This window comes from Leptosomus discolor, chromosome 17 (assembly GCF_034619465.1).
Source record: "Leptosomus discolor isolate bLepDis1 chromosome 17, bLepDis1.hap2, whole genome shotgun sequence".
Taxonomy (NCBI): domain Eukaryota; kingdom Metazoa; phylum Chordata; class Aves; order Leptosomiformes; family Leptosomidae; genus Leptosomus; species Leptosomus discolor.
In genome coordinates, this window is record NC_141407.1 from 11,662,786 (window position 1) to 11,734,874 (window position 72,089).

Here is a 72,089-nt window from a genome sequence, read left to right on the forward strand (position 1 = left end):
TCCTTAGCGATAAGCCATTTGCAGGATGGAGAGAAGGTAGCAGAATAACGGGACGAGCAAAATTCAACACAGTGATCACAATTTAGCGGCTGAGTCCTACAAGCACAGAGGAAATCCTAATAAATTTCCTCTGCTCTGGGAAAAGGAAAACAAAATAGAGACCATCAGGGAAAGTGTATTTTGGGGGGAAAAGAGCTGAACTGAAAATAAAACCTGAATTCTTCCTGGAAATAAAATTAAGATAACCTACAATGAAATTAGCCTTCTTGGACATTCAAAAGTAAAGAATCATGCTCAACAATGCTGTAGATAAAGTCTCTTTTCACTGCTCAGACATGGCACCAAACTACAATTCAGAGAGTAATGGTGGCAGTTAAAGCAAATTCTTTGAGGTGATGGATCAAGCCCTTAAATGGAGACCAGAGAGGCTATCAGCAATTTCCAAGTTCGTAACTGAGCTGTTAGGGCTGAGCCCGCAGCCAGCTGCGTGGAGAAGGCAGGGCCTGGTCTTGGCCAGGAGCAGCCAGCTCACCCACCAGCGCAGAGCTGCTGGCACGGCTGTGAACTTTGTTCACGTGATGCTCCCAGAGAGGTTGGATCTGTAAATACTACACATAATCCAGCCTCAAATCCACGCCTATGTACACGGACTGGGGAGCCCCCGTCACCAAAATACCTGAACCATATCACAAAATACCTCTTTCTTTCTTTCCCACCCACACAGCAGGAAAAGAGCTTAAAGGTTATTAGTGACAGTGTTTGTTTGAGTGGTTGGGCTGGATTTTAATTGCTTAACAAATTGAGGGAGTTTTGCGGGGGATGCTGTGGGAAAGATGAGTTGAAAAGTGAAGTTTGCATTTAATTCATAAGCAGCAAGGTTAATGATCGTTCTTATTTTATCTGACAAAGAATTTCTTAGTATTGATCCAGCTCCCTCTAACAGGGATTTTTTTTTTTCATCCTTTGAAAGAAAAATGAGCAAAATAAATAGCAACATTGCTAGAATGGAAATTCAGTTAGATTAATCTCACAGTTTCTTTCCTTTTCTGGACACATACTGGGGAAGCCTAAAACTGTGTCTAGTTGGCAGTATTTTGCCCTCTCACAGGGAACTTTCTGCACCAAGGCAGGCATGCTAGGCATCTTTCTGACAAAGGGAAGAGCCGCAGGGAGAATAAAGAGAAAACACCATGTTTACATTTACATTTTCTTTTACCTCTTGGCTTGTAAACCTGCATTAAATACAATTTCTGCATCGATATTGCATGATACCTTTCAAATGTCTTCAGAAAAAAAATCTTGCTTTGTATAATTAGTCATTTGCCTTACAAAAGGGAGAAATAATCTGCCTCAGACTTCCTCTCCTGCTTTTGAGCTTCTTTCTTGTGTCTAGAGGCCTTATGAATTCTACTAACCCCCTCGGTAACAGGAGCCCTCCTTCCTCTCCTTTTCTTTTTTCTTTATCCTAATTATATTTCCCTTCTGTCAAGCTGAGCTTTCTGTTTGCTGAATGTGGAACACGGTTTTGTAGCGAGCTGGTTGAGCACCCATCAGCCTCCTCCCAGGATTAAACCCCCAGCACCGGTGCTGCTCTACTTGGCTTTTTGCTGAACTCATCCTAACGAGGACGCGCGGGGTGAACTGGTGCGGGAGCGGTGGGGGGAGAGTGGGGCAGAAGGGCTGAAATCAAAGGCAGAATACTGATGACGATTCAAACCTGTGTTTATGGAGCTCAGTGGTCAGACTTTTTACTGTCTTTTGACATTCTTTCAGGCTAAATATTGTATTTCCTGAGCTGGCTGTCGTCTCCATCTGGCTGTTGGCTCCTGTACAGACTAACTTGTCTTTCAGACAGCTGGCCCCGTGGCTCTCAGCTAGTTACACAGTTTGTTGGCTGAATCCAAAATGAATTCACCTGGCTAATGAGCTTAATGGTTCTTAAGAAGATTCCATAAATATTTTATAAAATAAATTTCACTTCATTTATTTAGGCATGAAATGTAAAGAGATCCTATAGGAACATAATAACATAACCTTAAGCCGTACATATGTATGTAGAATGACTAAACTGGGCAAAAGTTTTTGCTATCTAATTCAGACAGATGAAAAATCAAGCCTAGATTTTCCTTGCTGTATTTTAACCTAAAAGCCAACCTTGCTTGGCTTTTTAAAGTAGGCTTTTTTGTATGCTTGCCTGTTTTTAATGTACGTCTCTTCATTCTATTCCATCTTCAAATATCAAATATTTTTTAAAACTTTCTGAAGCAACAGAACAGAGAAACCAGTGAAAAACGATTGTCTACTTATATTTGTTGGGGTTCTTTCATTTCCCTGACAATCTGCTATGAAAAAACAGTGGTTTAATGGCCATCGCAGGAAACAGAATCTTAGAATTCTGTGTGAATTTTAGAGGTGACTAAGAAAATGAAGTCAGCAGGGTGTCTGCATGTGTGTAAAGGTAAAACCGTCCAGATATGCTGACAGCATTGGCGTTTGAGGTCTTTATTCAGCATTTCTTACACAGCCAAACCTTCTATTTGGCCAATACCGCAAACCTGAGCACACCTCAGGCCCAAGCACAAAGTGCAACTCGGGGCTTGAAATGCCCGTGGCCAGATCCTGTGACTCTGCAGTTACTCTTTGATGGATGCCTGGAAATATTCCACAGTTACACTGCTAGGCTGGATTTACATCACTCTAAAATGAGAACAAAATTTGACCCTGCAGGTTCTTTTTACTCCTTCATAGATCCTAGGTAGGAGCCAACTGTTTGCAACACCAATAGGCCAGTAAATTTCATCATTAAACTTGGCTGGGCCATCCACAAATAGTTTAATATTTCTTGTGTTTATTTTTATTCAAAATATTTCCAGTAGATCCCTTTCTAATTTACACTTTTTACCCTCTTGTAAAAACAGGGCTTTGGTGGACTGTGACCATAATGACTTTTGATCATATGATTTTTGGTGGACTATGACCATAAAATCAACTTACATACATTAACTGCTTTTATAGGAGGTACTTGCAGCTACTTGTTATAAAGTAAAATTTAATTTACTATTGCATTTCAGTTCATGTCTAGGAAAAAAAAATCCTGTTCTTTTCATGTTTTCAACTAATTTAGCTGATACATTTGTTTAATTTTATGAAATAAATAATTTTGTGAAGCACTGCACTTACCTGTGCAATGGCCTTAGATTTTTCAATTGCATTTTAATGAGGCAAGAAGTGTGATTTTTGCCTAAATGGAATAAAATCAGATGATATGGTCAGAAAACCAGAAAAATAGCCTTGCAGGAAAATCTTTCCCTTTTAGCAGGAGGGAAAGGGAAGGAACATGGTTTGTTACTTGCTCTGAGCTTCAGCGCCTGTTTCACTGAGCAAGGTGGTTACAGTGGACTCAGGATGGAGTTTGCAAAGGCTTCAGCAATCTGCTGACAGTCAATTTAGCTTAAAGAGTTGAATAAATTTTGTGGATATGGTTTGCTAATTTGGTGTCAAGGAAACCAGAGAAAAATTAGATCCTGAAGTGGTGTAATTTAGTGCATCTCCTTTGACATCAATTGAGGTACACAGATTACCTCCACTCAGGAGAATTTGTTCCAGATAAATTTCTCACCGAGTGATTTTCATAGCAAGGGCCAGTGAAAAACTAAAAATAGCATTGCTGAGGCAATAATTTGTATTAAAAGAAGTGTCTAAGATAGTGAATTAAGAGACTGTCCATTGGGTGTATTGCTTGCTTGGTATTTAAAGGGAGTGGATTAACTGGAAGTTGTGTGATGATGTTCAGGGAGGAAGCCACAGGCAGTGGTTTCGCATTAGGATTTTAATGTCATCTATTGACGTGCCAATGGAAAAAAAAAAAAAAAACCACAATTTGTTGTATATCATAGGTTTCATTTATCAACTTTTACCAACTTCCAGTGCATCCGTTTGCTGCTCAGACGAGCTTCCAAACTCCTTGCAGCATGGGTCACGTCAGACAGTCCTGCTACATTCACATACTATTGGGAAATGGATAAAAATCACAGTATGGTACCTTCAACTAGCTCTCACTTTAGAATAAATATCATAAGAGCAAATCTCCAAAGCTGGGCACAGCCCTCCAAACCTCTAGAAACACATTAGCAACTGGGACAGAAACGTGCCATGGCATTTTTTTTACTTCTTTTCCCAGTATATGGCTTCCAATAACTGCTCTCTGCTTCTCCAAAAGTTTTTTAAACTTTCTGCTGTGGTCAAGCTGCTTGCAGGGACTGGCGTCGAGGCATAGTAGTGCAGCCACCACAGGAAGACTCCATATGGAGAGGCCTAATGAGCAAAACTGAGTGAATAAATTATTTCTTTTAAGTGAATTAACCAAAGATTTAAAGGAACAAAGCTATTTGGGGATCAACCCCTAAAAGTGTACTTTCCACTTCAAAGAATTAAATGGGCTTAGGCCAAATAAATCCCTTCTTTGAGAAAAGTAGAGAGGTTTGTTTTGTCTACAGATTTTTTATGATAAAATGCTTCTAATTTCTGAAGAACAAACTTCCAAAGAAAAATCTTGACGTTAGTTTTGTTGTGGTACTTTCAACATTTCTACTTTCCTTCCATTTCCTTTCCTTTCCTAGGGAGCAGCTAGAGGGAGAGGAGAAAATCTGACTCAAATTCTTCTAGAAATTTCCTCTAAAAATTTGACCTTTCCAGAAATTATTTTTGACTGCAAATGTGTGAAAGAATCTCAAAGTGTCTAAATTTTACTTCAGTCTTTCAGAGGCAGAACACAGTATCTCAAACCTTATTTCTGCTTTTCCCCAAAAGTGCACATCTTTTAAAACCAACATGTAATTTCCTCAACTTAATATTTTTGTTAATAGATGATTTGGATAGCAAATATTATAATCTCAATGTACATTTTCTTCTACAAATTGTGAGGCTAACTTAGGGAGAGCATGTAATTTATGTAACTTAAATCTGCAAAATATTTAACATCAAGTGTCTATTCAGTTCTAATATTTGCAGTTCACAATTGGTAGTGGGTTAGAAAATGAGTAAATGACACTTTCAATCAGAGAAAGGAAATAATACTATGTAACCTACCCAAATACTCAGGCAGCTTGAGTATTAAGTCTTTTACTGTACCTGTGTCGCTTGGTTGCCTGCTTGAGGATTCAGGACGATATTTCACTTTCTCTTGTGTTTGTACCATTACCTAAAATGGTCTGGAAGCAAAGTTTGACAGACGATTTTAGAAGAAAGGATGCTTGGGTTTGTTTTGTTTAGTTTTTTTTTTTTTAATTTAGTTGGTGTAATAATTTTCAGCTATGAGTTGGCAACATCCTTAGAGATAACCATAAAGTATGAGCAGCCTAGCTGTTGTAGCAGGTGGGAATGGATTAACCTGGTTAAATATTGTGATGATTTCTAATCAAAGCAAAGCAATGTAATACTTTCTTCCCAGGTTTACTCACCTCCAGCAAGCCTAACTAGTGCATCTCCTACATTTCCCTAAAATGGAATGCTGACAGAAATCATTTTACTCCTTGGTCAGGTATTTAAAAGGTAGTCTAGATGATTTCACATTTGAGCTTTCTGCTTTGTGTGCCTATAAATGTTTAAAACTGCTCTTTTCACAAAAATTACATGGCAAGAAAAACAGTGGGGCTTACAATATTTTGCTTTTTTATTTTTTGTTTGTTTTGTTTTTTGCAAGAGATAGCCGTACGTGAGCAGTCATTCCCCAGATGTTGACACTAGACTCCTCCAAATATGCCTGTTGAAGTATCATATATGGATAAGGACAAAAAGTCCCCAAACTCTTAAGTTTGAATGAAATATTAAGATCATGTTAGATACATCCTGATTTTTTCAGCATTCTCAACCCTCTATAAAGCTTGACCCCACATTTGCAGTGTTCCTCTGTGCTGTGCATACATCAGTACTGCAGTACAGAAGCAGTAAATTAATTTTTCCATCTTCCATCTTTTCTTAATCTGAAAATTGGGCCAGCAGCACAAAGGGTAAAACAGAATCCCTATGTGTCCTGCAAGGCTGGTCCGTTAACCCAAAAGGTAAATTCTCATGATTGCTCATGAATAGCACTTTTCAATTTTATTTGCAAGTGTACGTGATACTTTACAATCCATGCCCACAGAAAGTATCCTGGAAACCATACATTTACCATCAAGGGCCAAACAAGACTATACCATTGAAAATGTTCAGCCAGTGCATGGGAAACACACAGCACTGCGAGAGCTGGGTTAGATGTCCTCCTTCAGTTCCTCTCTAAACTTTCTAAGGAAAGCAAATTCATCCCAGAGGACCCCAACATTGTATAACTAACCATATGTAATCTAGACCTCCTTATAGATGAACGCAGCCACCACTAGGATGAAAAAAGATCAAGTCTTTCTTTAAAAGCAAGTTTCCATTAAGTTTGAATAATTTCCTGGACGTGCCACTGAACAATTTTTAACCAGACCTTTCTGATTCTGTCCAAGCAAAGCTGTCATGAAAAACAGATGTCTATTATCTATCTTAGTCATAGGGAGTGCTTTAAAAAGATGAAGGGAAGAAAACAATACATATATTTCACAGCTAATGAATCAAGTCCATCAAACTCATCAATTTCTCTCCCTTGGCTGGTAGGTGTCTTTCCCAAGTGACAATCTGTTGTCATTTTTTTAACCCGCTTTCTTAAGGAAATGAGGCTCCTGAGCTCACATTCTGTGTTTCTTTTGGTCCTTCACTAATAGCTTCTAGACATGTTAATCTCACTGACAAATTGTGAAATCTCCATCTTCTTCATCATCGGAGATATTCAAAACCACACTGGACATGGTCTTGGGCATCCTGCTCTGGACTAAATGACCTCCAGAGGTGCCTTCCAGCCTCCACCATTCTGTGATTCTGCTAAAAACTCCTCTTTTTTTTTTTTTTTTTTCTCTCTCCAATGAAGCTATCAAAATATGTAAAAGAAATACTAGGCAAAACAAGTGTCCAAAGAGTAAGTACTTCTGAAGAGCTTATAGTATTCAGTAATCACTTTAAGGTCAAAGTACTTGCCAAGGATGTCCTTCTCTGAGACTTCCATTCCAAAAGTAATTTCTTAACATGCAGTGTCCTGCTTCTCACCATTATGCCAATGCCAATCTATGGGATTTTCAGCTTGAAACATTGGTTCTCTGTCTGCAGGTAACAAAGTTTTCACTGCATTGCACTGGGCTTTCTCTGTGGCTTCTCAAAATTTTTCTACAGGATATCTTCATCAAAATGGATGCTAATAAGCAGTTACCCGAGTCTCGGAGAATTCAGTTTAAAAAGCTTTAACACAGAAGCTGCTTTTTTTGCATGTATTCCAGCCCTTTGAGGAGACTGTCAGAACAGCTTTCCGGCTTATAGAAATGGAGAGACAAATTGACAGAAAGGATTCACACACCTAAAACACTGGTTTTGCATACCTTTTGTGCATTTGGTCCCCAGAACTGGACCCAAAATCCAAAGGTAGTCAGCATGCTCATAGAAATTAGGCTCTAGGGGTCCTAGCTCCTCATCCCACAGCTTTGTCTTGAAGAGAGGTAGATGGGAGCTCTGGCCTCTGTACCAATGGTGGTTGTTTATTATAACTAACAGGTTTTCAATACAAAAATATACAAACATTTCTTGAAATAGTGAACGGAACTGAGGTTTTTTCCTTCCAACTGACTGTCCCAATCTTGAGACAGTCATGTTCTATGCGCAGCTCAATAACACTTGACAGTTTTCACACAGCTGCAAGGGAAGAGGTGGGAGCGATTGGAATGAATCACAACTGTTTTCTAAATTTCATTCCCTGAAATGTCTATTTTGCACAGCACACCCACATGGATATGGTACAATCAGTGCCTCTAAATGAGAAGTTGTGAGAGCCAGAGGAGCGCCCGTCAGCTCGGCGCACTGCAGGCTGGCTCCGCATGGCTGTTTCATTAAATGCAGACAGAGCTGTGCTTCAGCTTGGAGAGTAGAGTCATCACAGCCGGGTTGTCCTTTGGCAGGGCAAGTTCAGTAAATCCACAATCAAAAGGATTTTGTTTGGTTTTAATTTTCCTAATCAGCTTAATTCCTGACAACAAAGTGAGACATCAGATTGTTTTAAATGGCAAGATTCCAAACACCAAACTTCAATTTCAGCATTAATGACAGCAACTTGGGATATTGTCTGGGAATTATTTACTGGCTGAGAAAAGTTCCTGGTTTGAAATTGAGTCAAGCAAATTTCTATTTATAATTACATCATTTCAGGCCTATCGAGCTTGTTCAGGAACATTTCTAGGAGCTACAAGAAGAGTTTTGGTATAAATATGTTCATCAGTACTTGATCTTTATGGACAATAACCTTTGGGGTTATTTTCTTCTTTTAATTCAATGCTTATGAGCAAATGATGTCACCACAGCATACGTCACCAGCTATTTACCCCTGTGTAAGCAAAAGAGTGTCAGTTCTTTATGTTTCAAAACACACTGCAGCATTTTTAAATTGCATCCAGAGACTTAAAATCTGCATCTGAAACCTCTTGTTTCAAATGCCTTATTTGTAAAATAAGCTTAAAGCAATATTCACCTACTTTGTAGTTTTCTGTTGCTTACTCACTGTCGACCATCCTTGACTAAAATATTCTCAATGGGCAAAATTCATTCTGGGGTAAACAGGCAGCAAGCGTAAGGCTTAAGCACATTTAGCAACCCCTGCAATCATTTCAGTGTATACCCAAGAAAGCGCAGTCTGCTTCTTAGACGTTTCACGTCAGCTGCAGTAATATGCTGTGACATTAAATACTCAAGTTAATGCTAAATAAAATCTTATCTGCACAAAGTATTCATAACCGCATGAGTCTGAGTTAGAGTTTTCATTAAAAAGCTCTCCCTTTCTTTGTTACTCTGGGAATAAAGTAGACAGTTCAATTTTGGGTACATTCTACTTGAGTGGTGACCAGCAACAGTGAAAAATGAATATTTGCATTTAGTTTGGTGAGAAAACTTAATAGTTGAACATTTTGGCAGTCTGAAAACATCTTTCAAATCAGGGAATGAAATCTTGGTTCTATGAATATCCACAGCAGAACTTCTGTGAGTGATGCAGGGAAAGATTTCACCAAGAGCTTTTTGAGTCCCTGTTTGAATCAGAGCACCTCAGCACTGCATCAAAGCAGCCCCTCGGTTTGAATTTTTTAATATATTCTTCTGTAAGGCAAGCAGCTTGAAATTTGTTTGTGGTTCTTCTGAGTCATCATTAGCAGCAACTTCTTAAGCACAGGAGTGGGTATTTTCTAAGAATACTTTCAGGCTTTAGCTGTTGTACAGTGAGTGCCCAACAGGTTCCCTTTTAGGGACCCCATGTTTTTATTCACTTTGTCTAACACAATTTTTTTCTCCTATAATTGGTGTTTGTATTTGAAAGGCATTAATTCAAACTAGAACACCAGCATTCGTAAGTGACTTCAAAGCTTTTATGTGTAGAACACTTTCCAAGGGACTACAATTTTTATTTTTGCTTTACTGTTCATTCATGTACCCTGCCTCTCATCTGCTCTTCTGCTGATTCAAATAGGAAAGAAATAGGAAAACAGGAAAGCAAATTTCAGCCACTGTCCTAGGATAAAATTGTTCAGTTTTGAAAGTGAATTTTTTTCCACTGAGTCTACTGTTGGATAGTATCAGCTTTTTACATCTATTTTTGGTTTGAGGAAACTGGGAAATTTCTGCCTCTAGGGTAAGATATTTGTATTTCAAACTGAGTTCTTGGAAAACCCTTGTGAGTGCTGGTACAGATGTAACACTGGCCCTCTGGGAGCTCAAGTCAACTCAGTGACCCGTGTCTACATGAACTCCATTTCTTACAGTGTTTCTCGGGGCAAGTTTGAATACACTGAGACACCAGGCAGGCGGATAAAGTCAGGGATTTCTATCAGGAGCTCCAGCCCCGGAGTGTGGGGCTTCCCTCAGTCATATTTTTGCTGAAGACAACTAACGTCTAATATGAGATCCAGAAATTATTTTTCCAGTTCTTGCCAAAGTACTGCACATACTATCAGTATTGTGCATTTTAAGGAAATAAACTCCCAAAAAACACCTCTATTTCCTTCTGGAGCAAGCAGCTCTATGCAGCTGAGCTGTCATGAAAGAAAAACCAGTACAGCATTTGACCCACAGCCTTACTTCACACGACTGAATATTGAGACGGATGTTACTGAGCAGAACTACTTATGTAACGCCATCATTAAGCTTTCATATTTCATAATATGCCAAATGTCAGCTTTGTGGTTTTTGTAGTGAAACAAATAACCCAGATATAAAAATGCTACGGTTCTTTCAGGTTGCTTCTTGTCAGAGTGCTCCCGATTGTATTAGCTTCCACAAACAGAAGCTTTGACTTTTATGACTATAGGTTTGCAGGATAAAACTGGCAGCTGCTAATGAAGGATTCCAAGGACATTATCCACATGGAGACTTAGAGCTTGTCTATATAATTCCAAATAAATGTTGAGGTGTGGCAACTATTATTCTTTATACCACTAAACTTAGTAATACAGTTGACTCTGAAAGACTTGAAAACCCCAGTCCTATGGAAAATAACACTTGGGAAAAGAGAATGAGGTAGGGAACAAGGTCTATTTATTTATTTTTACATATAAACCAGGAGGTCTCTGAAATTCGCAGGCATTGAAGAAATAGCTTGTTTGAGAAAATTGAAATGTGTCTCCTCAGTAAGCTCCCACCCATAGGAAAGCTTTGTGCTCTCTGAAGGGGCTAGAACTTCTTGCCAAGAAGGTATTTGGATATTAATTTTTTTAATTAATGCTCCAGGATATTCACATAAAGACACAGATATCGACTACTGTGTAGAATATATTTTTAATTGGAAGAAGCCATGCCAGCTGAGCTATAAAACAAGTATAAGCTGTTAGATATAATAATAGAGGAAAAAAGACTGGGGGAAAAAGTGAGTCATGAAAAGAAAAAAAAAAAAAAAAAAAACCCAAACAGAAAGAACTGCTTAGTTAAAAGAGACTTCCCAGGACTCCTAAGCTAAGGTAATGGTAGAAAAACATGAAACTTATCATGACCATCACGAATGCTGTTCAGGGATGCAGGGATCTTGATACCATGGAAATGGCACTTGTATTCAGGATTATCTTACATGATTCACATATAAATGAAGATTGTTCAGATTCTGGAGCAGTAATGACACACATCAAAATCTGCAAGTGTTGTTTACAGTGCACGTACATGCACTGTACAAGGCGTGGTGGTATAGAGATGCAAGAAATTAAAAAGGAATCTAGTGTTCCTCTTTCAATCAGAAATAAGTGATGTAAGCTGTAGCTCCCGATACATAGACAGATGTCACTGACTTCAGGGTCAACCAGATGTCGCTGCTCCATTGCTGACTTGAGGCAAATATAGACAACATGTTTTCCATAAAATTAAATCCCTTTATTTGCTTCTGTAAAAAATTTTCTGCAAAACAAGTATCAGGGGTCCTAATTTTGCTAGTTTTTTATTTTTATTCCTTTTGACTCTGAGAAATATGACTGCATGTTCTTAACTGGAAGCATAGTCCTGACAAGACTGTTGAGAAGCCAAAATGATGCACTTCGTTAGTGCAGACATGCAAGAGCTCACGGATGGCAGCAACACTGGCGGTACAAAGCTGAGGGGACACACCAGACACTTTGCTGCTGCAATGCAGAGCTCTAGTTCAGGCATCCTCTACTTCACACAGGATAGTTTCCATACAGGATAAGTAGGTGCCTGGAAGATCACAGAATGACAGGATGGCAGGGGTTGGAAGGGACCTCTGGAGATCATCTAGTCCAACCCTCTGCTAAAGCAGGTTCCCCAGGGTTGTGAGAATGTAATTTTTAGACATAAATGCACGTAATCCTTTCAGGTGGTTAGCCCTAACTCCTTTTAGCATTGAAGTCAGGGAGAGTGTTCAGCGTTACTATCAAAGCCCAAACACTGCGAGACCTGGGCAGTCAGACCTAAAGTGAGTGAGGTAATACACTATTTCTCAAACAACATTGTTTGCAAAACTGGTAGAGAAAATGACAAATTTTATCAGCGACCTTTTAGAGCTATTTTCTGCTTTCAATGTTAAACACATCCATTTTGTCTTTGCATTTATAGGCCTTCTTTTCTTCTCGTATATTTGAGCTCCAGATAATTATTCTAATTAAAAATATGTAAGAGCCAACAAATGCAACAGAATTATTTTCTCTTTTGAAAACCATTGAAAATTACCTCCGGTATCCATTACTTAGATGCCTCATGACACATTTTTATTTGCTTCTCTGATATTTTTCTCTTCCTGCCAATGCAAATCTCACATATCGATTGACTTCTATAGTATTTTACTTGAATACATTACATTAGCCATAAAAAGCACTATTGTATTGTACTACTTTGGGAAAAAAAAAAAAAAAAAAAGAGAGCACCCAGCCAGACACTTTCTCTGTTACATACTAAAGCTGCAATGCTTTAATAGCAGAAAGACAAACAAGAATTTTTGCTAAATATTCTCCTCTGTGGGTAACAGCTCCCCATTTCATTATAAAACTTGTAGAGTATTATTTAGAACACTACAGCAAAAATAATTAAAAATTAGATCACAATACAGGAACTTATTAATTGAAAGTAATAATTAAAACTCAGCCAGAAGACTGGGTATCAAAGAAAAAGATTAAAAAGAGAAATTATAACATGTCAAAAATGTCTCCTTTCTACATACACAGGCATCTCAAAGTACAAAAACATGTACATCAGAAAAAATGAGGGAGAGGCTCCTAAGTGATCTGTGATCCTACAGGTCAAATACCATTTGCAAATTGCACATTTTAAATCTCTTAAAATCAAGGTATACTGCTGTACAGACTATATACTGTCTATGTGCAACTTATTAGTAGAGAAACTTTCAAACAAATTAACTTAAACATTGTTTCCTGGACTTCTCTTTCCCTCACCTCTTTATCAGATTTGTGTTGTCCTTATGGCATGACTTCAGCACAGGCCTTCCTAAACTCACTAATGAATGAAGATATCCATCCAAACAGCTCCTGAGAGTCTAGGTCTTGCGGCTCCCCAAATTTTACCTGTAAATTTGAAAGAACAGAATATTGAACATTAGCACAGTCAAGTAATCTAAACCATGTCCAGGATCTTAATAAAATTAAACGAGCAAGAGAAAAGTTAAATGCCTTCAATAATAATGATAGCAATAATTAGAAAACTTAGAGCTGACTAAAATCTCCAGTAAGATGAGATCCAAAACATCCTAAGTAAAAGTGGCCCCAGGAATTGTCACTGAATTACCTCAGTAACCTGTATAACCCAGTCTCTCTGGCTGGACTATAGATCTCCAGCTGAAGAGAAGAAAAATCAGTAAATCATGAAGCTTCTGCAGTTGTTAGATGAACCCGTTCATAAAAGGGAAATGGTTTCTGTTCCACAGTGGGCATGGTAGCAGCATGTTCAAGCCAAAAAGTTTTCCTTTTCTGCCATTTTATTTTGCAAACAGACAAAAATATTCATAGGATATCTGACATTTTGGGGAGAAAATGTAATTTATCAAAGAGCCATTTTCCTGTTCTCTACTTTCCTTTACCTGAAAAAGGTGAATAGATTAAAAGTTTTTAAAAAGGATAGAAACAATATTGGCATCGTGTCTGTTCTGCTATAAAACAAGAGGTGAAAGGCAGTCATACGACAAAGTTCAGTACTAGGAGAGCGATTCCTGCATTAACTAAAATCACTTCCAGATATGTTCCCCAGTTCTAGGATAGGAAAGGATTTTTCATATTAAATCTGTTGCTAAGGTTTAATTCAAGAGGTTTGTCATCATTTTCAAAGATTCCCCCTTAATGGGATCAATGAGTAAAAGAACATAACTCTGCCTGTAATGGTTTTCTAATTGAGCAGAACAAATCTAGAGAATATGCTCCAAAGGCTTCATCAAAAAGTTTAAAAAGGCATCTTTTGGTGCTACAAGTTCTTATCTTGGTTGTAATTGAGAGCTACTCTGTAATTGGGGGATACGGCTCTCCCAAGGCTGAGCAGCAATGAAGTCGTATTTCAGATCGCAACTGAAATGCACATAAAGGTTTGGACATGATCTAAACGTGTTCACCGGGACATCGTCTAACATGCTCTGGAAATCAGAAACACAGTAAAAGAAACTACTCACATATAATCCAGTCACAAAAACATTAACATTATCCAGTGACACCTGATTAATAGTTTTGCCTGTTGTGTTCCTAATTGCACCTCCTGGGTGCTCCAAGCCGTTGATCTTTGGCACACCCCGCCACTCACCCACGGTGTAGCATCAGTTAAACAGTAATGAGAGAGGCATTTCCTGGAGCTAATGACCATCTGTGAGAAGTTGATAGCCCACAGCTATACCACAGGCAGTTATCCCCGATTGATTGTTCATTCCATAGAAGTGTCACATGCCAAGGTCATTATTGATTTTATAAGCAGAATTTAAAATCATAAAGGTAGGCCTGTGGATTTTTGTTTTACGTGCAACATGATTTCCATGGCTACCTACAACCCATTTCCAGATCAGATATTCCCTCAGGTAAGCTGGACTATTCCTTCCTAGTGCTGTTGAGATGATAGCCTGGTCTTTGATCACCCATCTTATTTTATATTTGCTTTACATATTTGCTGCTTTCTAAATATGCAAAAAGGTCTGCCTAGAAATAACATTATTCAGAAGAAAAAAAAAATCCATTCTAAAGGAGAGAAATATATCAAATGCCTAACTTTAGAGGATAACAGGGAAGGGAGGGCAAAAAGCAGCTGGATTAAAACTTGAGAAAACTTCTGGCTATGTGGAAAATAAAATCCTCTTCCGATGCAAAAGAACAAAACAAAACAAAAGTCTCAGATGAAAGTTTCCAGTACAAGAAAGGAAAGCAAAAAGCCTCACACGTTTCTCTGTAGCACAGCATCGCATGAGCACGTGTGATGAATGCACACGGCTGAAGAGGAACACTGTCTGTGCAGAAGGAGTGTGACAGAGTATGCACACGCAGGAGGGCGCATCCAGCACTCACTGGGCATGACTTGGCTCTGCAAGCAGGACCGGCCGCAGACACTAACTCCTCCTGAAAGTGACTTTCAGGTAAAATGGGCCAGATTTCTTCCATACCCCACGCAAGAAGTGTCCGCCCAAACATTTAACAGCACAAATCTCTCTACTTTTAAATTTGGTGGATACTTTTCAATCATTTCCACTTATGTAACCCAATTGTTAATTCTCTCATTTATACTATTTTTTCCAGCTTTTCTTCTTCTTGCTTTAGCCCAGTCCTTCAACATTTTTGAAGGCTTGGGACAGAGTTTTTCCTCTGTGAGCTACACATCCAAATTTGGCTTGCTACCCTACACTGAGGCATTTTTCCCATTTGTGAAAAGCTGCAAGAGACACCTTGCACGTTGTTACAATATTGCTTTTAGTAAAACATTACTAATTAAATTTCTTTGGTCAAACATGTTGCTAACCTTCAATGGCCGTTCAGATAGGTCCCCAAAGGTCTTCTTGGCTGCGCCTTCTGTGAAACATTTGCCTATCATAAAACTTCACTGCTTCTAATCCCTCCCCCACATAAAAAAGGGGGAAAAAATCCCAAGTTAAAACCAACACCACCACTTAAAGCTGTGAAGTTTCAGAGACTAGCACTGCATTTCATCAAATCTCTTTCCTTAAAACTTCCTAGTGTGACTATTCTGCTGGAGAACACTGTTACCACAGCAGAGACCTCCTGAATTTCTATCACACTCCAAGAACATTGCACTAAACGAGGAATCTACATGCTATGTTGTTAAAAATTGCAGCGTGTAGCTTTTATCATTCCTTCTGGTGTGACCCTCTGACCCCAAAACCATTTTCTAGTGTATTGGACCTAGATGGGATGCTTCTGTTCAGAGGAAAAAATGATTGAGAAAATTAGGTACTTCTCCAGTGCAAGTGTGGGTGAATATAATAGGAACAAACAAGAACAGACAGTTTCTTTATCAGAAATCTTCTTCCCGTGGAGCTTCCTTTCTGCTCTGCTCATTTTTAGATCTGTGCTACTACTAACATCTCTATCTCAGTCTCCCTCTCACTCGAATAACAGTATCTAAATCAGTGCCCTGGACTATAAGCTCGTCACTAGGAAAAAACCCTCAGTCCAAGTAACAGAAGACTTGCTGCTGCCTACCAGACAAAGAAACGATTGCTGGTAGGAACGAGAAAACATGGGTTTGCCTAACATGTTTTCTGTAACATGTTGAAAACATTAAACAGTTAAACTCATTGAATTTGTAAAGTTGCTGAGCACCTAAATTTCTTTTTGATATTTGGGCCTCAGACCCTCTAAAAAGTGGGCTGTAAGTCCTCAAGAAAAATAAAAGCTAGATTTTCATTCGAAACTTTCCACCACTGTTAGATGTGATTTTTTTTTTTCTTTTTTTTTCAGTTTCTATGGACACTGTTAACTATAAAGCATGTGCAAGTATGGGAACTCCTTGCACTTCTTTCTCCACCCCATCCCTTTTTTTTAAAAAAAAGAAATATAGATCTATTTTCATTGCATTTTAATATTATGTGTACCAGTATGTTGCTGTAAAGCTTCTTCATTTCGTCACATCTTTTTGACAGCTGGGATAGCTCCCCTTCATATTTCTGAATTAAATCCTGTAATACAATAAAACTTCTTAATTTGGTATAGCAGCATAATATTAAAGCAGGAATTAAACAGCAGTGAAAACAAAATAATTCAAGTCAAAATTTTCATGTCACAAAAATTTCACATTTCACAAAAGACAGGCATACATCAACTGCACACATTTCCTTGCCAATATTAAGCCATTAATGCCAAAAAAAAAAAAAAAAAAAAAAAAAAAATCGATGTTAGAGAATTCTTTACTGTGTCATCCAATGACACAACCTAAATCTATTAAAACTGGCAGAACTAGATTAGCATCATAAGGTCACAATCTCCATTCACATTTGGCATGCTCTAATCCTTTTACATGTGAAGCAAACACTTCAGTTGCTAGTTCTTAAGAAGGCGGGAACAGGGCCTTAGATACTTAACTGTTTAAATAAAATTTCTTAATCATGGTTCCTTTGTAACATACACATTTTCAACATCTTAACATGTATTGAAGCAGCACACTGTTGAGCTGTTCCAAGGGAGAAGGAAACATATGGTTTGAGCAGATGCTGACAGCACCCGGTGAAGCGCAGCACAAAGATATCCAGGACAGCAGAGATTAATGTCCACACCACAGAGTGGGGAACGCTTCCACTGGAAGTAGCGTTGTTCACAACTAGCACAACAGTGCTCTTGAGAGTGAATTAACTTCTCTGTACCTGAGCTAATCAGCCCTGTATTTGGCTCTGCTGACTCCTGGCCAGAACTGGGCTCCCTACAGCCTGCTCAGCCACCACTCCAGCCCATCTTGTTCTGCCACTAGCATGGGCAGAATCATTTTGGATCAACCCGTACTCATAATTTAGGCATGCCCTTGGATGGTGGTTCTTGGATGGTCTCTTTTCCCAAGAAACAAGCGATAGAATGAGGGGAAGCAGCTTCAAGTTGCGCCAGAGGAGGTTTAGATTGGGTGTTAGGAAAAATTTCTTCACCAAAAGTGTTGTCAAGCATTGGAACAGGCTGCCCAGGGAAGTGGTGGAATCACCATCACTAGAGATATTTAAGACGTGTAGATGTGGCACCTGGGGGCATGGTTTAGTGTGGACTTGGCAGCATTAGGTTTACAGTTGGACTCTATGATCTTAAAGGTCTTTTCCAACCTAAATGTTTCTACGAGTCTCTATACTCTTTTCCCTTCTGTCTGAGGACTGAGGAAATTATTACAAATTCATATATGCTCTAAAATTGCTATTATTTCAAAGTGCTTATCATGGGCAAACATGGGTCTAGCTGTTCCTCATTCACTCCAGCCTATTTGCCTATGAAGCAAAAGCAGGAGATGCAGAAACTCTGAAAAGCCCTTTCCATGCTGCAGCTTACGGTATGAGACACTGTCAGGGGGGAATAAAAGGCCACTTCCCCTCAAATGCACCTGACTCCCTTGTCAGGGCAGATCTCAGCACAAACTAAGCAGGTTACTTACCTCCAGCCCACAATAAGGTTGTGATAATGTTACCTTTAGTTCCTTGCAGAACTGTGACTCCTGGGGTGTTGCCTTGATTGTCTTGGGCTTAATAATCCGCCTGCACTGAACAACATTTTCCAATTCTTTTTTTAAAACTAACAAAAGAGAAAGAAAATGAGAAATCTCACCAGCATGCTGTCGTGTCCACAGGACTGCAAATGTCTAATTCAGAACACATGGAAAATTTAGGAGAATATGGGTCTATCTAATATTCCTAGGAATATTAACTTTCTGTTTTGAAATAAAAATCCTGAAAGAGGCATGGGTCTTACGGAAAAAAAAATAGTATGTGATCACATCACAGCAACTGCAGAATAATGAAGAGGTTGATAGAATGGTTATGCAGCAGCTGTAAATCTGACCTTTCCTAGCTTTGAGCATTGGGATTAGCAATGAAAATAACATTCTTCAAACCTACGTCAGGGTTCCTTTAAAGATAAAAGAACAAAAAATTCTACTTGATGTAACCGTATGAAATCTTGTCAGTCGGCACTAAGCACTACCTCGGACTGCTACTGTGGGAGCTCTCACAGTGTGAAACGGGGGGAGAAGAGGATACAGCCTTGGCGCCAGGGGCTTGGTCCTGAGCTGACCCAGGCTGCAGTCTAAAACCTTTCTCTCCTTGTACTCATGCAATACTTGCAGCAGACGAGCCCCAGGATATAAAAAAGGCCAATCCAGTGGCATTTGATTTCTTTCCCTCTTTGCCCTGGTGAATGGGACTCGGAAGATAAGAGTGACTACGCTGGGCCCATCAGGAATCCACGGAGGGAAGAGGCCAGATTATCTCCTCCAGAGCACATGATCCACCACAGTTTCTGGTACCATGCCCATTGTACCACTTTACCCATGACTTTCCAAAACTGTCTTTAAAATATTTAGTGATTTTGAATTGCTACTGACATTGTCCCTGAAGAACACAAGTGACTGAAGGTAGATAGTGTTATTTTTAGTTACTTATGTCTCCTTAAAAGTTGATTGGAATTTCTTGGAAGATAATGAAAACACACTTCAGCAGCCTCGAGCTACATGCCTGGCTGACTTCCAAAGCCCAGCAGAACAGGCACAAGGGTTTTTCAAACTGAAAGCTGAGAGCAGCTATCATTGGTGTGTTTTATCAAAGGCTGAAATAGGATATATTGGTCTGTAGTTACAGCCAACACCCATCCCACATTTTCAAAAGACAGATTTTTATAAACTTTCAACATAATATAAGTAATTTTCATCTACTCATACATCTTCTTTATCAGCTCTCAAAAGGTTCAATCTAAAATCCATTCAATTCACTGGTCACCTTATGATACTGTTCAATGGTAAGTTGTAAATGTATCTCAAATTGTATCTTAGACTTGAACAACCTTATTCTGTTCCCTCCTATCGACTTCACAAGTGTTGGACTCCTTTCTAGACAAGGAGACCAGTTTGGTCCAAAGAAGTTCTTGAACTTCAGAACTGGGCGATAGGAAGCTGGCTGCTGCTGCACTGCCTGATGCCAGAGACTGCTACAGCCGTAACTTTGACAGAGCACTTGTATCACTCAATATTATTTTATGATAAACACAATTTTCAGTATATTTTTTATATTTCTAAACCACCTGGACACACTTTAATATTTCTTTTTTTAAAATCTTCACAGTAACATAGCAGGTTAAGTATCACCATAGCAACACCTCAATGTTTTGAACCTTTACCTCTCTTTACAAACTACAGAAGTGCAATGAAAACCTGTTCCAAACGACTGCACAATGTATGAAAATCAATCTCTGAATTTAGAAACCACATTTACATACCATCAACTTCAGCACTGAGGCCCTTCATGGAAGCTGGAAAGGAAAAGAGAGGGGAAAAATGTGCTAATAAGTGTCATTCATTTTGTGAGGATGGGAGTTGCCACAGAAGCTGAAGGACTTCATTTTTTATTTGTTGATTTTTTCCACCCCTCCCGCCTCTTACCATCAGGAACAGCTTCAAATTCTGTCAACTCCTGAGAAAATTTGACTAGATCAGGCTCATGTAAGAAGATCTGTTCCACAAGGGCGTGAAGCAAGGTGAATGTCCTCTCTTTACCCCGCAACAGAGGTAACTGCAAATAGAATAGAGCAATAGAGCAATAATTGACAGACTGAGCTATTATACTTTAAAAAAAAAAAAAAAAAAAAAAGAACAGCAGGGATGTTGATAGCTCCCAGGTAAATTTGACAAGAATAGAAAACAATTAAATTAAACTTCTCCTTTTCAGTCTGCCATTTCACAGACATTCTTGATTAAGAGCGGCTTTACACTTTCATATCCGTTGACCTTCCTTGTTCTTTCGTGTTTTCTTATTCACATGGGTCTTTTTTAACTTAAGGTATCTTAATTGATTGCAACTGATTTTGGACCTCCAAACACAGTCATTGTTCCATTCCAGTTAAAAGCAGTGTGCTGTGTTCACAAAGATAGTGAAGTTCCTTAATTGAATTTGAGAAGATGCTCTGTGGCAGAAAATGATTTTGTAGGCATTTTTCATTATGATAGATGTAGTATTACGACCATTATACATATATTAAAAAAAAAAAAAAAAGCAAGTTGTGTCTCAGAATTGTCACTAGAGTTATAAATCACTCACTCATATATTAAAGTCTCCAGATGGGAAAGACAACTTACAAAAACAAAACAAAAATTCTTCTTCTATTTACAGATCAGCTATAATCTTACAATAGTGTTAAAGGTACAAGGCAGCTTAGGAAATTTGTATCTATTTCTTACTTTTTAGGAAAAGACTATGATGCTCTGGCACTGTGGGGAGGAGGAGGAGGGGAGAAAAACCCCGTGCTCAGCAGCAGCATTTTCTGACAGCAAATTCTGACGAAGAGGGGACAGCAGTTTCTTTAGAACTAATGGAAAACAGCCTAATGTCACACAAGTGGTAGGTCACTGAGGAGACAGTTAGAGAACTAAGAGCCAGATGATGCTTCTTCTACAGCAGATCTCTGTCAGAGAAGAGTAAAGATCACGACTGCCACCTTGTTGCCCTATTCAATCATCAAGCAATGATTGAGGGGTTTAAAACCATTGCAGGCAAATTTCACTCCCTTTCAATTTAGCAATTTATTTATATTATACTTTTGAAACTTTACCTTAAAATGCCATTGTGCCACTTGTTGCAAAAGACTTTTGCATTGGAGTAAAATGAAGCACAAAGAAATTACTCCAGTGCCATAAAAGTGCAGCTACCATGGAAGAAATGCTGCAGTTACAGCCTCTGACCACAGTGGAATGAAGAGGATCCATACAACAGTGCTCTGCACAAAACTACAAAATACTATTTATCTAAACTTGCATCTGACCAGGGGCCTGCAGCTCAGACGCCTCTTTGAGCTGGGGGAACTTAATATCAGGGCAGTCAGCATTTTAATGTTCTACCTCATTAGAAACAGTGTGTTCAACAACACAATGCCCCCATCTAGACAGTGCTGCTGTCTAAAATGGGGAAATGCATCTTGTTACAACACACATTAAAGAATACATTGTTAAACAGGATTTTGTTTCTAGTGTAACCAAGAGCAGATGTTAAAATGTTAGCTGCTCATTAAAAAATGATTGCCTTTCCCCAGATGCAGGGCAAAACTGAGTTAATATTAATGGCTAACATACCTTATAACACGATGATTTACTGACAAGAAAAATATTTACTTACTTTGGTCAAAGACGACAATCGAAATCCTTTAGCCTTCTCTTTTCCAGCCTTTTCATTTAAAAGGTTCCCAATGGCTAAAATGTACTCCAAGACAGCAACAAATTTCTGGCTGGACTGCAGCTGCTTACTCGCTTGGATTTTCTGGTTTATTAGCTGAAACACACAAATCTTCCTTCATTTCAAATCGAAAATGGGAGAAAATCAATGGTGCCTATACCTTCCCTTTGCCAAAAGCCTCATTGTCCCCACCTGAAGCAAGTCACACTTCAGTTGTTGGATACCTTCCTGTTCAACTTCCCTAGGGGAACAGGCCAGAGGTTTTCAGGAGGACCAGTTAAGTCTCCCACCAAGATAAAGCTAGTGTTGGCACAGTTACCCTGCCCCCAGTGGAGGTCACATCCTTTCTGGCTGCCAAACCAGCCCTGCCAAAACAACTTCGACCTCATCTCTTAAAAATGCTTCTGAAGAAAAAGTATTTTCCTGTTTTAATGCACCAGATTGCACCAAATGTCAGGCACCAGGGGAAGCAGATAGCCTGAAGCACAGTGTAAGGTTCTCCATTCTCCACGTCCCTCCCTTCTGCTTACACCAGCTGAAGACTTTTATCTTATCAAAATTCTTAGCACAGTTTCACACCCAAGGAAAAATAATAATTTCCTGTAATCAAACTCAGTATCAATTTCTGTTTTCCCAGGGAAGCCAGTTCCTTGCTAGAGCTATGGATATAAGAGGTGGTTTTGTTTTAAATTAGGAAAAGTGTATTTTTTTTTAGCTCCACACCTCTCTTCATCAGTCACCAACACACAAATTTAAAAACAGGGAAAGGATGAAAGATGTGGGAGAGCTGAAAGCCATTGTTAAAACATTTATAGCACATCACAAGGCCAGAGGGTGTTGAAAGCCAATATCCAGATTGTTCTATAGAATTTTAGGTGTATAATCTATGGTTTACAAACATGTGTTAGCGTGCATAAGTAAGAAAATACTTAGACAACTAATCACTTGTCTTCAATGAGCATTAAATATCCTTCAAAGCTAACAGTATATGCAATAGCTTCAAACATCCAAATACTTGGTTTCAGTGGAGCACAGCAAAGGTGAAGCATAGTACCAGGTAGGGTCAGAAATCTGTGCATCTCCCCAGTGTTTTCCATCTGTTCCTCTACTGAGTTTTATTCACTGTTACTATGGTTCTAATCACAGCCAGACAAAGGATAACAACTCGAACTTGCAGAACTTTCAAATTTTGTTCTCATTCCCATGCATAATGAGAGCAAAATCTTTGAAACGTTTCCTAGAAACAGAATTGTGTTGAAATAGTTTGTTTTGAATCAAAGCATGCACAAACCCTGGCAGATAAGGCAGTGGTTTGGAACAGGAAGATGCAGTCCATGAGACAGGAACACTGTTTATTTGCACCCCCCCAACCCCACCCTTAGTCATCCTGAAAAAGGCAGAAGAGGACTTGAACTCTGGTTTACAACATTTGAATTCAGAGATGTATTCCTTAGGGTGAACAGCTTCCTTCAGTCTTCTGAAAATTGTAAATGTCTGAGATGCTGGTCAAATAAACTTGCTCTAAGTATCTATGACTTTAGATTGATCCTTTCAGCTTGTGGGGCAAGAACCTCCCCACAAAAGGAACTGACTTTTAGTGGCGAAATTTGCTTCGGTCTTGTCACTGGCCAAGGAAAGAGGAAAGTTTAACACCACCAAATAAAAATTTGAGAATCCTTTCCTGTTCTTTCTCCCTCTTTTGTGGATGTCTGTTCCACTGCCAGGCTCATTAGCAACTGCTTCTTGAACCTTAGTGGAACAAGGATGATATGAAATGCTCATACATGTATATAAATGCATATCATAGCCCTCATTTGTCTCCATTTTTTTTTTTTTTACTAGTACTGTGAAATACTTTCATTAACAAAACACAGTAAAACTAATCGGGTTCCCAAAAGCATTCCAAATGCACCAGCCAATAGTGCCTCTATATTTCAAATGTAGTTTTTAACAGTCTCGTGTCATTTATAACTCCTTGGCTATCAAAGTCATGACATATAAAGATTTTTTTATTATTTTTTTTTAACCTTTTTACTTGTTACTTTTGAACAGTGCCATTAAGTGGGGTTTTTTATACACTAGGTTGCCTGGATTATTACACTCTGAATTGCTTACATTATTGACTGTGAGATATTTTGCTGGGGAAGGAGGAGGAAGGGAAAAAGAACCAGAACAAAAGCTCCCCAACTACAGCACACTGAAATGCACTGAGGCCACTTGGCCCTCTACTATCTAACTGGTAGATAGTGACTACAAACACACTATGAAGCAGCCGTGTTACTTACAGGCTCCAACTCTCTCATGCTCACAGGGAGCTCACGTATGGTAAGCAGGAGATCCAACCTCTGGCCTAAGTGAGGGATTTTACACATCTGCACAGAATTGAACAGAAAAGGAATCAAAACCCATGCTTATACCAAAACATGCACATAAATTTTTCATAATTTATTGAGTACTTCAGCTGCACTGTAGTTTTCCTAATTTCTGTGCTCCTTTATTAATTTTATTCTAGGCCTTAAGTCTGTAGATAATCTATGGCAAATATAAAAATCACATACCTGAAATGAAAACTTTGTATGCTAGTAGGGCCAGACACTCATTTCTTGTGAACAGGAATAGTTAAATGCACATCATTTTATGCTTAAAGATTGTAGAAATCTAACTCAGAATAAATCAGCTCCTACTTTGGAGGAAGGCGATGGTGTGTGACTTGGAGAAGCAAAGCGATCCGTACAGTTCTCTTCATAATATCTACCTCTCCCAACTCTTTATCAGATAAATCCTCTTACGCTGATTCTGGCTGAGATTGTAAATTTAAGTTTCAAACAGCAGCTTCTTGTATTGGTTTTATCCACAAGCAAGTGTGCTAGAAATAGCGTGGGGTGTCTTTTATTGCTGTGCCTTCTTACCTCTAACATAAACTGATCAACCACATGCAGCTCTGAAGGAGACCCCTTGAATGACTGGTACCTTTCTGCATCTTTTGGTGTTGGCATGTATCTGTAAAACAGCAAATGAAAATTAGATGTCCTTTTCCTCTTCATTCTATGTTGTTGTAACATAAAACAGTCGCTCCGTTCCATGCACCATTTTTACTATTTAGGGTGTTTTACATATTGCATGTTTATTCTTTAACCATTGGAACTTTATAGACATTTGAACCAATTGTGTGATGGAAAGCAAAAATGATCTGCAGATACATTGGCTGAACCTTCTAAAAGCACCTAGAAACAGTATGTGCTTTTTGAGCGGTTATGGCCGCACTGGCTCAGCTTGTCTCCAGCAATATCTTCTTGAAAAATTAGCACAAAAGCAGAGCAGGCTCATGCTATGGTGTGATGAACCAGTGGGCCCCGTAGTCTGACCGACTCCTACCACTAAAACTTTCTTAATTGCTGATGAAACAGAAGTGGGCAATGGTGTTTCTGTCTCTCTAAGTGTTGCATCACATCCAAGATCCATTTCTCATTTTTGTTGTGACAGCACATAACGCAGACCTGCAACATTTGTCCTTCTGCATAAGGTAACTGAATATTCACCCACAGTACTCCAGAGCCGCGCATTTTTAGAAAACTGACGTCTTTAAATATGCCTCCACTTGGAAAAATAAACTCACACCACCACAGTTCCCCTCCTCTCCTTTGGAGATCTTCCTGCCTGCCTGCCTGAGACACTATGGGAATTCATAGCATATCTTAAAGAAGAAAAATGGAATTGATGTTATAGCTAGCATATGAGGAGGAGTGTTAAGAATCTTAAATAAGTATTCAGGTCTACTATCTTCTCTTCTTTCTCTGCAAACAACCTACTAAATTTGTAGCAAGTGTGATTAAACATTCATGGGGATAGATATACGTTTTCATTAAAAGTAAGGAAATTTATTCAAAGATGGAAAAAATAAAGCAAAGATTTTAGCATGTTATATAGAGGACAAACAATAAGTTTTTTTTTTTACTGTTGTCAATAATTTAATATGACTCTTCAATTAAATAATTGCTGGGGTTTGAATTATTACATCTGTATTAAAGCAGATTACAAAATATTCCATTCATCACCCTTCATCACCAAGAAAAATAATGAATTCTCATTTAAAAACAATGGTTATCTGTTGGCAAATGAAAGCTTTTTTATTTATCATTAAAAATAGATTAACTTTTTAAGCAAATTCAAAGAATATTTTTGTTAAAGCTGGCAGCAAATATCTTAATTTAATCAGAAGTTTGATATTCCATCAAATTGTTTTAATGTATTATGTGTACGAAATGAAACTGACATTATCTAGAAGGTTTAATGCTTAAAGCAGTAAACAATGGAAGCCATGGAAAAGAAAGCACAATATGTGAATGCATTCCATAAACATCATTTTACATAAATGCAACTCTAAAGGAATTTGTGCAATGAAAAAAATCTCACGCTGTTAGGAAACATTAAGTTTATAGAGACAAAGGGTGGTTTGCTACTGATTCCAAGATATCAGGATAAAGAATCATTCAGAGAAATAAGTCCTGAAGTTTCTAATAATATTCCACCACCTCCACTAACCTTCACTGGATACATAGGCAGCACATTTTGTTCACTGGTCACAGGCTTGAAAATGTAATCTAGGTTTTAGCTTTAAACATTTTTCATTTCACAATAGTCGAATTTACACCTCCTGCTCAGGCTTAGACAATGTGACAGGTATAATTTGCACAAAGATGAATTTTCCAGTCCCTGACTATCCTGTTTAAACTCCTGTCATAACCACAGGTTCTCAATTAACTGGAGGCCACAATTTGCAATGGTAAAATTTTCCACCATGACACCTAAATCAAGTGGAAAGGTCTTCAAAAGCACTAAGTGTCCTGCTACTTGTATCATTCCAGCCCCACTACAGTGCATTGTACAAGACAAACTTTTGAGTGCTGATGTTTCCAGAGAAATGTCTACCCCTTCGATGAGACAATGGAAGTTGTAAGACACTAAACTGCCTGGGAAATGCAACCCTCAATTCTGCAACGCATATCATCTATTTCAGTAACATTTTTTAAACTGCTGAAGTGGGAAAATATAGGCTTCCTTTCACTACAAGATTTGCACGTGCATTCCTAGATTTCATCAATAAATAAGAATCCCAGGAACAGACTCCTTGATCCTATATAGCACATAGCAATGCAGCATCCAATCTCTCTTACACATTCCATTGCTAGAAAAATCTCCTCAGCATTATTGCTATCAAAGGAAGACTCTGAAATCTTCAAGGAAAAAATAAAACCTTTTAAGCTTCATTGCCATCATTATTATTACTATTATTGTCTGATGGCAAAGAGCCCAGATGCTATAAATCAGTGATCTCAGTGGTGTAACATTAATTTCAACAGCGTGGAGATCCTGGGCTGAACCTGCAGGGCTGTATTAGAGCTTGAACAATGGAGCATGTTCAGCGTTTTCCTTCAAACAGAGATGTAAGCAGAGGCTGCCCTTGTAAATGGGGGTGGCCAGACCGCAAACACTCCGCTGTGCTGCAGGACTGGAGGCATTTCCTCACTTCTACAAGCTCCAGCCAATATTTCCCCCAGCGACAGCCCTGTGTGTAACTAGAGAGCACTCTCAATGTCCAAGACATGTCACTGCAGTTATCTCCTGACCAATTCCACCACTGCAATTAAAAATGGTAGTACTGCAGTAAGATCTTTCTTTTTTGAAAGAAGCCTTTCAGGTCAGCTTTTGAAAGGCAATGGGGCTCCATTACCTTCAGTGGGGGTATACATGTTTCACCAGCTCATAAGCTGCTGTGCACCAGTATGGAGTATAACTAGTAAAGCATTGAGGCAGCACAGATACTTCCTTCAGAACACGGGTACATTTAGTCCAGCTCTGGACTCCTCAGCACAGGAAAGACATTGACCTGTTCGGGTGAGTCAAGAGGAGGCCACAAAGATGATCATGGGGCTGGAGCACCTCCCCTGTGAGGACAGGCTGAGAGAGCTGGGGCTGTTCAGCCTGGAGAAGGCTCCGGGGAGAACTTATAGCAGCCTTCCAGTGCTGAAAGGGGGATTATAAAAAAGATGAGGACAGGCTTTTTGGCAGAAACTGCAGTGGTAAGACAAGGCATAATGGCTTTAAACTAAAAGAGGGTAGATTCAGGCCAGATATGAGGAAGAAATTTTTTACGATGAGGGTGGTGAAACACTGGCACAGGCTGCCCAGAGAGGTGGTAGAAGCCCCACCCCTGGAAACATTCAAGGTCAGGTTGGACGGGGCTCTGAGCCGCCTGGTCTAGTGGAAGATGTCCCTGCTCACTGCAGGGGGGCTGGACTAGATGAACTTTAAAGGTCCCTTCCAACCCAAACTATTCTGTGATTCTATGATTCTAAAATATTTAAATATTCAGTGTCTTGTCCATATCCCTTCATACTTCAGGTAAGCTTCATACAAGCAATCTCACATAATGACATTAATTCCATACGTTACCTGTCTGTTCTTCCTGTTCACATCACTTTCTAAGTACAGACATGATTCTGCAGGCTTTTAAATTACTGTTGACGTACTGATTAGGATTAGGATTTTAAGGCCAGAATTAAACCCATGCCACAAGTAGACGCATTGGCAGCAAAGCTGATTATTTATTTCCTCACTTTCTTTGACAGCACCATCTTTTTTCCAAGCTCACTCCAGCAAAAAACTCGAATGTGTTCTCGTTTTGAAGCAAGAAAAAATTTCATGTCAAATTTTCATATGAATGTGTGTAACGAAATGGTACAGGTATTACATGGGGACTGGGATGTATAACAGACACTACTCTAGCACCCCACTTGCCCACTCCTTTCTTTCTTTCTTTCTTTCTTTCTTTCTTTCTATGTCTTAAACTATTCCAAGACATACAATTCTACAAATTTCACGTGCCAACAGTTTGCTTACACTCCTGAAATCTATTTCTCTCCATACAGTAATTCAATTTTTTTTAAGATACGGAAATTTGCGTTCTGCTTTAAACCCCCAAATCTCTGCTGCTCAGAAATACTCAGATTCCTAATATCTCATCATCCCATGAATCTCCTTCAACGCTTGTCTGGCTTACTCCTCTCCAAAACAATTTTAAATAGGAACAGGATTCCTTTTCTTTCTTTCATTTCTGATCCCACAATAGACTGTAAGGCTATGGTAAGAGATGTTGTAAAGTTTTCTCATCAAGTTACACCTTCACTGCCACAACTTATTCTTTTACTAATTCTGCTCCTTGTAACCAGTTCACAACATCATGTCAAATTTGCTGACGTTTCTTGCAATCCTCTTTCCTACACAACATGGGGAAAAGTGATGTTTTGGGGACATTCTCTAAAATCTCATTTGCAAGGACCGAGATTTCTGTGTGCAACCCTAATATTCAATTCACAGTCAGGACAGAACCAGTGTCGCAGTAGCATCTTTCCTGAACTTCTCAGTATTTGCAGAAGATTATACCTTCTCCAAAAGGTAGCATATATTATAAACAAACAATTGAACCCCAAAGATTACCTTCTTAGTGCTGTAATCTGCTCATCTGTAAGTCCACCGCTCTCTTCATGTATAATGTATAGTTTTTCTTTCAGCTCGCCTGGTTTTACACGGAAACTTTTAAGAAAAATGTCTAGAGGAAAATGATTCTTAGATTACTTGGAAGAAAATGCTCAAGGGAAGGAAAATCACCAAAACATTTCATATTTACTTTCCAGACTTAAAAAAAAAAAAACATAAATAAAACCACAACAGAAAAATACCCAAAACAGTTTGGAGTTGTTAAAGCTAAGGCAAAAGCTCAAGTCCATATTTTCTTTAAATATAAGAGCCATAGTTAAACAAAACCATATTTCTGTCAGAACATAGCCAATGCTTAAGACAGAACTGTCAAGATACTTCTGTTAGAAGGTACTCAAGTACTTGCTCATATTTTTTCCTCTTGTACTCAGCTCAACAGTCAAAATTTTATTTTTTTTTCCAAATAACAATACAATGTATTGGCATATTGCAATATTTTGAAGGTTAAATACATTAAATTTTCCATTTGTTGTAATTTTTTTACTTGCATTATTTAATTCCAGGGTTTGAAAGATGGTAGTTGGAGTCCAAGCAAGAAAAATTACTCCCAAAATGAAGGCAACCTGGGAAACAGAAGTGCTTACTTCTTCCATGCTACTTAATATTCTAAAATCTGATTAGGAGTTTTTGTAATGTTTAAGGCTTCTGTGCTGACATGGGACTGGCTCATAATATGCATTATGACAGAAAAATGGAAATAAGACGTCTCTTCCCCAAACAGGTGAAGAACCATTTGTAAGGCCGTTGCTCCCAAAAAGACTAATTTGTCTTCCCAATTATTCCCAGTTACTGTCTGCCTCCATCCTCGTTACCAAAGGACGAAGGTAAAAAAGGAAGCATAAGGAAGTGAACAGAGGACTTCAGCAGAGAAAGTGAAAAGGTTTAAATGCTTCTCAGCATTGGCAAGAAACTTGTCCTAGAGTCTCTGCTACGGCAGAACTCCTCTGAGCAGCACAAAGGGGTTAGGAAGGAGAATTCAGGAAGGATGCGTATGATTTACTTTTTTTTTTTCCTTTCTTTCTCCATTTCTAAAAAGAAAGAGTTTTTCAGGTTATAGGAACTTGCTGTGGCCCAGCTATTAATGGTTCTCTGGAGACTGCTGGCCAATGGAGTATGTACCATTTATTCTTTCTTTGACACACTTTCCACCCTTTTAATTTTGTTACAAGATCTAGCTTTAGCGCTAAGCCTGGCAGAATCTTTTCTTTTTCCTTCTTGTGCTTTTTATACCTTATATCTTTTGCATCCCTATGCTTTTTAAACCATGTATCTCTTCAGGTTTGGGTGATGTCTACAGACCATAACAGAGTGGATAACTCATAGTAAAATGTTGATTTTAAAATTTTCACAACCTGCCTACAAAGCATTTAATATTTTCTAGAACTTTTTCAGCAGTTGAAATTAGCTGCTGAATAAATTCTACTCATTAGACTTGATGAATACTTGCCCAAGTATTTTCCTTGGTAAAATAGGAATTGTATAGATGGGAAACAGGGTCTCATACAGAGAAACAGGTAATAATCAAGTCACAGAAGCTGGTATTTTCACTCATAAGTCAGTTTTTCACCCACTAGATCCCACATTCTTGGGTTAACATATACATTATAGAGTCTTCCAAAATTTTTCATTGGAAATATGAGGACGTTTTTCTTGTCTCACTGATACCTGTTCCCTGTATAGCAGAAATTTATTTTGTCTACAAGACGCCACTAGATAACTTAGCTTTTATTTGCATTTTCTCATACACTGAGCTTGAATTTATTGTGTGGATCTTCTCTCAGAACTCACATTTTTCTCTTGTGCTCAGAAACATACTCAAATTCTCAAAAAATTTTAACCTACTGGCATTTTGGAGCTTCATCTTTTATCCATTAATTTAAGAACTGTGGTTTGCTGCACTTGCAGGAAGATTAATCAGAATTCTCAGGATCAAATTAACTTTTGATCTAAATAATGTCCGTTAGAATACGCATATGCCAAAAATCTCACTGATGGAACTTTTAGGATAAGATGAAGAAATGGATGTAGAATGTCTCAATGAAAAAAGCTGTAAGAGGAGTAAGATCAAAAGGAAGAATGGTGCTATTTGCAAAGCAAAAGAAATAAATTTCCTCAAAGAAACTGCAATAATTTAGTAGATAAAAGTGCTATTACAGGATTCTTTTTATCTGCAACACCACTTTCGTGTCAGTCACTTCCTTTTAACCCTTCAAATTGTTAGTCAATGGATGCAATAATTCCAACAAGTTATCTCCATTTACAGTTCCCAATTAAAACTTTACACGATCACCAAAGTATTTTTTTCCTTATCAATATTCATAAAAATGAAATCATTAAAACTTCAAAATTAACTGCCCCAAATTCTTTACACATGTAACATTTCTTAAAACAGCACTAAGTCATAGAACTCTCTTGGAAAGCCATTTCTGCAATAGAAATCAGAGTAGTCTTTGAAGAACAATTACTCTTGCTCCTTTAATATCTACCACTTCTCATCAAAGTAACTGAAAGATCTTTACATCACTTTATTAGTAAGACCAGAACAAAGTGTTGAACTGCTTCATTAGCTGTGAAAGACTGTTCTAGGTCAGGCCTTTGGCAGAATCATACCTGGAATATGAGAGGGAAGGATCCTGTTCAGAATCATTCAAGACGGCCATTCACAGTCTAAGCTGTTGGCCAGAGAAAGGTCAAGAGGGTTCCTGTGACCCGACTTGTAGCTGTCTCAAAGGCTTCTTATACCAACCCATCTACACCTACATGAATATTCTTGAACTCAATGTAGGAGAGAGACGGAGCACAGTACTCAAAGTGCTAGCTACTCAGCTGTTCCTGACGATCTCTTTTACCTGGCCAGCCCACAAAATTTGAAAAGACTTTGAAGTCAGTCTTAGCATTGATTTCACAAGCATCGCACATGATTTTACACGTCTGCCCTAAGACAACAGCATCATAGCTCAAAGGCACAAGCACACGTTTTGTACAAGAGGAGAAGCTTGGTGCTGCTACTCTACATCATTAAGGACCACAATTAGAGCAACGGAGCCATGCGGTCTCTTTTTATACATGAGTAGAGGGGCACTGAATTAAAAGATGCTTTACAGACAAAAGATGATTTTAGACACAAGGTTGTCTCCTTTGCCTATTGCATGGCAGAAACTACAAACAGAAAATGCATGCAGTGCTCACCCCAGGCTTCCAGATAGGAGTACACTGTTCTTATTAATACACTTACTGAAGTTATGTGCAACTTTTCGATCTAACATGATGTGTTGGTTCACTGAAGGTTCGTTGCCTGAAAATACTGCCATGTCCTGGATCTGGAATTGATCACAGAGTCTGGATATGTCTATTCTTTTCTTGCATGGGTCACATGATCCCCAGACAGATTTTTGAATCTAAAAATACAGGAGTGACAGGGTAAGCAAAAAGCCAAAAGAACAGAGTCACTTTTCTCAATCCAAACGTATAGAAGGGCATCCAGGTTGTTTTGTGGCACAGCTGTGCTTTTTTGATAACTGTGTATATAGTAGAGGCTACAATATTATTTTTTTCTTTAACAGCTGCCACCACTTTCATCCTTACCTTATCGTAAGGAACAACATCCCAGTGAAAGGCTTTGGTTCTCTTTGTCAATGGAGAGAGGCTGCAGGGCTGCAGGAACAGAGGTGGGGCGGGTGGTACCTCTGCCTTACTTATGGGAAGTGGAGGAGATGGTGATGCTGGGGCTGCCTCCTCCTCTGCAGGCTTTGTCTGAGGGCTTGAAAACTTGTTCAGACTGGTTGTTGCAGAACTCACACCAAAGCGGAGGGCTTCCTCTTTCTGTTCATTCAGAGGTACAGTAATATCCTCATAATCCGTTTCAGAGGAGATGCATCCTTGATATCCCCCCTGAGGCAGTGAGGCATCCTTGCACAGTGGACAGTACCTTTCTATGAGAGACACCCATTCATTCTGGAGCTTGCTAATATCCTCCGTCCTGTTATTTTGGAGAGTAAAGGGTATTCGAAACCTGAAATTTAAGAATGTCATATATAAACTCAAGGCAGTGTAAATAACATGCTGACTAATACAGCCACAGATATTTCTTATTTAAGCAGAATGATGTTCGGCAGCTTTACTTGTCAAAGGAGCCCAGTGCTGCTGACTGTGACCTTTTCAGACGGAGTTAATTGCTTACGTGTCTAAGGTTAGAGAGCTGAAGTTTTGCCATATATTGACTTTGTGGTGCAGTTACCTCGTAATTCCTCTTCTCCACCTTGGGGGAAGGTGAACAGTGTGCTATGTCTTACCATGCTTGTTGCAGAAGGTAGTCGGGACCTGTTCACACATCTGTCCTATCAGGCTGAATGATATATCTCTTCACTGGCTCTGGACAGGACAACTAGACAAGTCTTTGTGGGCAGGATTTCAATATATCTTCTCAAATCCACAGTATGGTACTTTTGATTCCTCCCTAAAACACTCATCAAATCACTGCACAGCAACGGGAGAGTTATCTGTATAATTCTAATAGTCTCATTTCTCCACTGTTGTATTTTGTTGTGAGACACTGAGATTCTCTGTTGTTTGGCCTCGTTTTCGGTTGTTCTTCTTTAACAAATTATTAATTACCAACTATACTTACAAATAATTGTGTTCTTTGGTCTGGACTGAAAAGGTACTGCATCCATTCTCCTTGCTGACACTCACATTACCCCCTGACAAATTAATTGTATTTGTTGCAGGGTCTGCGGTCTTGTTCTGTCCTCCCAGACCTATGCAATATAAAGTCAATTCTCCTTCGCGTAGTTGTACCAAGTACCTGAAGGACAAGGAATGGAGATACAGTTCATTCTTCACTGACTACTTATTTACACAAGTTTTGCCTTTGTTAAAGCATTTTCTAATGTCAATCAGTCTCCACATTATTATAACATCTTCTATGGAACAGTCAAAAAGTATCAATACTAAGGCATAAAAACTTTGAGATAAGGGCTTCTTATTCCCATCTGACACATTAGTAAACTGTGATATAAAATATGAACTTCCAGCCTGCCATGCCTAATGAGAGAGCTAAAAGAAGTTCTGACTATCGACTAAAAATCACATAAGTCCTGTAATTTGTTAGCCAGTCTCTGTCCCTCCCACTCCATTTATTCCTCTCATTTGTTTGGGACAGTGGTGTCTTTTGGACAATGAGCTTTTAAAGGAATTCACTATGTGACTGAGCAGCACATAATATGACCAGGCTTCAGAGTTTCTGTGTCTTCCAGGTTTCACTGCCACCAAATCACCACAATATGAGTTAGTGCCCAATCTTATAGTCCAATAACCCTCCCTCTTGGAAATACCTCTGCACATGCTCTACTGCACGAGGAGTGTTCCTGGTCCCCCTCATTCCCACAAGCCACTTGTCAGGAAAGGGTCAAAGTATTCTGCTCTCAAGGACTTTCATCAGAAATGACTGTTCCAAATTTTGTATATTACCTATTTAAATGATAAATTAATCCTGGCAGAAACTGCTTGACCGTACAGAGCTTCTCTTACAGCGGAATCTTCTGCTTCAGTCTCTCCTGTAAGATTCTGCTCTGCTGCTTATATCAAAGGTCCCACATTCAATAGCAAGTGGGGCTTTACTGTATACGTTTTTTATTCTTATTTAAACATTTGCATTCTCATTTTTCTTGAGGGTTACTGTGTTTCTTTATCATTCTGACAGTTCTATCAGACTTTTCTTTTCCTCCACTCCCTATTCAAGGTGTGGCTAGTTGATTAAGATGTTCTATGAGGAATTTAAATAAGTTTAGCTGCTCCAGAAGAATTAAACATAAAATATAAATTGCATTTATTCCCACATAAACAGTCAAAGTGATAAGAATTGTTTAATGGAGCTGGCAGTTATATTGATCTCTCCTTCCTTTAAAGCAGGGACTTATAGTTTAATCGGATCTCCAGATGTTTCCACCATTATTTACTTTGCTAAAAAGAAGAGAGGATTAATATCAAGAAGAAAGCAACAAGGGCTTTGCTTCACAAGATAAACAAAAATCAATTTTTTTTTGTTAACAAACTTGTTAAATGTTGCAAGGTAACAAATCCTGGGACACACTTTAGGGTAGTGCTTACAAGACATACAGTGGTAGCCTTTTAAAAACAATTAAAATCATTTTCTGTGAGCTGTGAAGTCTTTTGAGATAATTGCCCTGTGCAGATAATTACAATGTTAAATTTTATTCGTCAGTTTTTTCCAGAGAGACTTTTTTTCTTCTCTCCTTTGATAGTATAAGAAATTTCCAGAATTTTAGGAGCTGGCTGAGGGGAAGGGTGCGCTGCCTGTAGCATAGATAGAAACTATGCAAAATCGTTGTGGCTGGTTCAGTAATAGAATAAGGGGAAGCAGGAATCATGCTTATCTGTGAGGATTCGGGGGCTGAATGAAATAGTGCTGACAGTCCATGTCCTACTGAATAATGATTCTTGTCTCTGAAACCACCACTCCATTAGGCCACCAAGGCTGGTCAGCCCCACAGGAGGGAAGCTGAGAACACTACGAGAATAAATTATGAATTTTGGGGCAGCCGTTCAGCCAGTGTGAGTCAGTGTTCTCCAACAGGACTCTTACACTCCTTAGCTGCTTTGCCAGTCTTTTTCTTGTTCTCCTTTTCCTTATGACTGAAAATGGAGTAAAAACTGAAGAGGTAAACATAAAGTCCCATCATTAAAATCACTCTGAGCACCGTTACCATTATGTGTTAGTAATGCACATAGCAGGCTCTAACGCACACCAGAAATTCATTTTGTTGGGTACCACTGTTGCACTACCAGTTAATTTCAATGTTTTCTTCTCATGCACATGTGGCATCTAAGTTTTACCTTTAAAAAGCGATTAAATAAGTAACTTGTTATCAGCAAATTAAAATCTTAAAAGCATTTATCAGAAATTTTAACAAAATCCACAACCCAGAGGTCAACAAAGTGCAGTTCGTACTTCACCCATTCAGTGGACGTTAAAGTCTTTTGCTGCAAATCCAGCAGTCCTTCATGTATCACGTCACATTCTGCAGGTCTCCCAGAAAAGGACTCTGCTGTTCTCTTGTATGAATTGCTCTGTATAACTCTGCTCAGAAGGTATGTTATCTATATAATAAGTGGCAGCAGAGAGAGTATATTTTCTGTGTTAATTCCCTTGAATAAGACATTAATAGGTGGATTTTTCAAGTATAAAAATGATAGACAACACTATAAGCAGCAGCCAAATAGGTACAATAAATTGACGTAAAATAAATAGGGTCTTTCTGTGATGCTAAACTACTTAACTGCAATTTGGTTTTATGCCCACATTCTAAAGCTGTCAGTGTAAGGAGAATATAATTTTTTTCTGGAATGGTTACTGTAAAACATAACTTTACTTTTTTAATTCATATACGAAGCAATCTAGGACAAAGTTTCTGTTCAGTTCAGTTCAAGCCAAAGTAGTACCTGATTGATTTAGCTTCAAGTCTCAAGCAAACCCAGCAAAAAAATGAAGGCTTGCCTACAGTTGAAAATGGTGTGGATTAAAGTGGGTGTGAATTTAAAGTATTCTTTTTGTTATACAGGGCCATATGTGAGTGTTCTTACTACAGAATACAGGCACCTTTTCCAGCTTTTCTGCTAAATGTAATGTATTTTGAAAATTAAGCTAATCAATCATGATGTACTGTTCATCTGGAACGAAAGTTTCTGCACATGGAGTGAACCATTAAAATTCACAAGGGATGAATCCCTCTGCAAAAATCCCCTCAAAAATGGGTCACAGCAGAGGTTTGGATGCAAACCCTTCCATGCTTTTTGACAGTTTGTATCTCAATCTAAATCGTGCAGCTGGCTTCAGTGGGATGACACAAGCTCCAAGACTTGCTCACCCCTGAACACACGGGATGTCTGTGTTCAAGTGAAAAGCTAGGGCTAAGGTAACAAATCAAGTTTCTCACGTTTCTGTGTAGAGTCTAATTGCACAAACTACTTGGAATATTAAATTGAACCTAGAACTCCAAATGAAACAGCTCATACTTAGTCTTGCAACACTGAATCATTTAATTAAACAAATATCTAGTTGTACCTAGGCCGTCTTCCTCTGATAATTTTATAATTTCAGTGTATTTTTATGGTAAAAATGGACTACTAGGTCTTCTTCTTTTCACAGCATCTGGATAGCCTCATTTATTTTTCTTAAAAGCATGCATTTTAACAAATAACTTATATATAGAAAAAAAATACTGCTTAGAAAATTTCAGTTCAGATTCAACTGCGCATGTCATCAGTTTTGTTTGGTTGTTTTGGTACAATCTCAGACCACTTACACTCAATGTGTAGCTGAAGAAAGGCACCCACTTTTGTACCACACCTTGAGCTGGCTTTACATCTTCAGTCCTAGTGAACTGTGGCAAAATCCTAAGGCCCAACTTTATCCTGAACTCACATTCCCTTTGTTCTATGTATGAACATACAAGGAACAAAGACATACCTCCTTCTTTGCTTGCACAGCGCACAGCATAACAATTCCCATTTATGATTGGGACCTGCTGGGTACTACCATAACATTAGCTGTTATTTATAGCGATCTGTCTGTGACATTGTAAAAACTTACCTTCCTTTTATCATCAAGAGACACTGCTTCCAGCTCATAATCTTGTCGTCCGTGAAACACAATGCTGAAGCGCCTCCTTTCAGTATCTTCACAGGCTTTGACTTGTGAGAAAGGGAACTGTTTCTTAATAATTCCTTTTTCAATGTTAAAAATGGTCTTTGTGTTGAAATCAATCTGGAAAAAAAAGTTCTTTACTTGACTCCATCGCTTCTCTTCATTGAAAGGGAAGGACAGCATCCCCAATATTACCATGCAAGGGCATTTAGATAAAGGACCGACTTAGAACGTGTATGTATCTTGCCAATGAATAGAACAAAAAATGACATTCCATCATAAGATACTGTTCTGTATTTGTTTTAGTTACAAAACAAACAGATATTCATTGTAACTGTGCTTCCCTATCTCTTTTGATGAATATGCATCAATTTATCACTCTGAAATATTATTTCTTTTAAAATTCTCTTTACTTCTACAACCCAGTGCAAAAATTTCCCATACAGCAGCAGTGGTAGCACAAACTCCTGGCGTGACCATCTCAGCACAGATCCAATCACTAACTGGTTCAGCCTATGCCCCAGTACTAAAATGCAGTGAAGGTGGTTATTTTTATAACAGCCGCTTGTGTGTCAGGAAAAGAGGGTACTATTGAGAGGTTACTTTCCGGTATAAATATTACTGTACTTTGTTTTAGTTCTCATCTAACACAGGTTTCTTGTCTGTACGTGTATATACACATATATGTGTACATATAGGTGAAGGGAGCGGTGATAATAGCCAATAAAGTTAATTTATTGCTGTTCCATTGCAATAATAATTAAAAATTGTTTTCTTCAAAATAAGATTATTATTCTCCCACTGCACAATCTATATTTGCAGTGTTAAAAACTGGTACTGTATCTGTTCTATGTGTCAGTCCCTGCTGAGCAGGAACGGCTTTGTTGATAAAATAAGATGTGAATATTATCTGACTACCCAGCTTCAGTGAACGTGACCCACAGAGGAGACAAACTCAGAAGACTCTCAGATCTCGCCCGAGTTAGATATTTACCTTTGGTTGTAAATGATTCTTGGCAATTTTCATTCCTATAGTGCAGACCACGCCAACCAAATGCTAGCACCGTGGCCTTTCCCTCCGTTCTGTTTATAGCAGGAAATTTCCAAAGCAGAACCATTCTCATTATTATCTCTGACTTTTGAAGGCTGCTGGTAACTAGACAACTGGAATTAAACCACTCCAGATTTCCAGACTGATAACTTCCACATCTAATATAGCTTTCACCATTTTTCCATCAGCTTTCTGTCTAAACAAATAACCTTTAAATTCCAAAAACTGATGGATATTGAGGGAAATAAGGAGATTATACTTTCTACAGTTAAGATGTAGTAGACAAAAACCCACCCTCTAGCATGTGTGACCTGGACTTGCTCATTATCAAATTTTGTCCAAACTGCTGGAAAAATTCAGTGAAATCAAGGTTCGTTGGAAACAACATGAAACCTTTGTCACTGACTTCACGGAGCCAGGAAATCACCATCAGGTGTTATCAACAGAAGTTTGCTTTAGTATTGTGCAAGTTAATAACGTTTTAAGTGTTCAAAATGTCATGAGTTCAAAGAATTCACAGGATAGAGTAACCAGAGGTGCAATGCATAGTCTGCCAAATGAAACTTCTGAGTACCCCCAGGAATATTTCTTCCCAAGGTTTTAGAGAGTGGAGACAAAGTGATGTCCTGTCAAAAGGGACAGATATTTAAATACTCCTACATCACTTGTATGCATTTATTGTTGCTAAATAATAAGAACAACTCCCAAGCAGAACCTATTAGAACAAATCATCTTTGTGACCAATCATGTTTTTTAGAGTTGAAATAACCTTTTAGATCATCAAGTCCACTCTACAGTCCTCCCAGGGACTCAGTAGAGGGAGCTTCAGATATTACCCCTAGAATACTTTTGGAGTAAAATGTAGAAAGTTTGTTCAATATCTTATACTTCTCTGATAGGCTGCTGAACCTCAAGATTTCTTAAGCTATCTCATAATATTTACCAAGCAACCTAAGCATCCTATATTTTTAATATAATGCTTCAAAAGTGAGAGTTTTGAAAGATACCTGCAAAATTCGTTTCTGCCACCGATAGTGTTTGTACTTGTAGATAATGAAGTTAAATTGTGAGCCAGTTAGCAAATCTTGTGAGTCCTGAAAAACAGAACAGAAATCAGAAGTATGTCCAATGCTGTGCTAATTTTTGTCCGCTCAAACCCAAACGTGTTCTCAGGTGAAATCTCCCTCAGTGAACAGCGTTCAAACAATGCTAGAGGCTTTGCAGAACAACTCCACATGGAGACATACGGAAGCATCCTCCTGACTGGATTTTCACAAGCACAAAATTTTCGCAAGCACAAAATACCCACAAGTCCTGCTGAACTAACGAAAAGATCACAGACTGGGATGGAAGGTGAAAAGGAGAGCAGAAAGCAGGAAGACAGGAAGGAGAAGAGCAGAGCCCATGGAATTGTACTGAACACATTTCAAAACACATGAGTACAGGCAGTCTATTAAAAGGGCTAAGTAGCAAAGAACCATAAGGGACTTTAAAGAAAAATATTTAAAGACCCTTGAATGCAGTGCAGTAAAATGGAAGATTTTTGTTCCTTGGTATTATATGAGGGTATGCAATTTGTTATTTGGTCCCTTACAGTAGCTATGCTGTGTGCATGGAAAATGACTAATTGTATAATCTTCAGGAAAATGCAGGGGAGGGAAGGTCATGATCCAGCTATATTAAATTTGATTTAGTTCTAATGATTAGCTATCACAAAAACTTTAATATGGCAGAAGTAGGAAAGAAACCCTTTCTCTTACTCCGAGAACATATTTCCATGTGGTCTTACGTTGCCAAGTTCAATATTTTTGTTGACTGCAGCACTTTGTAAAGCTTGCGTCACTTTTTTATTAGTATTTATTCTTACTTTTCTTCTAATTCTTTCCAGCCAAGAAGTTAATAATCAGTTCAGGAAGTTATTTTTAAAAATTCCAAAAAGCATGAGGTTTATCTCAAAATCTCTACCAGTCCCCGTGGTGCAAAAAAAATTCAGATTGTGTCATTAGCACATCATAAGATTTCAGTGTTTCCTAGAGATGCTGTGATAGGGAGACTGGTTCAAAAATCCAAAGCAGAAGGGGAAATAGATACTGAAAATTTCTCCAAAGATTCCTCTGCTGGCACTTCTGTGGTGATGATCGATAGATTGCAATGAGAGAGATACTAGACAGGGATTACAGAGAGTACATTCTTGTACTCATGCATAATGCTGAGTTGTCAGACCCTCTTTTGGTGACCCCAAGGACAACTCAAGACTAGAAAACCCCTCAGAGATAAAACCCGGCATTTTCCTGAGATGCTTCACGGTATCAGCCCATGGATTTTGCCCTACATTTATTGTTACAGTACAGTACAGTGATGCTGCACTCGGAATAATGAAACTCATATGGATACATCTGATCCAGATTTAAACTACTTAATCCAGGCAATGACATCAGTGTAGCTGTGGTATCTACATGGGATATCCATTACATAGGATACAAGCAGCATCAGCCGTACCTGACATATTTGTTTATGAACTGGAGTGTCTATGTTTGCACAAGTTGGGACTGCATATTTGCAAGCAATACAGACGTGTTCCTAGTGCTCAACCAGGCTTTCCAGAACATGCTCATACATTTGAATATCTTGCAAAATAGATCAAAGGAGTGACCTTACCTTTTCAGCATACACCTCTTTCTGTGCCAAATGCAAAGCTCCTTCAATGCTCACTTCTTTATTTTTCACCATGTTCATAATTTTGAGGATTTTTTCCTGGCTTAACTGGAAAAAAGGTCGATCAAATGTTTTTAGAGACTGTTTTTTCATCTGGCTATTGAGGTTACAGGTGCTTGTGACAGTTACAGCTACAGTATCTACCATAAAATTACAATTTCATACATATTTTATGTTCTATCGATAACCTGCCCAGCAAATATAATCTCCCTTTGAAACCTGGTGAGAGTCTACAAAATATCAAATTTACAGGGGCTTCTACAATATTAGAAGATGGGGTGGTAATATCTGGAGACAGAACTGCCAGGAGGAAAGTTGGGCAAGAAGTGAAAACATCAATTTTGCATGCTTGCCTGTGTCTTACCCTTAGTGTGAAATACTGCATACAGACAACATGAAAGCAAAATCAGGACCATTCAACATTTTCAAGGTGAAGAGGGGTAAAATTAATGTTGGTACCAGGAGGTACAGCTATCTCGTGAACTTATCTAAACACATTAACAATCTGCCATTATACTTCCCCTTTCTTTTACTATGAACTAAACTTACAAACAAATTTATGTTGCTCTTCGGGGAACCAGGTGGAGATTGCAATGCCAAACAGGAATCAAGAAAAGTAAAAAAGGCAAGTGGAGGAACCAGGGACCCAGAACTACAGCTGCTTATGCTATTGGTAAAGCTCTTTCACAGTCTTTGTAGAAGGAATAAACAACCTCCCTTTGAGACAAACCAAAGAGTTCTCTTGTGTGATATCCATTCCTAAACAGTAGCAGAACTGGGAATTTGGAAGGAGTATGTAGGTTTTACCACCAGAGCTCAGGAACTTCTGATTTTTTTATCCAGTAGCATAGCTACAATATTCAATTGGCTACAGCACACAGTGTTTCCTACGCCCCTGAAGAATGACTTCACCACCGGGAGATACCTTACTATCAAATCATCCTTTTCAAATTCTTCCATGTGGGCATCCAGGCAAAGAGGCTACCCCAGGAGCACTGCCTAGGCTGTGCAGGAGCAAGGGGAAGGGGCAGGAGCATTGTCTCGGGGAACAGGGAAGGAGCCTCCCCTGCATCCTTATTCCTGGAGCTGCCAGGAGACTGACACTCAGAGCAAGGCAGCTCAAAGCACCTCAGCATTGCAAGCAAACCTGGATTTGGCTACCCAGAGGACCAGGTCTGCTGCTTGGGAGGAGGAGAGCGTGTAGAAACTGGGGCTCCTGAGAGCTGCCAGTTTTGCCACCTGAGGTTCATGATTGCTGCCCCCAGCAGCAGCCACCAAGGTGCCTCCCAGACCCCTGAGGTGGGCAGGGCAGGGCAGAGCAGGGCAGAGCAGAGCAGAGCAGAGCCAGCAGCAGGGCTGCAGCTGCTTTGCCACCCCCAGCGCCTTCCTGTCCTAACCAGCCGTTGCTTTACCTACGCCCACAGCTCCCCACAGATATAGCAGCTTCTCTGCTAGAAGCCCCAGCAACACAGCCTTGCAGCAGAACAAGATCCTGTCCACGCACCCAAGCACCACAGTCACCGGGCACAAGTCTGATGGGCAAATAACCAGTCACACCACAGAGCTCAGGGACCTGTAAATCCACAGGTTCTCTCTTTTTCCGAGCCACACTACACCGAATGCACTTTAGCTTACCAAATTTCTAACATCTCAACCACAATCAACAGACACATTTTATGTTTTTACAGCCTACAAATAAAACTAGGAGTAAAAGAAGAAGAATTATTTTGTTTCTAAAGCCTTGGAATTTTCAGTGCTAATATAAAGGTAACTTATGGCATAGCTCCCAGCTGCAAATAGTAATGTGAACAGTGAGGAAAGAATGAAAGCAGTCTGATAATTCATTTGCACTTGCTGAGGCACAGAAAGTTCCTACAATGACCTCCACATTCTGTATTTGAATTTTAAATGGCCATATATTTACACCACACATACACTGTATACGATTAGATCTTAACAAGATAATTCCCCACTGAACAGGCTCTGTGTAAGCAAACAAGAATATGGATATATTTGAATTGAAAAATATAGTTGCCTTAGGCTAAGCTCTGCCAGCTTTAAAGTACAAGTTCCTATTTATATAGGATAGCAATTCTTCATAGGAAGTCAGATAGTATTTTTGCAACTGTTGGGCCCTTTCACAAAGAGTATGGTTCAAAGATTTTGCAGCACGATGACAATAATAACATAAAGATGACATCATAGTCTGGTGTCAAAGGCACAATCTAATGAACATGAACAAGAAAAGTATTTATTTCCTTCACAAGTAATTCAACAAGCAAGCTCAAGTCTCATCTGAATCTCAAGATGTCGTCCAGCTACACAATATATCATGCACATCTGCAGGGATGCTTCTCAACAGTGGGCAAGAAAACAAGTTTCAACTTGAAAAATATAAGGCTCTGGTTGTTTTTTTTCTATGATACAGGTGATTTGGGTCACATCCCTGTTCTCGTGCAAGCAGGCTCCTTACTCTGCAGTGCCCCAAGCACTGAGTATTTTAAGGTCTGTCTTTCTGGCCAAATATTCTATCTAGGACCAAGAAACTCTGCCACAGTATCTCTACCAAATCCAAGACATTTTCTTGTAATTGACTGTGTTTCTCTTTTGTATTGCTGAAAATTTTCAAAATGTTTTGATTTTGGTTTTTGCTTTTTACTTGTTATAAAAAAATTGCAGAGGGGAATGCATTTTTGGGTCTATGAAGTATTCGACTCTCTATTCTGCTCACCTTCACCAAAGTCTCCTTTAGACTAGAATGAAACTCTGCTCAAGCCATGAAAACGACAGGGAACATCTCTTAATTTACTTTATAACGTATGAAGAAAAATGTTTGCAAAAGAGAAGCAAATCATTCTGTATATTGCAAATTCAGGAAGGTTCGTTAGTAAGTTCGACTACTGACAGTTAATTCATTCCCCAGAGACCACACAAAAGACAGTGCTTGCTACAGGTTATTTTTAACAGCACCCTGTTGTTTTAATATCTCTGTTAACTCTCTTTCGCTCTGCATGTCTGTAAGCAGGAGGGAAACATTTCAAAATACAAGAGAAGCAAAAAAGGCGCTTTTCAGCTTATGAGAACTGTCAAAATTATTTGTCAGAAGTCTGCTTGGCTCGCTCAGATTGTTGACAGCCACACGTTAGCATGGTATTTTTACTTGCAAACAAGACTTGAGTAACAGATCCTGACCTTTATCATTTTGTATCTGTGGGGCTTTTCTCTCAGCACGTCATAATTTTTGTAATGCTCATTCCTGTGTTTGTTTTGGTTATGGTTTTTTCTTAAAAAGAAACATTTTTTGTCATGTTATCCACCGAAATGCCACTAAGTCAGATCGTGTTACATTGCCTAATAGAATGTGACTGGTGCAACCAAACAGAATGTTTTTATACAAGGTTGGATAATAAAACTTAGAAAAAATTAAATACTTCTATTATAAAGCATGCACATTAAGGAAGTACATGAGATTGTGTTAATAATGCATTCATTTACCTGCCAGGTTAAAGAAGCTGGTTTAATACAGATTAAATTTTCATTACCCACCCAAAATTCAGTATAGCCACGTAAGCGATTTGAAAGAAAAATCAACGCTTACAATTGAAGGAAGACATGGGGCTCCAGGCATTCTCTGTATATCCATTACTCTGCAGGGTATGTTTTTTATATTTTTGGCTTAGACATGGTGCAAAATATGTTTAGTGGCGAGATATGAGGTTTCTAGCTTATTCTTGGGCAGCTGCCAACACAGTACTCTACATGACCCCTTTCAGGGCTTCCTGCCACTCTCCGTTTACCCAGCACACTGTCACAGAAGGCCCTAAGAGGTATGGAAGGCTTTATAGGTAATCTCCATGCTGTGGAAATATTAGTCTAATGACTCCAGAAATGTCCCAGACCTAAGCATCAGCCAAGAAAGAGGGGTTAAAGCCACGTCATCTGAGTCATTTACAGTTGATTGAGCAGAGCAGTGGAAGGCATGCAGAACGTGGGTAAGGATAAGACAAGGATAAGGTCTTCCTGTGCCTCTTCTTTCTGACTCTCGTTCTCTAATACACACTGGTTCACATTCCCCAATCGACCACAGGATTGGTGTGACTGCTTCTCTAGGTGGCAATTCACCTCATGCAAGACCTGTCTTATTATCTGACAACACTTTCTCTCCATTACCTACAAAGGACTTTGAGCTACGTGGCTCTTGCTCAGCTTGTTCTTATTCTGGGGACCATCCTACCTGAATCATAATAATATGACAGCAATCTAATACAAAAAGACTCCTAGAACGAGTGCACGTACACCCGTGGAGATGTAGAGCAAGAAATCTGGCTATCAGTCAGCCATACATATGATCTCAATTATTTCAAATACTGGCACCATTCAGTGAGACATTATTTCAGGTTTACTTAGGTGAGGATCATAGCTAATACGCACCGAGCTCTATCATTTCCTGTGACAACAAAACCAAGTCATGCAGAAATCCTGCTCCCCATACACATGAGGAGAAATTTCTATTCAAGTCTAGTCAAGCTTTTCACTGTTAAACATTCCTTACACTTGTCCTTATTAAACATTAACAGTGTTAAACATTCTCCTCTGCTTGCTGCAAGGAGTAAGAGACAAACCAGCTCCTGGCTGCCGTGGGACCCAGAAGGGAAGGCTGGACTGAGAGGGTTTCTTTCTCATCCTCTGCACTCTACAGTAGCATCTCCCTTTTAGCACTGCTAGGATCAATGCTCCCAGGGACAAGGGAGCTCAATCCAAGAGAAAAGAGCCAAGTAGTGGCTACATCTTGCTTAACAGAGATCGTATGAATTTCTGGGCATGAACCTGACTGGATGCTAGTGCTGTCCACACAAAAAGAAATATGCTATTTTAACATACATGCCTGACATTTTTTATTCAGCATAAGGTCATATTTTCATTCATTTTGCAGTCCAGTTTTGTAAATATACCTTTAAATAATAGAAGAATTTGTTTTCTTTCCAGAATAGCAGGATAAAGCGACTTCTTTAGGTAAAGCCTTCTGGGGATTTTTCTGTTGACTCAGTGCCTTCCAGCTACAGTGCATGACAATTTCTGCAAAGCAACTACAGTGTAGATGTTTAAAAATAAGTGCCAGGATATAATGTAGTGATTGACCTGTGATGGAGTTTCAAGCAGCAACTTCCTTTTTCAAGCAGTGTTTTTAAAGAAAACACACTTTTTTGGTCCTTTTTTTGAGGTGGGTTGTTTGTTGTTTTTTTTTTTAAATCAAAGACATTGGCTTAGTTTACTATGGATATTTGTCTTCCTTACAATGTTATGCTGAACTGCACTCTGCCTGCATGCTGAACATGTCATTTATGTGATTTACATGTTATTTAAGTGATTTTAAAGACAGCAGATATAATCTGGGTTGCCTTAAAAATTCTGGTGTTATCAACTTTCATCTCTTGATGTATTCACTTTTACCAGGTTTGAACTTGGCCCAAAGTGTACTGAGTGCTCCGATATATTTACAGGGGAGTGGCTGTATTCTATGATTGGGGTATCTGAAAAGCCTTCACTTGTAATTTACATGAAATATCAATACAGATGACTGATGTGATGTTTTTATGTGCCAATACCATCTTTTGTAGCCAGTGATAGAGATAGACTAATATTATTTGTCAAACAGAGCTGCTATTCATCAAATAAATTATCCATCTGTAATAATGTTTTCCATTGTTTGTTCAGATCTATATCTGGCTGAATAATATCTGTCAACATTTATTCAAAGAAGAAGGTATTCGTCAAACAGTAGCTTGATTACTTTGAAAACACTGGAAATTCTGCCATTTTTGGTAGGAGCTGAAAGAGCCCAAAGATATTTATTATAATTTTTTTTTAATTGGTATAAAGGTATATAGTGATTAAGTACAACCACCAAAAAAAGTCTCAAAGAGCTAGTCTCAAAATTGTTTAGGAACCTAAAAAGAATCTGATGCTTTGTGACATGTATATAGTATAGCATACAATACAAGGTAGTCTACCTACCTCCGGCTTTGAAAATATCACCATATTGAGCAATCCCAATGCCTAAACATTTCTTAAATTTCCCGCTGAAAAACTGACAAATTGTAGGTCTCACATGAAGTAAATACTTTAGAGTTTCCCTCAATCACCACTTAACAGACCAGCATGGACCCTCCTGCTCTAACAGCACTTGGAACTTGTCAGGAAATGACACTCCAAAAGTAATTACTAGAGTTTCACCATGAAAACTCAAAGGATAAATTGAGTAGTGTTACACAGGAGACCGACTTCATTTCGTACTATTCAGTGTTTTCATTAATGATCTGGTGGTGGACTAGAGATTTTTTCTATTATATTTGCAGACTTCGACACAAAGGTGGAAAGAACTGCAAGCAGATTGCAAGGGGGATTCAAACTCAAAACAAGCTTGACAAAGGAGAGAACCAATAATATACAATTCGACAAGTGGGGAAAAAAAAAATCTTGGAAAATGTTCAGCAGGAATTACTAGTTTCACAAAGACTGGCTGAGGCACGTATTATCTTCAGAAAAAGACTTGGGACTTACAGCAGCTTACAAACTGACACAAGTTAACAGTGTCATGCTGTCGCAATAAAAGCAAATATCCCACTGGGAAGTTACAGCGAGCAGCATAGGCTGCAAAAGAGAAAGGATCTTTCCACTGCCCAGCGCTGGCAAATGCCTCTGCTGGAATAGCGGATGAAGTCTTCCATGACTCCAGAAAAGAGCTGGACATGCTGGAGGAGTCTCGATCAGGACAATGAGAATAAGCAGAGCTTTGGAAAAAACACAACTACAAGGCAAGAGAGGAAGGACTGGGATGTCACAGCCTAGAGAAGGCTGGGGGAGTCACAGTCTTCAAGTACATAAACAGCTGCGGCAAAAAGGAAAGGAGCAGGTTGCTCCCTGTGTGGTAGGTTAGAAAGAAATACAGTTTAAATTACAACAAAAGATATTCAGCTTCAATGTTTGGAAAACAGCGAGGATGACACTAACCCCTGAGCTGCCTAGGGAAGCTTATGGAATCTCCCATTAGTCAGCATCTTTAAGAAGAATTAAACAAAAAGCTTTATGGACACTGTGGGACACAAAAGCTTTGGATGGTGCTTTGATAGATGCCTTTACTAGGTTTGTGCCATACCTAACCTCCTTCTTATTTGATCCATATTTTGCATGCTTGTTTTGCATTTTAATTAAGTCTAAGCCTGAGTGAAAAGAGCAGATGGTTTCACTGCTTTTCAAAGCATCACTTTTAGTGAAAACGGCAGTCAGAGGTTTAAAAAAATTTCAAAAACTTCATCCAGCCTATGAAAATTTATTTCCAATGCAGAGATGCTCCCTGAAAACCTCTCCTTTCAGGAGACCATGTGCTACTTTATCAGAACTGGCGGTACTTGGTTGGGTATTACTCAGCCTCAGCACTACTGTTGTGATGAAGTACCGCAGGGCAAGACCTACAGAGAAACCTTTTGCAGCAAGCCCCACCTCGTAAGAAATACAGTGATTTTTTCCAAATTCTAACACACATTCTAGGTCCTGTTTCATCCAGACTTATACCAAGGACCTGGGCAATCTAAGGCAGGAAAGGAGATGCCCTCAGCTGTGCAGATCTGAGCCTACAGTGCTTCAGTTCTTCAGTACTAATGGATATCAAATATGATCAGCACATTAATGGTCATTCTTATTTCCTCCCCACAACCATTTAGTGCAAGTTGCCTATTGAGTTTATTTAGTACTGACAACTAAAGCTAAGGTGGATGTTTCCAAGGGGTGATCTTGGAGTATAAAGACACGGTTGTACACTTCTACATCTTCAAATAAAAATTCACAGCAGTCTCTGAATAGTGTTTTTACGAATTTTCCACTCACATTTCCTTTATATCTCAGTCCAGTTGCTTACAAATGTAAGTGAGAACTTTGGCTATCTAAAAGCACGATGAATTGCTAAAATTCATGGATTCTGTGCTTTTGCTGCTTCACTTACTTCATGTTAAGCAGGTGCAATATTAAATTAAGTAATCTTAACATGGTATTTGAATTACCTGCTAGCAATTTTCTTCAAATACCTACCAAAATATCTTTGCAGATAGTACTCAAAACAGAAATTAAGACTGCAGAATTTTTATGTATGATAGTGAGTTGTCCACGCCTGAAAAGTGCATAACTGAAGTGAGATTCCTCCATATATATGTATGTACAGAGACCTCATGAACATTAAACAGTGAAACCTTCCCATTTCTCCTCTAGATTGCAATGATTAAAATGTCAACTGCCCCGCTCATGCTAGAAGCACAGCTGATCAGAATGCCACGGTGAATAGACAGGGAAAACATATACAGAAAGGTTTATATTACAATTGGCATGACAAAGGCTGGAGGCAGGCACCTCAATAAAAATGCAGGAGTCCCCAGCATGAACTCGTTTCCAGCTTGAACTAATGGCTTGTGTTTTGAATGGCCAACATGCTCAGTTTTCATTCTTTTGTGTCATGCTTAAACTATTATTAAATCAGGTTTACACCATCTTCTACTGACACTTTGTTTTCCTCCAAACTTTGGCCTCCACAAAGAAAAATTACATTAAAAAATGTAACTAAAAATCTTTTTTTGTGATGCGATGAGATACTGACTTGCTGAACATTGCTGACAGTTGAAATTAGGTGAATGCAATCTGAATGACCCAAATAGAGGCAGTTTACCTTTGAAGTAGCTACTATGGGGAGATTTTCAAAAGCATTCAGGGAGTTTTACACTAGGCACATTCAGTACAAGTGTAAAACTCCCATTGATTTGAGTGCCCTGCCAACATAGAAACGTTCAGTATACGTCCTGAATGTATTAAATGATACTTGGTTTCAAAACAATACTTAAGTATAAATTTACCTAGTAATTTCTTAGGGTATTGAGGTATAACTTAAACACTATGCTACAAAAAGGACTGAAATAGAAGGTGGTTCATACAGAAGTATTTCAGTTTTTTACTAAAATAATAATGCCCTATGCCTTTAGTTACAGTAATTTAAAAAATCCACAGTGATAAGAACTATTGAGGAATATCACGTCTGCTTATTAACATGACAGTCCAATTAATCTTGTGAAGAAACAAAGATTACCAAACTATTTAATAGAGACATCTAATTATTTTGGAGGAAAGCATGCATCTTTCTGTTCACAGGCTTACAACCTCATCTTGTGCCCTAATGTCTTGTAGAAGAAAGATGCATATCAAGAAAGAACTGGGCTGCTGAAATTATTAAATGCTGAACAAGACTCCTTTCATTATATTTGAGGTTTATTAGATCATATTACTTAACATCTGCTAAGTTAAAATTATGAAACGCAATATAAAGAACTCAACACTGATTTCATGCATGTTTAACTGAGAATCCAGGGTCTCCATGAATTTTACATTAATTAGCTGGAACATTCAGTGAACAAACTCTTCATTATGTTCTAATCAAAACACGGTCTGAGAGCTTAAGGAAAAACTCCAATGAGCATCCATCTGCTGTTGTATCATATCTGACCTAACTTTATTTTCCCCAGGATTCTGGTTTGTTAGTAAACATCCTAGCAAAATATTTAGGTAAAAAGGGGCTGTTTCTCCTTCCCACTCTCCTCCTAAACCCTGACAGATTTAGCAGAACATAATCCTTGTCTGTACGAATGTTTTTGTTGTGTTTGTAATACTTCCCTACAAAAGTATACTGCACTTTACCAAACAAGGTCAAATTCCTCAGGATCAGTTAGTGGGACCCAGTGAGCTGGGTCTATATGTCCGTCCTTAAACCCACGAAATAATTCCCCTTCAAAAAGAGGCTTGGCAATATTCATTGTGCTCCCAGTTTCAGGAACTTGGACAATATTGGGAATGAAACAAGACAGATGGAGCTCCAAATGGCTCAGTAGCAGGAAATTTAACTGAGGGATTTCACCTTTGTATAGGTGATGAGGGAAACATACCTCAGGACGTACTTCATCCTTGTCCCACAGGCATTTCTTGTCCTCTTTGTCTAACGGGCTACTTTCCGCTCAGTAGCAGCCTCCCTCGCTCTGTTGATCTTCTCTTATACAAGAAACACATTCCCAAGCTTTGAGCTGTGTTTAGATGGATCAGCAAAAGGTGAACACTGATTCCCACACAGACTGTTCCCATATTGATGCTTCAGTCTGCCCGCAAGTGATTCTGGCTTTAAGTACAGGTGCAGTCTCAAAGTAATCTGCACCGACACAGCATATCTCATCCAGCAGTTCTGCAGAACCCACGAACACCCAGGTTCAAAACACCAGCAGGACCAAAGAAGCTGAACTGTCTCACAAGTTCTCTGCACTGGTTGACATTTCATGTTAACTGCAAGGAGCAGATTGTTCTGAATCCACATCTGTGCTGGGCTGACCAGTCAATATGTATAGTCAAGTCATTAGAAGCCCCAGCAACAGAACATCAGATTTCCAATTTGTAGTCTAACAACAATAGCCCATCTCGGAGGCTACAAGAGCTTTTTCCTGAGGCTGAGTACATGTTCATGAATATACATATCAGAAAATATGGAATCATTTGGCCTTATTTGAATGTAATCGATCCCTTGGTAAATATACAGTGAAAATCTGCTTTAAGCTACCTTGGAAAAGACTGTGGGGGGGGGGTTGCGGAATCAATCACCTAAGAGAGGTGGCCTTTAACAAAAAGTCTAATGAAAATTGTATGGGAAACCCATGAGGATAAAGTACTTTAAAGGTGTTGATTAAAGTAAAGCAGGGTGGCAAAGTAAAAGGTCTGACAACCATTCCACCTTGCACCATGATCTTGTCAGCTCTCAGAAGACTTAGATGAAAAGCCTCAGGAAGACATACAGTCAAGTTTTAAAAGGAGTTCACAAAAAGTTTAAACACACACTTCTCTCAGGTGCAGTTTAGCTTTGCAAGTATTTTGGTGATTGTACAACCTGAGCTTTGTTCTTGTGCTTTATTGCAGGCCTTGGGGAGTGAAAGAAAGGGAAAAGTGACACCATCTGGTTACGGTTTCCTGTTTTCTGATTCTCATTCATGTAAGCCCTTTCTGGTAGCAAACATTTGGTTATTTCCACATCTGTGCTGCCCCTGACCTCGCCAGCAGCACCTGAAGAAATAAAAGCAATGATTCATAAGCTGCAACTTAGGCCTGTGCGTCAGTGCCAAGCAATAAACACGCGAGCTGTAGACAGCAGAGAAAGGGAAAACACTTCCAGACTGGATTTGTGCTTTTGCAACACCACTGTCATCAACAGCTTCTCCAAATAGATCCCAGCACCTCAGCATGCCGTTATACTGCATAGAGCCAGATGGGACCTGCAATTTTATTACACTTCAGGTGCTATTACTCCAGGTGAAGCAACAAATATCTGTCGAGATAAATGACTCAGTCTTTGGATCACCTGTTACGCTGCCCTCCGCAGAAGTCTTCAAAGGCCAAGGAGGTTGATGCTATATGGAGGTAACCAGAGGCAGCAATTTGTCCTGTGCCCCTTTTCCTCTCTGACAAACCAGAGAACAATATAAAGGTTTCACCCTGGTTTATGCAATTGCTCTGGGTTTGTCTAGAGCCTTGCCTAGCAAATCTTTTCAGTGAACATCTCATACTTCTTGGTGAAAAAGGGGAATTGTGCAAACAGGGATGGATTCTCCCCAGCTCTTGTGCTTTGCTAGCCAAGCCAGCCTCAGGAGCTGCCCAGGACTAACTCAGACCACTCCATCACACCTTCTCAGCCTACCCATAACACAATCATTCTTTCTCCTAATTGGTCTTTACTCCAGGTCACACACCAGGGAACCTCCACCAACACGTGCCATCAGCTATCCTAGTTAGAGAGGAGTTTTCCACTGCTTAATTCTCCAGATAACAGACTTCCAAACATGCAAGTATTGAAACAAGCAGAATGCTACAACAACAATATATCTGGCAGGCAGTCTCAGACAAATTCAATAGCGCTGCAAGCTGATGTATATTCAATGCTGGCATATCAATCACTTCAAATTCCAGTATGATTATCAAAAGACTGCATTTGCCTATAATATAAACCACTTTTTTCCCCTCCAATTACCTTATGGAAATTTTTAGTGCAGGTAATACATAGTATTAATAAATCCTCTCTAGCATGGCAATAGAAAGACTGATTTTTCTCTCTTTGTCCTTTTCTTTGTATGAGGAAAACCTCACACATTTCAACTTTCTTAAGAATAAAGCACAGAAAAATATTGTTTCATACACATCTTCTGCAAACACTTTCTGATATATTAGATCAGTCTGAGCTCATATCACATAATAATCAATTACATTAAACAATATACTGCAAATTCCTTGCCAATAAAATACAAAGTCATTTTCAGTTTCTGATATGCCACCTCTTCAGTTACACACAACAAATAGCACTTTCACACAAGCCATAACAGTTTCTGCCTTTACCTGTGAAAAAGTGTCTTGTGTTCTGGTATTATCCATGCCTATGAAAATTCTATTTGTTTCATCAGTATCCCATACGGTTGCAAACTATAGTTTATTCATGAATCACACCTGCTCTTCCACAGCACAGATCTCGTTCTTTCTCTCTGCTTCTCTCTCTCTTATGAAATCTTGCAGCCAATGGCTTTTATTAAGTGTTACTTCCTTTTATGCTGAGAACTGAAAGAAACAATAATGATGCTTTGCTTCCTTATGGCAGCTCTGTGAAAAGACAAAAAAGTAGAAGTTGTTTGCTTGCTTTTCCTGAACTGATATTTATGTTCTAGTGACTTCCCAAAATCACTGAGCCATGAATGCTGAAATTATGATTTACTGCTGTACATTGGATCTGTCTGAACACCCAACATGTTAGTTACCAAAACAAATTTCATACTAAATGTAACAAAGTTTGCCTGAGGAATTACAAATACAATGTTCAATTTTCACAGCAATATTTTTATGCACAGCAGCAATCTTTAACATATGTCTTCAAACTCCAGCATGAATACGTGCATATGAAAGCACAAAGGCACCTGCAGGTTAATGTACAAGAACCCTGTAAAGATAGACAGCATTTTAAACTCTGACTTTGCTATTTGTATCAGAGGAGAGAGACGAGTGATTAGAAAAGGGAAATTAACAGTAAGGCATTCCTGAAATCTAAACCTGGGTCTGACAAAAATAGTTCAGCAGCTACAGAGAATATGTACCTCAGTTTCCCCACCTATATATGGTGACTTCTATTATGACACAAAAACATATCAAAATCAATTCAGAGATTTAAAGTTCTGAATAGACAAGGCTGGAAGGTAGATTCTTCATATTTTGAAATGACTTCTCCTCCAAATAGAGGCAAAAGGGAAAATCAAAAGCCATTAAGTATCTCCTGCAAAGTAAATATTTTTTAAAAGTTATGGGATTTGAAACATTTTGTTCTGATGACAGGTCTACTTCCTCTACTAGCCTAGAAGAAATTTTTAATAGAAGCAACGCAGGGAGAGGAAGCTGAGAAGTTCAGTGCAGAAGAGGTGTCAATGGACCACTCTGGGTGCAACGGCAGGGCTCCCCGGCCCAGCCCCACGTGCCCATGCATCTAAATCCCACCTACTCTTTCAGCTGACATAGTCATGGACCTTCTCCTGAGAAACTCAGCTGATTTATCTGCCAGAGCTCAGCCAAAAGACAGCACTGCAACAGGAAGAGGCAAGTACAGGCAGCCTGAATCCAAGCTGGAAGCCAGAGACAAGCTGTGGAAAGCAGCACGGTGCAGAGTTGGCCGACCATTCCCCTTGTAGGCAGGTCTTCAACATGCCAGAAACAGATTTGAAACTTGTTCCTAAGAGCAAGCTCTGACAGCTGTACAGTATTCACCAGCTTCACAGTCCAGAGCCTTTAAGCTTACACTTGCTAAATACTGTAGATGGACCCAAGAGAGACCATAATAGCAAATGTGTGGGAGGGAAAGGATTAGGAATGAATTCTCCCAAGATTACTTAAGACATTGCAAATTAAAAGGAAGGTCAAGATATGCTACTATAAACAGGATTTAATCATCTGAAGTGATTAAAAGTCCTACTCTTTGGAAAAAATATTAGCTTAACAAAGGCAAATAATGTAGCAGGGCCTGACTAAGTCCAGATGTGGGATCGAGTGCACCCTCAGCAAGTTTGCTGATAACACCAAGCTGTGTGGTGCAGTCGACACACCAGAGGGAAGGGAGGCCACCCAGAGGGACCTTGGCAGGCTGGAGAGGTGGGCCCGTGCAAACTGCAGTAAGTTCAGCAAGGCCAAGTCCAAGGTCCTGCAGAGGGGTTAGGGCAATCCCAAGCACAGACACAGGCTGGGTGACAAGTGGATCAAGAGCAGCCCTGCGGAGAAGGACTTGGGGGTGTTGGTGGATGAAAAACTGAATATGACCCAGCAATGTGCTCACAGCCTGGAAAGCAAATGGCATCCTGGGCTGTATCAAAAGCAGCGTGGCCAGCAGGTCGAGGGAGGTGATCCTCCCTCTCTACTCTGCTCTGGTGAGACCACTCCCCCGCCCTGCAGTGCTGCGTCCAGCTCTGGGAGCCCCAGCACAGGAAAGACACGGACCTGCTTGAGTGGGTCCAGAGGAGGCCACAAAGATGATCATGGGGCTGGAGCACCTCCCCTGTGAGGACAGGCTGGGAGAGTTGGGGATGTTCAGCCTGGAGAAGAGAAGGCTCCGCAGAGAACTTATAGCGACCTTCCAGTACCTGAAGGGGGCCTGCAGGAAAGCTGGGGAGGGACTCTTGGTCAGTGAGTGTGGTGACAGGAGGAGGGTTAACGGTTTCAGACTAAGAGTAGACATAGATGAGATATTAAGAAGAAATTCTTTACTGTGAGCATGGTGAGGCCCTGGCACAGGTTGCCTAGAGAAGCTGTGGCTGCCCCCTGCCTGGCAAGACCAGGCTGGATGGGGCTTGGAGCAACCTGGTCTGGTGGGAGGTGTCCCTGCCCTTGGTGGGGGGGTTGGAACTAGGTGATATTTAAGGTCCCTTCCAACCCAAACCATTCTATGATTCTAAAGGAATATTTAATAAAAGATTGTCTTTCTTTCAGTGCTCTCAATTCTGACAATTCTATATCCAGCACGACAAGATGGAAATTTTCCACTAAACTGAAAAAAGAAATCATGGGAAACACATTTCTTTGACAGCTAACTTAAGTCATTTAGTTAAATAAAATAGCAACTAATTCACTCAGAATCACATTTCTGGTATTGGCCTATTCCCACTTAGAGTCCTCAGCCCTTGAGGAACTACGATTTTATTTTTGAATTAAAGAATCCCAAGAAACTTCTTTTTATTACGTGATTATAGCACCACAGAACATTTTAGAATGGGAAAATGACAGGTTTCTTTTATAAAGGTTCTGCAGAGATATTAGATGGTCTTTTCCCCTCCACTGCATGCTGAACAGCCTGTGCTGCAAGGTTACGAAGTCTGTGAGAAAGCAGTTTATCAGAATGGAGCTCAATTGCTACTTTTAGAGCCAACATTTTCAATTAATCTGAAGTCGTTAATTACACCTTCCTTTAATAAAGGTTCTGGTGTATCTCAGTTAATCGATTCAAACATATGCCAGAATCATGTGCTGCAGCAAACACGTGAGAAAATTCAGTGCTTAAATAAACTACTCACCAGTGAAGGTGAAAAGAATGGGGAAAAGGGTTTTGAACCAACACGGAAGAACAAGAACACTTTGAGCACTGTCTGACTGATGCACAAGGTAAACATGTTGTACCAGCAACGTATATGTTCTTCAGAACAACATGAACAACTCCGACACTAGGGGAGAAAAATCCAGTGTCAAAGATGAGTTTGCAACCACTTTTCCCTCTTCTTTAGTACTTGTACCAGGTGTGTTTGCTGCCAAGCCGGGGGGGTTTTGCCTGGAGAAGCACTGTGCCCTGCCTTGCCCCGACCTCTCTGAAAGCATTGCTGCCCATCTCATTCACTAGCCACAATCCCCAAGGCTGGTGCTACTCCCAGCAGCAGGCGCCTGCCATGCTTTCCTTCTGTTTTTTTTGGCTAAAAAGACAATTCAGGTGTCTCATTTACTAACAGAGATTCTGAACAGGTTTTTCCAAGCTTCTGTATCCAACCACGAGGTTCCTTGTCAGCCACCTGGTTTGTGTTTTTGTGTTATCTCCCCTCTCTTGTTCACGAAGCTGGGGGGGGGGGCCCTCACAGCCCTGGGAGTGACTTCACCGGACAGAAATCAGAGAGTTCCCTACCTGCTTTTTAAAAATCTAAATCCCCAGGAGTTTCCCAATAGCATGTTGTGGATAACCCTGTGTGAAATCATTACTTTGTGCTTTTTGTGGAAGCTAAAAAATACCCAAACCTATGACAAGTATGTTTTAAAGCAACCCGAAATCTTTGTTTTCTAGATAAAAGCCAAAAAAATGTTTGTGGGTCCCTTTTCCATTTCATTAAAGAATTTTCTTAAACATTTTCCTACCGAGGAAATTTGAATAATACTTTTTTAAAAGAAAAAAAACCTGAAACATTAACTTCATAGAAATATTTTTGCCTCTCATTCAAGCAGGAACATTTCAGCAGAGCTGGAACGCACTCACATCATATTTTAGAGCTGAAAAACAAAGCCTTTCACTGGAACCTCGTTTCACCTCAAAATTACTGCCTAAACCTCTTTTATAAATAAGCTCTTTCTTTTTTTCTGTGGAATGGTGCTGAAAAAGAGAGGAAGCCATAGCTCCTAATGACTCCATCATGTAATGTGGGGTTTTGACCTACTACAACAGTGAGCATACCAAGGTGTTAATCAACAGAAAGTGATGTGGGGAGACATGCTAAAGGTAAATCAAGAAAAAAGAATTGGAGGAAAAAAGGCGAGTAACTGAATTGAATGAACAGTTCATTCTTCTGATGGAAAGAAGAAGAAAAGGCTGAGAGGACCAGAAGGGCTAGAGTATCTGCTCCAAAGGAAGCATATTGCAACAGTTAAGTGCCATTTCTTAGACTATGTTGATGGGTACATCAGGAACTAGTTGAGGTACTGGATAAAAAACATCCTGACATTAAGGGTTGGTGTGATAAAGGGCTTACACATACTGCTCCGTGACAAAATGAGAGACTGTGCCTCGAACTACAAAACCAAAAGAGAAAAACAATACCTTCAGCACAGCTTGGACCTCTGCAGTGAGAACAGATGTCAGGTTGAGAGACACTCCCAGGTGCAAAGGAGGACAGCAGAAAGATAACTAACCTGTAGGATGCTGGGCTTGTGGTTATTACCTGGCTAAGCGATGGCATTCAGCCATCCATCTTGTCTGTCCGTCAGTCCATCTATCCTTCCTCCCATGCATTCATTTGCTCACTCCTCCTGCCATGGAAATTTCATGGTTTGGGGGCTTTCAATAATTTTATTTTAGTTGCTGTTTTAAAGCTATCAGTTCAGCTGACACCTTCCATTTACTATGCTCCAGCCCTGAGCAACAAGTAGATGCCAACAAGCAGAGCTGGGAATCCCTGATGAGACAGAGGATAATGGGAGAGTGGTCAGCCTGGTCCTTCTCACACCTAAAAAGTGATAATCATCTTACATGCACCTTTATCTTTAAAGAGACAGAGAACATTTGGGGCTATATTGCAGGGATTATTTAGATTTTCAGGATGAATAGAGCCCCTCCAGTGTTCTTCGAATTCATTGAAGAAGTGTGGCTCAATGAAGAAGCCAAGAAGTATCAAAACCCTTAGCAATTCAAAAGAGAACATTATTAAATTAAATTACATAAATCACCTGAATATCACCTTTGCTTTTTAACATAAGCAAAAATCCCAAAGGACATCTTCTGGGCCAAAGCGGACACTCTCCACTTCGTTTCACATGATACATAGCGTAACTGTGCCAACAAGTTCTGAATAAAATTGGAAAACCAACCAAATATGTTAGAAGGAAACCCTGCTTCAGGGGTTTTTGTCTTTCTATTTTCCCAGTGAATATCTAGCACAGAAATTGAAGGTATTTCAAATTCTACATATTTATATTTGACCTAATTCTGACCCTAGTTTTAAGCAAGAAAAATATTTATGCACAACAGAACTGGAAGATCCCCTGTACATTAAATACAGGGGGGGAAAAGGGGGTGAGTGGGTGATAGATGATGAATAATTTAAAATTAAAACTTCTGACGAGTATGTGAAACTAAATTCAGGTCGAGAGTGACATCTAGTGATGCTCAGTACAAAATCCTCAAACAAATTCTGACAGTTTTTGCAGTATTCTCACCCATAAATCCTTCCCAAAGTACACAGCTTCATACATCTTGGCTTCTTTTATGTCTCTCTAAATTTCTTCTTAAACTGTAAGCAGAAATAATATATTTCAATATGGAAAACAAATAATTTATGTTCAGCTATTCCTGTTGAAATCTGACTCATATCCAAAACCCTGTCCAGCCTTTCCTGGTAGGGTCAAGAGAGAGCACGATCCAGATCTGGGAGCACCAGAACGTATCGATTTCATCTTGAGCTGGGAGGGATGAGGTGGCTTAGAGAGGACTGTCAGCCTGGCAGCGTGTCCAACCCAGGACACTCGAATGACCACGGACCATCAGTGTGCAAGGAGGCACGAGAGTTGTGCAGTGGAAGCCCGTGCCAGTCACACTGGCTGGACATTTTCTATATGTTTCACTAGAAATACTGTAAAAGATATATTTTCCCGTGAAATGTGGGGTTTAAATTTTTTCAGTTAATTTGAGTTAATTTCATAATTAATTCAACGTACACATTTTGAATTAATAGTGTGAGAATCCAGAAAAAAGCTGGGAACCAGAAGACAGAGATAATACACCTATTCATTAAAATCAAGATGTAGGTACACGGTGCCTAACTGATGTAGATGTCTTTGTTTTGGCTTCTTTTACAAAAGCAAATATTCTTTTCTCTCTTTTTTTTTTTTTTTTTTTTTTTTTTTTACACAATACATTCTGCAAAGCATAGTGGCAGTTTGAAACATAAATAAAGCAAATTAGTGATTAGTAATGGAGCCATTAGTTGTTCCTTTGTGAATTGGTAATGCACAAACTACTTAGTCGGGGAATTTTGAACAACATAATGTTTCCAGCAGTCTTCTGCCTTTGATAGTGTTTCATTGTTACCATCAAGAAAAGAAAAGAAACAACCCACATGTTTCTAAAAATAACGGTTCTTCATCTACTTGAGCAATTTCCGTTGAGCTCCCCACTGTGTGCAACAAACATTAATAAAGGAAATGTCAGAGCAGTGCTCCCGGCGCATCCCTGCGGTGCCCTGGTCCTTCTGGAGGCTCTGCTCGGTGGGGAGGAGGGGACCTGCCATCCCAGCTGGCTGCTCAGCTCCACCGGAGGATGACACCAACCCCAAACCCCGCGCCCGAGGAGAGGAGCGAGCCACAGCTGCCCCTGTCCCACCAGCAACCACTGCATCTGTTGTCTCCTCTGCCTCCTGCAGCCCAGAGGGGCCACGTGGGGACAGGGGAAAAATCACTTGCCCAAAAAGGATGAGCTAACCCTGACAAGGACAACTTTGTAAAATTGTGATGAAGTAACTTAAAACCAAACAGTGTTTGCCGTGAGAAGTTCCTTTCAAGTTTAATTAAAGCTTGATGGCCTTTAGCCAGCACTGCTCACACCCGCTTGCCCCACAGCCTGCTCTTTAGGGTCAAGAAAGCTTTGCTGAATTTGGTGACACTGCACTGATTCATATTTTAACTCATTTTTCAACTGCTTCCAACATGTTTCATGCAAAATTCTAGACCTCTGAATGTCACTGGTGATCTCGCCTTGTTAATACTGATGCTGCATCCAGTGATGCACCCTAAAGCTAAGTGAGTTTAAAAAGCACATTATTTCAAGTTAGAAACAGATCTATGTATTTACCCGTCTGTGACACAAGATGGCACCAGACACTACCTTAATTTCAGGCTATCAAAAAGGGAGCCGTCAAAGCAGTTTAAAATTGAAGAGCCATATACACGGGTTCAAATGAGATGAGTCAAAATACGATGGACTCTACAGTGATTGTGTCCAGGACGCCCACCAGCTTGTGGGATGGCTGGGGCACAGCAGGGGCAAGAGGTAAATGCTGAAGGGTTTGAAAAAAGCAAGAAATTATCCATGGAATCAGAGAGCTAAAGCAATCCTGGCTCTTGAAAGCGTCTGAGGGCAACAGTTGGAACACTCTTCTGAAAGCAGTGAAAGGTGGCTGCACCACCCCTTAAGGAAGCGCAGAGGGGGCAGAGGAGTCAGGGTCCTCTGTATTCCGAGATGGCCTTTTCATCCTGGAAAGAGATCTATGACAAAAGGATGCCTCTTCTCCTGCAACCTCCTTTTGAAACTTCAATCCTTTCATCAATCAAAACAGATATTTTGTTTCTGACAGAAGGAAATATTGAAAAAAAAAAAAAAAAAAAGACAGAAGATTGCAGCTGCCTCCTCACCTTCCCCCCATTTCATTCTGGCTGCTGCACCATGGGCTGGGATAGCTCTAATACAGTCACCTCCTCTTTTCGGCCTTCGTCTGCAAATGACAGGGTAAGAACAAAGCAAAAGGCTTCCACACACAACCGCTGGGTCTCAGGTAGGTGATGTTATTGGCTGAAGCATGTGGTTGTCCATCTGTGCTGTACACAGTTAACCCCATTGCAGGCTTTAGACAGGAGTGTTGCAAACATAATGACCAAACGTTCACTAAGATCCTCACCCTTCTTTATACATGGTGTAATTTGAAGCTCAAGCAAGGTAGTGAAACACTGAAACTTTATCAAGCACATTTGGAAGCCCAGCTTTTCTGAAGAGGGGGCTATGGCACATCACTAAACTCAGCAAACACAAGCCAGATTCCTGGCTTTAAAAACAAATGACAAAATTGGTGTTTGAATGAGGAATTTAATTGAAATAAAACTTGCCTTTGGGCAGTCTTTTTTGCCACAGTCTCTGAAAGAGCATCCCCAAGAACACAGGCCTGCAGGCACAGTCCTGGGCAGCAGCAGCAACAGAAAACTGGAATGGGCTAAATCAAGACCCTGCCCTGCCACTTTTCTCTCCAGGAAGTATTCATCATTATCGTCTATTTTACAATGTAGGGAGCACTCAGCTGCACTCTCTCCTGTATTTTTAGCCATAGCTGTTATTTAGAAACCTTAGCCACCAACGTTTGCCAGTGGCAGGTTATTATTAAGAGCTTTTTCACATTCCAATCTCAGTGTTGCTCATCATCAGGCTATTTGCTGGGCAATGCAAAGAGCAAGGGGAAGCCTGTAGAGCTTGGCCATATTCAGTCATCGCTTCCCACTTAATACGGACAATGAAGGAAGAGATTTCAAGAAAAATATCGGCCCAGCTGTAGAGCAGAAAACATGAAGCTCAAACTCACAGACTGAACGAGCTTACTTCTCTGCTTTTCACAGAGTGAGAAGGAAAGGAGAACTACATTTGGAAAAAAATGTATCTTGTGGTCAAGACACAGGAATAAGGTAACCTGGCATTGAATCTCATATCTTAACTGCAAAACAGTGAAAGCAGTATTTTATTCCTCTTCTTGCGCTGACATTTAACTAGCCAGTCAAGGAAAAACAGCCCACTAGGCCAGGCTGTGTATTTATAGCAGTAACAGATCTCTGGACACCCTGTTAGCACATAGTCTCTCCAGACAGTCCACTCAAGCCTTTCAAGCTGGCGTTGCTTGGAAGAGGAAAGGCAGCATTGACTTGCATGAAGAAAATCCTTCATAATATTATGCCTATCTATTGTTAATAGAGTGTATTTAGATACAATTATTATGTATATATATAAACATTAATTAATAACAACCAGTCCAGAAGAAAAAGGGAATAATAGAGCACAGATTCAAAGTGACTGAAGTCCAGGCAAGCAGGAGGGGTTTGAAGCTTCACTCTGCCCCTCTGCGAAGGTTTGTTGGGCAGTGACACAATATCCTTCAGATGACTATGAATGAGGGAGCTCCTGAGGTCAGGCTTCATTGGTTTAGGGTTCTGGCACCTGCGTCCTCTAAGGCGCTGGCCTAGAAAGCAAGGTTACAAAATGTTTTGAGAAGTTTCTAAGCAGTCAACAAAAGTGCCCTTGGTGATTTCAGCCGAAATTTAATTATTTCTGCCATCAGAAGCTGTTTAAGATGAGCAATAAATGTAACCTTTTCATGACAACACATTTTCTTGTCAAGACAATATTCAGTACAAACAATAACTTAAACATAATCTTGTTTTCTTTTGTTAAATGGGAAAATGTGCTATTCAGAAACAACTAACCATACGTTATTGTTGAATACAAAGAAAGATGTGTAAATAACCTTGTGCACTTCAACTGAAAAAAAAAAAAAAAAAAGAAGGAACAAGAAATGGTATGAGACTAACTAGTTGTCACTTCCATTTTCCGTAATAAATGGATACAAGATTTTATGAACCATACCTGCTTTCCAAATATATTTCACTTTACAAATCAAGAAGATTCTATTTCTAACAGAAAATACTCCACATTCACACTCTGTAGTTTGACACTACCCAAAAAAGTGGCTCATACTGCAAATTTCAGAATATAGAAAAGGGAATCTCACTAACCCTGAAGAGCATTTAGGTCCCATTTTACTGTTGAAGGGCAACATCTCCAAGGTCAGCAGTATGACTGCGCACATGTGGTTGGTTTAAAAGACAGACAGGCCTTTGCTATTCCTAGTAACCCTTAAACCATAAGAAGTAAGAAAAGATTGCCTCACTCTGTTCTAGAAGTTATTTGCAAAAAGCAACGCAGATAGAGCCATTGAGGCTGAATTTTTTACAACCATAGGACAATACTTTCCAAACACAAAAAGAGTAGAACGGGAAATCCGTGGACAAAATTAACAAGGCAAAAGTTAGACCTAACTGGTAACGAAAATTAAAGGGTAGGTTCTGATGGCTCTTATCACTACTGTCTTTAGAGAGAAGCAGTCTTACAGGAGTGCTCTTCTGCAGCTGGAAAGAGGAAACCACCCACCCCATGGCCTTTCCCATCGATTTCAGGAAAATCCCATTCACTGAAGTGCGAACTGACAACCAAGTAAACACTTGTGGGACTTTTTCAGCCAAGGGTGTTTCTTTTGCAATCTTCATGTGGGGCCACACACAAATAGGCAGACAGGCAAGCAGACATCATTTTAACAGCTTGAAACCAGTACTTCTGCAGATCTAGGAGTGGCTGGTGACAGGCACAGCACACAGTCCATCTCTAGCATGTGACAGCATCAGGGAAAAAAGCTCCAATTTTCTGGTTGTGGGAGCTTTTTTCTGTCCTTCCTGTATGAGTATTTTGTCTGCAAGGAAGCAACACTGGGCTCCAAGTACAAAGATCTCTCTAAGCATCAGCAGAAAAATCTCTCCCAATATCCATCTACCCATAGCCTCTGACAGCTCCGTAAAATCGTCTTTAAAGCTTGCCAGTCTCCAAAGTCTTACATATAGTGCCAGGAACGAGGCCAGTCAGCAGCATTAGGTTATTAGGCTTTAAAAGGCCAAATGCACCCACTGCTCAGCCCCAGCACCACATGGCAATGAGATTTATGAAGACAAGAGCTTCCAGGAAGATATTGCAGGGATTCATGGCACTGATGAAGCTGAATAGCAGAATGCAGCTGGTTCAATCATGTCTGCTTGTCTTTCACTCTGTAAATGAGAGGACAAAACTGATACTGATTATTATTATTCTAAAGCACTTCAAATCCCTTGACTGTGACAAAGGACCTGCAGGTGCTAGTATGTGTTTTGCAATCAGGTCTGCTTTGTCTCCTTTTACCCTTGGATGAGAAGGAAAATTGTACATAATGTCCAAAAGTTGAGTTTGTTTAAATTAACCTGTTAACTGGCTGAAATTATAGAAACACTCATCTGAAAGCCACCTCATGCAATCACTATTACATGTTCCTTGTCCTCACTCATCACAAAGGTTGGCAGACTGCCTCTTCATTTGGAGTACTGTTGCTTTCTGCTCCAGCCAGAGTTGAAAGAAAACTCAGTGGGTCAGATCCTAAATGGCGCAAACTGCTAGTGCTCTTCTTCAACAGGGTTTCAGCTGGTTGTATCAGGTGAGGTTCTATTTTTCCAATCTGAAAATCTGCTCCAGTTATCTGGTACAGACATATGCAACTTCCACTGACCTCAGCTGATGCCAGATTCTTTCTTGCCTCATCATAGTGAGCTTCAGACTAGAAAACATCATTATTAGCTACGGACCTGACTGTGAAGTGTATGAACCACAACTTCTTGTAAGAACACAATTGATGCCTTTCCAACATTGCATCTGATATCTAATACTGCAAGTGATTCTGCAGTCTGTGAATCTGACAGTAACAAAAATGCTTTTAGAAAGCTGTTACCCTGAGACATTCAAGAGAAACACAGCATTTTAGTAGACAGCCCTTAATCATCTGTTTACATCAGTGTCATTGTATGTCCTCTTTTCTAGATTGTGAGGCTCCTACTTCCAGTTTTGTTGGAGTTTGATAATCTCCAAACAAAAAACAGTCCAAACCACATCTCCACTATTATAACTCATGATACTGTCATGATTACAGTGAAAAATACTAAACAATTTTTTTCTTGAACTAAGTCAAGTCTCAAGAGGTTCATGATCTACAAGTCATCTGGTGAATAAGACCTGAAGCTTAATTTACTGCATTTGTCAAGTATTCTATTATCAAAAATTAAAACTCTAGTAAGACAGCTCTTCAGCACAGAATAACTCAGCATGTCAATAGAGAGCTGAGTAACTGTCATGAAGTGCCCAGATGATGAATTCAAGCACATGTTTAGAGATTCCAAATTAAAGCTTATAAAGTAATGGGTACTCTGGAAACATGCACAGAATTCAAAACCAGTGTACTTTGCTTTTGCTTTGCTAAGATTAAAAATTTTATCTGCTAAGTCCTTTCCTATAAAGAATAAAACTGAGGAGCGGTCTTCAAGAGCGTTTCACTCACTATTTTGGCTACTTGGAACTGCAGGAGAGTAGTAGTTACCTGCTGCATGGGAACAACCCTCTGTTTATTATCCTTTAACTTCCTTTAACATTTCCAATTTTGTCTGGCACAAACTATTGCTGAAAAAGAGTGAAAATAAAGCAAAATGATATGTGTTTAACATCCATTATCAGCTTGAATCTCATGACAAATGTTAAACAAGGTTTTTCATTCAACAGCCTCACAAGGGAATTCTCTCTAGAAAACTCCATTATCCACACTTGGCAGTAAATGTTACTTTCTCTTTACCTTTCCCTGAAGATTAAATAGTTTAACTAGCGAAGAAACAACTGAGTAATAATAACATTTAAAAAAAACCCTCTACAATATTAACAGCTTTGCAAAACGTGACTGAGATTTTTACCAAAGAAAATAGTTCGTTTCAGCTGGTAGTTAAAACAGTTAATTTTTTTTCTTTGACTTCATCACACTCAATGTTCATTAATCGTGCTGACATCCTCTTTTTATCTTAGAAAGGGAGATATTTTAGCATAAAATGATGACATAAAGAGCATGAATGAAAGCCTCCTCAGTAAGAGACATCTTAATAGATCTCATTTCCACATTTTACCCATTCCATTTTTGTGGGCTTGGGGTGGGTTGCCCTGACATTTTAGAAGGGCTACTTATGATCCTTTTAAGGATCCACCTGCTTGCAATGAAGCATACATAACATTCATTACCAACATTACAGATTCATGGACTAGATAATGTTTTTAAGCTTGGAAGCCTCAGATAGTAAAGGATGGCCCTGGCATTGGCAGATAAGCAAAGACGATGGCATGTGTGTATTAGAGGATACTGTTAAAGAAATGGTCTGCCACTTCACAGAGCTCCGTACCATCCTGAAAGCACAGGACAAAACCTTGACAAATCAAGGCTTTTGCTGGTGATAGACGAAAACACGAACCTGAAGACAAACAGTCTCATCTTTTCAGGCAAAGAAAGGAATGGAAATTAGGTGTTGCACATCCTGGTCAAGAGCTCTAATCAGTAGCCCAGAATACACAACAGCAAATATGCATTTTCCTCTGAACCCACTCTAAAAAGGAGGTAGCCACTGTAAATATTGTCAAATATGGTCACAGGTGTAGGGTGTAGTGAGGAGAGAGCATCAGTAGGTGTCTGTCCAGCTGGCTTACAGATCCCGGTCAGGCCTAAGCACAAGAAGCTCTACCAGCCAAACCTGAGACATGCACAGGCTGAGATGCAGAAATCTTTAGTATCTAGAAATCTTCAGGGTCAAAATGCTCATGCTGATTGAGTTCGTCTGTCTCAATGGTTAGGAAAATATTTTCATAATGAAATTTATTGTTCATTTTTGCAATCTGGCCTTCAAGCTGCTAAAACTTCATTTCTATGGTTTTTTAAATTACTGTTTACAGACGCACAGAAAGGTGTTTTCCTCAGTAAAAACTGTCTTAGTTAGGCTTGTTTAAAGAACTGGTTTTAACCGTAGCAGTTTACCGAAGTGCTGGTATTTGTATACAGAACCAATACAAGATTTGAACCTTAGGTGCATTTTCAAAGATTTCTATTGCTCAGCTAAGACCCTGAAAGACCATCTCCACAATCCACCTCCAGTAAATCATGCTTAGGCTGAAAAGCACTGCTTTATTCAGAATCAGAGTATAGGAGGTTAAGTTCTCATAGCAAGACAAGCATAAAAATTGCCCCCTGCCTCTATAAGCTTTTGGGTTTGTGAAGACTCATCAGAAGAAATATATTAACAAAAAACTGTGAAAAGAGAAGGGTAATTTTGGAGGCCAAAACCACAGAGATTTCTTACCACCTATTTGATCATTACAAATACAATAGTCTACCTGAATCAAAGTCATGCCAAATTGGTAAGACACACAGATTCCATCTATGAGGAACAATAGTTTGGGGATTTGGGGCTGGAAGCTGAAAGAATAAAGTTTGAGAAGGAGGTGATCTAATTATCAATGATCACTGATAGAGCAAGGGACTGAACCTAAAGCTGCAAGATATGTTCTCCCTTCCCATGCAGGTGTTCTCCTATGACCTATGGCCCCAGCTGCTGTCTGACTTAAACATCGCATCAGGAATTACAGGGAGTAGTTGACAGTTGCATAGCAACTACAGCAACAGAAACCGAGGTCTTCGCTCATTCAGCACACCATGAGATTAAAAAACAAAGTCGATAAGTTCAACAGTGCGTTTGTTTTTTGAGTCCAGGGAATAAAGAAGAACACAGCAGAAAGACCACACTGCTCCCTGGGTGTCAAATAAACATACTCTCATAACGCTTGGAGAAGGCTATGAAATGTAACATTAATCATGGGCTGCAGAGCCAAAGACAAGAGGTGAGAAGAGTATTTCACTCACTGACTTCAAACAGAAGATGACACTTTCTGTGCATTAAAACAGAGTTGCAATGAAACATTCAGATGTGCTCTGAGCTTACTGGCTCACCATGACCCAGTAAAGCCCAAAGATCCAAAACCTTGATGGGTTGCACTCAACCTGCGTGACTTCCATCTTGGATATCCTCTGAACAATGGTCCTGAGCACATCCCAGGCAGCAGTTCAAAGATTTCCCCAGAGGCCTTGGGTAAAATAGGTGGAAATAGCTACACACAAGGCAAAATTTGGGGAGTACACACATATCTCTAACTTTCCAACCTTCTCTTCAACAGGTTTTGGTGGAGGGAGGACCTAAACCCAGTATTATTTCATTTCATATGCCCTGGTTGCAACAATTGCCATGGCTTTTCTCCTCTACCCAAGACAAGGGGACTTCACTATCTAGGAGATTAAGAATATGAATGTCTACCATCATTTCAGTACATTTTAATAAGTTGCCACTCCTCAGATGTAATGTAGCAATTTTCAGGACGCAAATCTACTGCAACACTGCGGTGGATATTAGAGCAACCTGTTTATTTTGCACTGCAACAGACACGATCGCTAACTGTACCTCTGGAAATGAAGCAGGAACTGACAGAACTGACAGCTGAGGAGCATCAACTTATTATATGTTATAGCAAAATATATTGCAACATTTCAGATCATGTAGGCTTTCCAATGCTAAGCAGAGAAAGCCCCTTATACCTTTTGAAAATAAGGCCCAACATGTTGCTGTCTTTTGCACAAACACAGCTTCTTCCCATTTTTGCAAAGGCCTTAGAGTCAGTTTGAGGTTGCAATCAGGTACATGAGGCTCCAGTCCACAGTTTTTAGCACTTCATGGAAAAGCTAATAGTGCCATTAATCCACTCTGGTATATAACATTCAATTTCCACTTCAAATTGCATCTCAGTGCAAACGGTAGCTTGATTCCTGCTGTCAGATACATTCAGAAATTCATGGTGCAACATATTTAATGGCTTATTCTCAGATTCATCTGAAAGGTGGGGAAATCTGTACCGATCTTTTGAAACAGTGTGGCAATAAAAGGGTGAGCATACTGGACTTGATATTTACAGGACTAATGCAGTACATTGCTGAGACTAACCAGGTGGGGAAGACAGGACTGAATGGAAATGGCAAAACACTCCTACAAACCGGTTTACATGTGAGTGCCTAAAACATAATTGCCCCTCCATCAGTAGGTAAACCAGAGCCAAGCCCAGAAGGATGCTATTCCTCATAAATGAGAACTCTGCCTTTGATCCTGTCCTCACCCTGGGAGGACACAACCTCCACCTGCTGCTTCACAAGACAGTACCCAAAGACAGAGCGGGCAGGGAGGTACGTCTGTCCAGCTGTGCAAAGATGGGCTTCTCCTCAGCTGGAAAGACAACATTTACAAGGCCAGTGATAGTCATTATGCCTTGAAATCACTATCTTGAGTGCACTTCAGCTCAAGAAAGCTGGCAAGAAGCAACTGGGGCTCACTGCACAAAATGAAGACAGCTGCTCTAGGCTTAAACCCATAACTGCTACACTTGAACAGAGGGAATATCTTTTCCCTGCCCCCGGATTAGAGGCATGGGAGAGACAGTTTGTTGTTTTAAGCTATCTGCTTTAAAAAAAAAAAAGTTTTTAACTGAGGCAATCGCATTTGAAGAACTCTGTCCTTGAAACCAGTGCTGCCAGAAATGGTTTGAAAGTTGAATTCAGCTACAAATTAACCTTCATGTACTGACTTAATAACCAGCTGAGCCTCTGGCCCTTATGGAATTACCCTTCTCTGCCAGTACAACATAGGACACTGCTGCAGACACGGAGAGGAAAAAAAAAAAGGGGAAGGGGGGGGCAGAAGAGAGAGCTCTCATTAAACCTTGACGCTAACTGAGATCCTTCAGCAGAGCTGGAGAATCCTAACACAGAGACCACAGTGTGGAGACTCACACCTGCACTTTTCTTCACTTGTGAGCAAGGAATTTAGGAACCAAAATAAACAAACAAAACCCAAACCATTTTCAGGTAAGGAATGAAATCCCAACGTTATGTAGCTAATAACAGCATTTGGAGCACCTCAGCAACTCTATCATGGGCATGTTATTCACACCCACATCCCATCCATGCTACAGCTGACCCTCAGGTTGCTGTCTTTAACCACAAGGTCCAAAGCCCAAGAGAGCCCAGGGCATCCTCAAGAGAGGTGTCGTCTGAACTCAGTTCAGTGCTCAGCCAGCTCATCGAACCAGGCAAGAGGACCTCTGGCTCCGGGCAGGAGAGTAGAGGCCAGGACAGTGCATGGGGAACCTGCCTGCCCCTGAACACCTACCACCCGCAGCTGCCTGCCAAAACCAGGTTTTGCTGGATGAAAATCCCGTTTTTCAGATTAATTTTAAGGCAAATCCATCCTATTCGCTATCTGCAGAGGGCGCCAGACAGTTTCAGATCTGCCGGTGGGGATGCTGTACCTGGCGTTTGCAGCTGTCAGTCAGAAAGGTGCTTGCTCTCTAACGGCCAATGCTCTGCACGGAGGCTTAAGTAGGAGTTGTTTTTTCTTTCATTCGTGTATAAATCCCTTAGTTCTCTTTTCCTTTCTTGCCACTGAAATAGCAAGCGACACTTCACTGAACTGCAACACACTGGCAACAAACCTGCACTGGCCCCAGCAGATGATAGCAGATGAGAAAACTCCCTGCTTTTAATCATCAGGAGAGCTAGAGCCAGCAATGCGCTGCTACTGATTTTTCCCTTCAGAGAAAACTGATGCCTGTT

At 39.6% G+C, this 72,089-nt stretch overlaps 1 protein-coding gene across 1 annotated transcript; it reads right to left on the reverse strand.

Moving 5' to 3' along the window:
• Window positions 1–13,013: 13,013 nt before the first annotated feature.
• On the reverse strand, window positions 13,014–51,770 carry LOC104350228 (uncharacterized). Its single transcript, XM_086474957.1, has 18 exons — window positions 51,655–51,770; window positions 43,339–43,532; window positions 41,866–42,062; window positions 40,215–40,301; window positions 38,103–38,276; window positions 36,462–36,610; window positions 34,119–34,295; window positions 33,077–33,503; window positions 32,727–32,889; window positions 29,432–29,543; window positions 24,844–24,934; window positions 24,220–24,306; window positions 21,878–22,030; window positions 20,152–20,281; window positions 19,989–20,021; window positions 18,190–18,293; window positions 16,628–16,711; window positions 13,014–13,118 (listed from the first exon to the last, which is right to left on the reverse strand). The coding sequence occupies exons 1-18, from the start codon at window positions 51,768–51,770 to the stop codon at window positions 13,014–13,016; spliced, it is 2,583 nt and encodes an 860-aa protein (XP_086331083.1).
• Between the last annotated feature and the right edge of the window lie 20,319 nt (window positions 51,771–72,089).

Excerpts from the sequence above, each read along its gene's own strand:
- LOC104350228 (XM_086474957.1), bottom strand. The coding sequence starts at position 51,770 with ATGAATATTGCCAAGCCTCTTTTTGAAGGGGAATTATTTCGTGGGTTT. Across the intron at positions 34,296-36,461 it reads ACGTCCACTGAATGGGTGAA|GTACTTGGTACAACTACGCG; the intron begins GTACGAACTGCA and ends CTTGTCCTTCAG. Across the intron at positions 24,307-24,843 it reads TTGATCAGTTTATGTTAGAG|ATGTGTAAAATCCCTCACTT; the intron begins GTAAGAAGGCAC and ends AATTCTGTGCAG.